This window comes from Pipistrellus hanaki (genome assembly GCF_964339955.1).
Source record: "Pipistrellus hanaki genome assembly, chromosome: 1".
NCBI classification, from domain to species: Eukaryota; Metazoa; Chordata; class Mammalia; order Chiroptera; family Vespertilionidae; genus Pipistrellus; species Pipistrellus hanaki.
The window spans coordinates 204,776,422-204,848,510 of NC_140503.1; positions in this window are offsets into that span (position 1 = coordinate 204,776,422).

Consider the following 72,089-nt stretch of genomic DNA (forward strand, 5'->3'; position numbering starts at 1 on the left):
TGGACATCCCCCGAGGGCTCCCAGACTGCAAGAGTTCAGGCTGGGCTGAGGAACCCCCTCCCCATGCAAGAATTTTGTGCACCAGTCCTCTAGTATGTGTATATTTGGATAGTTTAATAAGCCTATGGGTTCTTCAGCTTCTGAAGAGCCCCATGTAGCAGTATTTTACAAAAACAAGAACAAAATAGAAGCACATCTGTAACCATTCAAGTTGGACACTGGGACAAATACCAGGATTGGGGAAACCAACTCATTCAAGCTCACCTGGACCCGTGGGAGCAAAAGAGGATGTCCAGCCTAGTGACCCCACAGTGCCAGCATGCTTCCCTGACCTTTTCTTTATCTCCACATCCTTTAGGACCTGATGCAGGAGACCATCAATTTCAACTCCATCTTCCATTAATCATGGCCTTGCTTTTTTGGCTGTAGAACTTTACTACCTGGAGCAAAGCATGCATTTTCAGTCAGGAGGACTGGACACAATTGTATGTATTCCACTCTGTGGTGATAATTAAATAGCATCATTTCTATTTAGCACTGACACAACGGTTAGTAACTGCCACATTGTACTCTTTTCATCCCTATGAGTTCATGGATGGCTTTCTTTTTCCAGGAGGCGTTTTCTGATCTGTAGCAGGGAAGATGCTTTCGGCTCTTCAGCCATCATGGCCTCCGGGTGTCCTCAGCTCACCTTGGCAGGCGGACTATTGCTTGCCCATTGGAAACTTTTGCAGACTTGCTGTGAGGAGGGATAAAATAATACACAGGCAGGCCTGGAGATTGTAAGGACATCCCGACGGATTATTCATGAGGAGCTGTCTAATCAGGGTCTGCAGACAGAGATACCACACAAGGCTAGCAGGTTCAATTGAAGAGCCATTTTGGTGAGACAGGCGCTATCCCATGCTCGCAGACCTGGGGGTGATCAGTTTCAGGAAGGTGATTTTGGGGATGGCTGCAGTCACTACTGAGGGGCGGTACAGGAAATTATTTCGGGTTGGGAGTCACTGGGGAAACTAGTAGCAGGGAATGGAAAGTGCTTAATGGGAGGAAACGTCACTTGCTGTGCTCTCTCTGTTTGAAAATGAAATTTCTTCCAAGCTTTCTAAATGGTACAGCCCAGACAGTAAAGCCAAACCGCAGTATGAGCCAAATTGCATGCGCCTGCTTTTCCCTCGTCGCCTTTGAGAAGCTCTGAGGTGTGAACAAGTTAGCGGAGTGTGACTTTAATTCCTATGACTTTGGCACTATATTCTTTTCCTGTTTTCAAGTCAGTGCTCGCTCCAAGAGGATTCAGGATTGCAAAAGTAACACAGAGAAACGATCCTCTCTGCCAACCCATATATCACGGCTGTTAACATGTTGCTGTTTTCATTTCAGTTTACTATTTAATAAGCATAACCAGCAGACACCAAGCTCATAAATAAAGGTTTTTGGGGGGTTTCCACAATCAGGTTTCTGCCAAGCGTCACATATTTCTCAGAATTCTCCTTATAACAAATTTAGGCACTTGTTTAAGTTTCACTGAACTTTCCTATCTCACTGGAGGATGACTCTTTACTCAAAGAAATAAAGTCATTACTTTTTCAAAAGCCATTGCCTTGAGCAATAAGTTGACAATAGCAGATCTTTGATATGGAAGCAGAAATGTTAGCTGGGTTTAATAATCTTTGCAAAACTCATGATTTTAAATCATTCTTCAGCAACATTATAGAGAAATACATGATGCAATCTTGTGGTCCACAGGTAAACAAAAATCTGCCATCATTTATACACATTTGTAAGCATACACACACAGGTATGCATGCATAATTAGAATTGATAGTATATATAGAAAATTGATAGTAGCAATTGTATATCAAGTTCCCCTTTACCATGGCTGCAGGAAAGTTTTCTTGGTAAAATTATTCAAAAGATAATGTCTTACCAGTAAAAAGTATGTAATGGTCATTTATACAACCATCCATTGCTGGATATTTAAAATGTTTCAGATGTAGGCCAATGTAAATGGCATTGGGATGAAGTGCTATGAATGATATTTATTGCATCTATAGAGTTTTCTTGGGATAAATTCCGAGTAAGGAAATAAATTGCTTAAAAGGTATAACTATTTAAAAGTCTCTATAGCTAGCTAGCTAACTAGATAAATAGATTACATATTACTTTCCAGAACTATTGCACTGATGTTCCTCCTTGACTACTTATCCCATTGCTCCCTTCTCCTTCAACATTAGCTTGGGACATCAGACATTTAAAAAATTTGACATGGACACTTTTCCCATTGTTTCTTCACTTTTTATTCATGTTACACTGATGAGATTGAATATTGTCCTTATATTTATTAGTTCTTTCTTTCTTTGTAGTGCTCTGTTTAAGTTCTGCAAGCATTGATATTCTTGAAGTTAAGTGCTTTTCTAATTGATTTGTAGGAGCTGTTAGGACACTAATGATATTTTCATTTTGCGTTTTTATGACAAACACTTTATGAGGTTGTTTCATTTTATTTTGCACACGGTATCTTTGACAATTAGAATAAGCATTTATTCAAACCTCTTATAAATATTTCTTGTGATTTTCCCCAGAGTTCTGAAGATGCTCAGCCCTAGACCACTTAATTATTTATTTATTTATTTATTTATTTATTTATTTATTTTGTATCTACAAATACCTTACTGCTGCATTTGGGTATATGGTGATGGAGCTAAGGTTATCACTTCACTCCTGGATTACTGCAAACACTTCCCAATTTTGTTTGTTCATCTCCAGTGTTTTTTCAACTACAATTCCTTCTGCACATTGAAGACAATGTAATCCTTCTCCCCCCAAAATCTGATCTTATCACTTTCCAATTAAAATCCTCCCCCTTAACCTTTAGGGTGTAATCTCTTAACATGGCATCCTGGACCCCAACTTCTGATCTCTATCTCCCACTCTAGTCTCCACATCTGCCTTTTTCTTCTCAGATTTTACACTCCCAGGTTATCATGCTATTTAGCTCAGTGTCTTTGCTCATGGTGTTCCCTCTATTTCAATTCATTTTCTTTATTCTCTTGCACTCAAGCCAGATATCATCTCCTCCAGAAAGGAGCAACTTAAACCCACATTATGCTATGTACCCCCTTCTTTCCTGTTTGTGGCACCCTAAAAAGAACTGTATCTTAAAACAACTGTTAGTTTGAAATCTGACTATGTGCATGTATCTCCAATTAGACCATAATATCTCAACACCAGGGACTCTTCTTCTATTGTATTTCCAATGCCTAACATAATCCCAATATAACTTTGCTGTTTAATATTATGTGACTCTCAAAAATCACAATCCACTTAATGCCTATTAGAAGCCCCAGGATAGATAAACATCTTTTTATTGAACTCCAATCTATTGCTGCACATTCCTTTGTGAAATAGGAATGTATTCCCTCCATACCTTATGCCCTGGAAAAAAACACAGCTTGTCCAAATTACACGAGGCTCAGTGTTCTTTCTGCTATACAATACTGCCTTAGCAAACCCCACTTCCCAGCTCCAGAAGATTTTCTATTCATCATTTCCCCCATGGAATAATTAGTAGCCTAAGACCATGCTGCTAGCATTTTAAAGTGGTCTGAGTTCTGCTCAGTGCCAATTCTCATCTGTACTTTTATTTTCCAAAACAATGTTGAGCTCATTCCTAACATTTGTCATTCCATCATCCATACTTTCAAAGACTCTCTATCCTTCTCAGATATTCCACACACATTTCTTATGGGCCACCAGGCTGTGAAGTTCACTTCCTAACAAGGGTGTCTCCAATAGCAATCACTTCCAGTCTTGTGGGTTGTTAATCAACACATTTTCATGAATTGCTCAATAAGAGCTTGAATCTAAAAGATGATCATATTACTCTTTATGGTGCTCTGGAATTGCTGGAGATTGGTTTGCTGGATGAATAGGAAATCTGCCACTATTTGGAAATCAGAGCGTTGAATCAACACACTGGCTGAGCATCTCTTATGTGCTGTGCCTCTTGAGGTGTCAGGACCACAATGTGTTGCATATTGTCCCTGCTCACCAGGAGCTTCCTATTGGGAACAAGAATACATGTAAATACTTATAATTCAGGGCAAAACATGCAATTAACATGTACAAAGCGAGAGCGTGAGTCATCTCCTCTGGGTGTTGTCAAGAAATCTTGGCAATGAAGATGAAAACTGAGCAGATTTTTCAGCATTCATATTGATATTAGAAAGGTGTTTTATGTAAAGAAAATGGCATTCCAAAAGTTATACCATTTAAAAAAATAGCTTCCTATGTGCCAGGAACTGGGCTTCAGACCAGAAACAATAATCAGTTCTTAACTGTCATGGCAGCATGAGGGAAATAGGTCAACGATTGAAATTCTGTGGAAGTACTTCAAAAAAGGGAGAAAAATAATTTTAGTTTTTTAAACTGCAAAAGTGTTAAAAGATCATGACAGGTGATAGACACAACTATAGAGGAAGTCAGTGGCCAGGGGACGAAGGCAGCTTTGCATCCCATTGTGAGAACTGTGGGCTCCATCCTGATGATCAGGAGGACCAAGTGGAGAATTCTGAGTTGAGGAATGCTACACCTTTTCTTTGTAAAGAAACTGATCTAAAATAGCATGGGCAGTAGACAAAGGACAGAGAAGCCCAGAGATAAAGCCATTCATGACAGATGGAAGAGCTAGGGGCAGTTGATGTATGGGCAATGGGTCTTAAAGGATGGGTAGAATGCCAAGTGAAGAAGATGGTGTGTGTGTGTAAACACATACATTGTGTTCTTGAGCCAGGCAGTTGGGAAGGCAGTTGAGAGTGGGATTTTGGGTCAGTCATTTTTCACTCAACAACTATTTGCTGAGTGTGAATTATATGCATGGTGTTCTTCTGAGCTGAATAGTATGGAAGATTTAAAATGTTGTCTCTATTCTTGAGGAACTTTTGTTTAGCTGAGAATTTAAACAAGAGTTCAGCTGGCAGTGAGCACTCAGCTAATGTGTGCTTTTATGGTGACTTTTCATTAGTTCTCACAACAACCTAGGAAGCTAGTGCTATCATCCCTCTATGGCTGTCATGTCTCCACACTATTAAAAGGTGGGTAATAAGCACCAACTTAATGGGGATGTTGTGAGCCTCATGAAATAATAATGGGTCTGCTTTGATATCAAATTCAAACTCTTACCCACCATCTAAGACTGCCTCCCAAATAATTATGGCACCAGATGATGGAAGTATTAAAAAGCTGCACATGTGAAGTGCATTGGAAACATAGAGAAAAGGGGAAGAAAAATATGGTCAGAATCTCAGAGGGTGAGATTTGGAGGGACTCCAATATTTGAGAGAAGGTAGAATTGTTCTGAGCCTGAAGAAAAAAAAAATGTCATGGCACAAAATGTCAATCCAAAGCAAATATTGCCTCCTCAAATCAGATTGCTGGCCTTCCCCAAATTTCAAGGGCCAGGATGAAAGAGAATAGTTGGAAGTTTTCAAGGCTGTTGCCCTGGACAATGTGGAGGCATTCACACTTTAACCTTAAATTATCAGGCAAGGCAGAAAGTAAATAAAAGTTTATGATTTTAAATAATAAAAACAAAATCAGCAATACCACATAAACAAAAAATAACAAACAAACAAAATTAAAAGAAAAAAGACAACTCAGGCATTTAAAGGCACCAGGCATCAAATTACAAGTCTATAAACTTCACACAGTGGAGATTTCCAGTAATAAATTCCATAAACTCTTAACTTAGTGGGACTTCTATCCCCTTTGCTCCTCCCACCTTATTAAACTCAAGGCTGGAGTTTTACATGCTTTGCAGTAAATGGGAGCCTTTGTGACATTCCTGGTATTCTCAGAAAATTTCCAGCTGTCATAATGTCACAGCTAATAGTTGAAGATGGTCAGGAGACAGATAGAGAGGGAAGTTCTTGATTTACTGCTGTCCTTGTTCCCAAAGTGTCCTTGACAACCTGCATTAGGATGCTCCTCATACAGAAACATCTGCCAAACACTCTACTTCAGGGCAAAATCACAGTTGGTTTTATGTGCTACTGGATCAATGGCCTATTTCTCTAGATTGTAAAGTGGGTTCAGAGTGTGCTAGAAACTTAAGAAAAAAAATAAGAAGCTTATTTGATGGTGGTTGCATAAAAGTCAACACCTGCTACTTGGATTTTTTTTTTCTTAATGCCTGGTTAAGGGAAAATGTCAAGGGCGTTTCACATTTGCACCAATTTAAATAAAACCTTTGTTATACAGTGTGCAACAGAAATAAAAACACTTTTGGGAAAGTTAGAACATATTTTTTTTTTCTTCCTGCAGATTGGCATAAAAGCAAAACTTCATAGATCTTAATCTGAAGTAATCTTGTGAGAATTGCCCAGGCTCGTATTTGCCAATTAAATTCATGTTCCAGAAGATAAAGCATGTGCTGAATGAGAGTATATAATTTGGTAGATAAGGGAATCTCTTCCCTTCATAAATATTTTATCAGGAACTGAAAACATATAAGCTTAACCTCCCAATAAAGCCATGGGTATAAGGAAAAGTGATCTTCTAACTTGTTTTTCAAGGGAAATCACTTTAATTGGAAATTTGTGTTCCATAACATGTTTTCCAGTCAAGAGAAGGCTGTGTATTTATAAACAAAAGGATTTTCTAAAAAATGAACAAAATAGTTGCAAATGGGTTTTATATGAAAAGTTAAATTGGAAAATAAATGTAGCGTGTTCTTTTTTCTCTCTAATGTTAAATATTCTCAAGTATCTCCAATTGCCATTAGCTTCATAATTAGGGTTCAAGCAGATTTTTGTGGTCTTTGGTCTTCTGAGATGAGAATCATGGTGTGTGGAAAAGAGTTCCATGAGTAATCTTTGTACTCCTAGCCTTTATGAAGTTAGATAATGAAAACAGCATTAGAAAGGGTACTAATATTGATAAGGTTGATTAGTGAGGAGTAATTAGATTTTTTTTTCAATATGTACACAAGTCATTTAGGCTAGCTCAAAGGGAAAAAAAAAACAACTGAATTTTAACTGTCTCATCTTAGGTCATTAAATTTGCCTATTAATGAGTCTGACTAATATCTGAGAGCAATTAATGAGTTGACTCTTTGATTTAAGTTACACATCAAAATGGGTAACAGATAAGCCAAGAAGGTTTTCCAAACTTTTTGGTGAGCTACTTGATTTTCCTACTTAAGAAGAGAGGGATTTAATGAAATCCTCAGGGCCACAAGGCTTTCTGGTAGACTTCCAATTTGTGGAAGTAGAGAGACTACTCATAAATGCTCAGTTTTAGGGCCAGAGATATTTTTTTGGACTAGAGATGATAGGAACAGAAGGAATTACGTCATCCTTCTCATCTTTCTTTTTCTTCCTTTATTACCAACACAATACTCAGACCTGTGACTCTTCCTCACCCTTGATATAACAGAACCAAAGAAGGTTCCCAGGAATAATGGTCAGCAGCCTAGGACCACTCTGTTTTGGGCCTGAAGGAGAGCCCCATTCCATCCTAAATTACTTTATCTCCTGACGCTACAAAATTATTGAGTTCCTGCTGTGTGCCAGACTAATTGGTAAAGGCTGGGTGGCAACATTCTTCATGTGCCTAAGGGTCCTCTGAAGTAGGCATTGCCACTACTTCCATTAGAAATGAGGAAACAGACACAGCAGTTAAATAAATTCTATTGGTCTGCAGAGCTAGGATTTTAACACAGGCAGGATGCCCTCACAGCTCTCACTTTTAATCACCACACCCTGCTGACTTTCTAATTTATGTTATGATATGAATTAATGTTTGGTACAAAATCTCTGAAAGCCAGAATCAAGAGTGGTTATTTCATTTTTCTTCTATTTTTTTCTTTTCAAAAAGTTTAATCTATTGTTATTATAGGCAGAATTCACAATTCTGTGAAATATTAGATAAACCAGAATACAAAGTATCAAATCCATGGCACAATAATTATCAAACATCGGAAAGAGCTTTCACTTCTTATCTTCAGCTTTTGTTCTGGTCCTGAAGCAAAGTCACGCAATTCAGACCTTGTTTTTCTGCTCATTCACAGTGTGAGCCTGCAGTGTGCCTCTGGTTCCTCTACCCAGTTATACTTTCTATTAGTTTTTTACCCTCCACCTTGGGTCTGGAAGGTTGAGAGCACATCTTATTACTCTTTTGATCCACTCCCAGCACCCAATATAATGCCTGGCACAATGAGTTTTGACTAAAGGATGGGAGAGCCTCAGTTTTTACTTCCCTTTATGAGGATGATAATATTTGCATTCACTGTAATGTAATCATTATCATCTGTAGGTGAACTTAACTTGTCTGAGGAATCATACCCAAGAGAAACAATTATGGGGAAATTTTTTCCAATGTCATTTCAAATGCTAGATCACTCCATTCTTCACTCCAGTAACTCCTGATCCTTGTTACAGAAAAAAAAGAAATATGAGATTTTTTGTTTCAGAGATACAAGATGAGGCATAATTTATAGAACCAGAAGAAATACAGCTTTCGAAGCTATCATTTTGAAGGAAAATGCTCCAGCTATAACCCATTGTGAGAAATACAGAGAACCTACTATGCACAGGTTTCCATATTAGGCATTTCTATGTAAAATTTCACAAATGCCCATCATTATGTGAGGCTTGTCCCAATTTTGTACATAGAGAAATAGAGGCTAGAAAGCTTAACATCTCACCCACAGAGAATAGGAGAATAAGGATTGAATTCCTATTGGATGAAAAATTTTAAAATCTTATGCAATATACAAATGATGTATTGTATATTGTAAACTTAAAATCTATATAATTTTATTAAGCAATGTTACATCAATAAGTTTAATAAAATTTAAAAAATAGTAACTATTTTAAAATATTTTTTAAACTTTTGGCACTTTCTACACTCTCATATGCTTCACTAACAATAACCCCCATGTACCCTACACCAGTCTCTCTTCCTACAAAGCTCAAAGACATTGCGAGCAGCTTCAAGAAGCTCACATTGCTGTATTTGTGCATAAATTGAGGTTATTATACCTGCAAGTAATAAAAACCCAACTCAAATTAGCTTATGAAAATTAAAAAAAAGGAAATGTTTCATGCATACTTGAGTACCCTACAGAATAGTTAAGCTGTGGAAGGGATATGGAGCAAGTAGACCAAAGAAACATCTAAGACGCAGAAACTTACAAGCCATGAGAGCTGCTTCTTTGTCTCCTGGACCTGCTTCCCATTCTCTCCTTTCCAGCTTCATCTCAGACAGGACCACAGACAGCTCCCGAGCATTAGGAGAATGATTACACAATGGAATAGCTTGTGACCCTGAGTCTTAGATTCAAAATCGCTAGAAAGGACCCTAATTGGCCTACTAAGGTTCTATGTATCCCCTGCACAAGCAAAGCAAGTCCAAGGCAATAGAGCAGAAGAGAACATTCCACGGTGTAGCAAGTCACTAGATACAGGTCCCCTTCTCTTCCCAGTAACCTGGTGCTCTAGGATTGAATCAGGCCAGGAGGAAAGGGCAGGAGACATATTTGAAAGGAAATCATTCTCAGAGGCAGAGCAAGTCAAAATCATAGGCCTCAGGGCTCATATTTTTTTCTATAAGTATTTTTGCTATAAAAAATGTCTGGCTTTTGAAAGCCTGGCTTCACTAGCATTTTTGCTTGGCTAGTAATGTAAAAATGACAGAACTATTTCTACTTTATTGTCATGGAATTAGCATTTCATTAAGGGTCACCTGTTTTGAGCTCATTCATTAAAAGCTAAGTGTGAGGCACAAGATAGACTTGTCAGAGTTATAGAGTTGTCATATTTTACTGAAGACTGGGAATTTCCGGATTTATGATATCACATTTATTAACTACATAAATTCTATTAAAAAAGGCACCACACAGTAATCTATTAAAATGGTATTTTCAAGGTATATTTTTTGGAATACATATAGATTTCAAACCTACTGAATTAGGATATTTATAAGTGATCACTGGAGCTTGGGTACAATAAGATGCTTATATGATTTTTATGAACACAATCCAGTGACCTCTGGTCATATGCAGTAACTGCTCCAGACATGTGCTTGGGACTTGCATCTTGGCATACAGTGGTACAACCTTTCTTCAAAAGAACTTCACTATATGTGTCAAGATGTCTCAGATGCTCATAACCTTTGTTCTTAATAATTTAACGGATGGGAATATCTCCTAAGAAAATATTATGATATATAAAACAAATAAAGCTCTAAGTAGAGATAATAGTCATTAATGGTATGAACAGAAAAAAATAGAAATCATAAGATGAGAATAGTTCTATAAAATCGGGCTAATATACTTCAAAGTAATGTTATTCAGACATTAAAATGGTTGTGCAGAGTAAAGAGTAATTTCACAAAATGCTGAAGTTATAATGCTAAATGAGAACAAAATATCTTACAAGTATAATTATAGTCATATATATCAAAGTTAAAAATAACATGTGTCTGGGAAAAAACTAGAAAGAAATACATTTAAACAATAATGGTGGATCATTGGATTATGAACAAACTTTTCCTTCACCAATTTACTTTTTATATGCTCTATAATAAACATATCACAATTGTTATGAAAATAAAATTTGTAATGCTCAAAAGGAAATTTGACAAAAAAAATTGCAGCAACATGGATAGATCTTGAGAATATCGTACTAAGTGCAATAAGTCAGACAGAAAAAGTCAATAACCATATAATTTCACTCATATATGGAGTATAAAACTGAAAGCAACAAATAAATAAACAAAAACTCATAGACATACAGACAAGAGTGTGGTGGCTACCAGAGTAATGGTGTTTTGGAGAGAATGAAGGGTAGAGGGGGTCAAATGTGTGTTGATGGAAGAAGATTTGACTTTGGGAGGTGAACACATATTTCAATATACAGATGTTGTATCATAGAATCATAGACTTGAAATCTAAATAATTTTATTAACCAATGTCACCATAATAAATTTAATTTTAAAAAATCCCCATTTCCACTCTGCTTTTGGATGTCTAGATGTTATGGATCTTCCACCACATTAACTGGCTTCTGTAGTGAGCCCTTCTGAAACTTCTACTTCATTTTCTGTGCCTGGCTACCCAAGAAACCCTGTCCTGATACCTTTTCTAACTCTTACCTGTCTTCCTCAAGCCTGTAATCCTACCTCAGCATCTTGAGACATAAAGCTGAGAATCCCCAATACCTACTTCCATAAGTTACTAACAGCAAGCATCTTTATGCTTATATATCTCTAAATATGCAGTCCACAACTTTATTCTACATAGCCTAGTATTTAAGCTCTCTTTAGAACTACATAGATATTCATGTAGCTTATCTCTATGTAAGACAATACTGGAGAAATAAGGGAAGAACCTGAATGAGTGTCCTTAGTTGGTTTCTATTTCTTTGTTTGTTTTTACATCTCTCTAGGTGTAACATTTGAGGTTACTTTTACCCTGAATTCTCCATAATTCAGAATATCATAGCACCTTTTTAATATAGTAGGTTCTTTTCTCTTATGAGATATATTAGACATATAACATTGTGTAGGTTTAAAGTGTCCAACCTACTGTATTGATTTGATATGTTTATATATTAAGAATGAATAGCAGTTAGGGTAATTGAAATTTGTATGCACTCCCCTCTCTGGAAACCCATCAAAATAATTTTAGAACTCATAAAAATAAGAATGAAATTTCATCTTCAATTACAAAAGGAGGTAGTTAGTCCAAACGCATCACAAAATATTTTTCAAAGTCAGAAATAAAGTATTTTAAAATGGAGATGATGAGAGCTTATTCATATTAATGCATAGATGTATAGTTCTCTGAAATAATCATTACAGTGTCGAAAGACCCATCCAATGATCCTTTAATTAACATACATCCATGATGACAGTGCTTCAGGGGACCAAATGTCTAGAAGAGCATATTCCCTTACAGAGGCCGCAGAGCAGCTTGGGGAATGGAGCAGAAAGAAGAACCATGAAGCCATGCATCTTTATTAGTAATAATAATACTGAAGCAGCCAGGTAAGGACAATCTAGAAGAAGGGAGAGAATTAGACAACAATACAGAGAAGCTGAGGTTTCTGGAACTTGACTATAAGCCCTAAAACAAACCATGGGAATGCATGTTCTCAGGATACAGACAATGATTGAAGAATGATTAAGACCAGTAATTATGTGAGATGTTGGCTTCCTCGGCGTTCTGCCTCTGCCTGACTCAGAGACTCTATCCTGTCCCAGCTTTAAACATAGGTTATCAAATAGACCTGGTTCAATGTGTAGGCATATTTTCTGAAATTAAACCAATGATAATGTTGATGAAAGGAATATAAGAAAAAAAGAGGAGCTAAATTTTATCAGACACCAGAATCACATGGAAATATGGTTTCTCTGAAAATTTTTCAAAAGATAGTAAATCGTAGATAGTAAATCATCAATAGTAGATAGTAAAAAGATAGATCAAAATAAAATAAAAAACTGATAATGCAACAGAAGGAAGCTAAGAAGTGAAAGTAGATCGGAAAAAAATATTAAAGTAATAATATATCAGAAAAATAAAATCACTGAAGAGTTGAGAGTTCTATAATACTTGAAATAATAATGGCAACACTAACAAAATTAAATAAGCACAACTATAAACATGGCCAGGGACAGGACAATAGTCTTGAAGAAATCACATATAGCAAATAGAAAAAATAATCTAAAGCAAGATAGCAAAGGATAATGAAATATAAAATAACTTCTGGAGCTTGTTTCACATTGACAATGTCTTCTAAAGTGTCATTCAGAATGGTCTGTTGCATTTTACTACAATTGCATTTTCAGGGCCAAATCATATAAGCCATGAGGATGGGATTTTTTTTTTAAGGAATGAAATGGACACGTCTCCTCTCTATCATCCTGAGAAACGGCATATCCTGAGTCAAGAAATCAGAACCAGAGAAGATGACCTTGAAATAATGCAAGAGAAAGCATTATTTCCTTTCTTCTCTGTGGCTTATGGATTTGGGTCTGAATAAGACTGTCATTGAAACAACCTGTCTGAGGATGCTCATGCCTGGGGAAGAGGAGGTGCCAGGATGCTATAGAGTCAGCCTTTGCAAACCTCCAGAAGGTAACCTGAGGACGCCAAACCCAAGCACAATCCAGCTGCAGCTTTAAGTTATTTTCTATAGTCTTTTTCTTTGTCTCTCTATTATTTTTAATCTCAACTTTCAAATTTTATTGTAAAGTCATCTTCTCCTGAGTTTCACAATAGAAATGTCAAGACAAGTCATATACTATAACTGTTTTGGGCTGAACTATGTCCTCCCTAAATTCATGTTGAAGTCCTGACCCTAGCACCTTAAAATGTGACTGTATTTAGAGATAAAACCTTTAAAGTTATGAGGCCATATGGGTGGCCATTAATTCAATATGCCTTATAAAAAGAGGAGACTAGGACGCAGACACACAGAGGGGAGACCATGTGAGGACACAGGGAGAAGACAGCTAACTGTAAGGAGAGAAGCCTCAGAAGGCCTGCTGATACTCCAATTTCAAAGTCCTAACTTTTAAAACTGTGAGAAAATAATGTTTAGTTGTGTAAGCCACCCAGTCAATGTTACAGTATCCCCTCCCCCAACCCCCCCCCCACACACACACACACTTATCCATAAGGGATATAGTCCAAAACCCCCAGTGGATGCCTGAAACCATAGAAAGTACCAAATCCTGTATACATCATTTTGTTCAGTACATACCTACCTAGAATAAAGTTTAATGTATGAACTAGGTACAGTGAAAAGTTAACAATAATCCTATATAATGAGGTAATATGCAAATTGACCATCACACCTCACAAGATGGCTGTCTATGACCAGGCTGGCAGGGGGATATAGTGAGGGATGAACAAATGACTGAACAGCAGGCTGTATGGGGTGACCAGGCTGGCGGGGGGGTGGGGGAGAGGGATGTGAGAATGCAGTTGGGGTGACCAGGCTAGCAGGGGAGGGGGCAGTTGGGGGCAACCATGCCGGCAGGGGGAGGGCAGTAAGAGGTTACTGGGCTGTGGGGGCAGTTAGGAGTGACCAGGCCAGTGGGGGGAGGTGCAGTTGTGGGTGACCAGGCCAGCAGGGAGGCAGTTGGGAGCAATTAGGCTGGCAAGGGGGGCAGTGAAGGGTGACTAGGCTGGCAGGCAGGTGAGCAATTAGGAGCCAGCAGTCCAGGATTGTGAGAGGGATATCTGATTGTCCTGGGGATCTGGCCTAAACAAGCAGTTGGACATCCCCCGAGGGGTCCCGAATTGGAGAGGGTGCAGGCTGAGCTGTGGGGACCCTCCCCCATGCACAAATTTTGTGCACTGAGCCTCTAGTAACTAATAATAAAATAGAACCACTATAATAAGTATACTCTACTAATAAGAGTTAAATAAATGTGGTCTCTCTCTCAAAAATCTCTCACTGCACTGCACTCACCCTTCTTCTCGTGATGATGTGAGAGGACACAATGCCTCGCAATGCAGTGAATTATGCAGGTGTTGTGACATAGTGTTAAGCTATTCTTGACCTTCTAGCAATAAGGCTACTGGGTGACTACCTGAGGCATAGATACACTAGACAAAGAGATGATCCACATCCTGGCATGACAGAACGGGACAGTGTGCAATTTCATCATGTGACTCAGATTGGTGCACAATTTAAAACGTATGAATTGCTGAGTTCTGGAACTCTCCATTTAATATATTCAGACCACAATTGACCACAGGTAACTGGCGCTCTGAAAAGTCAAACCACAGATGAAGGAATCCTATACTTTGCTTTGACAGCTCTAGAAAACTAATAATATAATGAAAACTGGAGTTGACACAATCCCAGTAGTAGGACCATCTACAGAGCATGGACAACATTCTTACAGCATCCTAAACATTTGCCTTTGCTAGTGCACTTTTTCTTTACCCAATTCCAAGAGAAGCCTTACATGAGTGGACACTTGCAAAATGGCTGGAAAAGTACCTGCGTAGAATGAGTGTCCAGTAAATGTGATCTATTAATATTTTCTTTATTTTAGAGGTGAAGAGTCAAAGAAAGTTATATAATTTCTCTACGCTTTCACTCTGGTCCGCATCTCCAAGAGTAGGTGGGGGTGAGACAATGACCACTGAGACAAGATGGCATGTGTAGGAGGACAGGAGTCCTGTGATGGGCATCTGTGGAGGATGGGTGGGTGATAGACAATGCCAGGATCTGCACAGAGAATGATGAGGAGTTTGTTCCTGTGTTAGGGAAGGATTTGGGAGGATACTGAAATTGTGCACATTAAACCTATCCACCATCCACCACAAACATAAACCACTTCTCAGGCGAGCCCAACATTTGTGTAACCTCCTTACCTTCTTTAAAGTCTCCATAAACAGATGAGACACTTCTTTCCACATTTAATTCAACAGCAGAATTAGCCTAAAATCCATAGCTAGTCGTATTCTTCAGGGAATTTTTTTCTCTTCAGGGAAATTTAAGGAAACTTACCTTACAGGGAGAAGGGACGAAAAGGGAAGAAATTCATTGTAATTTTTTTAATGATGACCAATCAAAAGCATTGCCATCTCCTGGAGTCCAAGGGGTTCCATACGTGCTTTCATGGGCTTGCTTGAGCTTACCATGGAGTTAGCTTCAGGAGATATCATACTATATGACATTTCTTTCACCATCTGAGAACTATGTGCTATCCAGAACAGGCTGACTCTGCTCTCCTGTCTCCTATGAGGATCCTCACAGGTATAGGAAAACAGAGGGCCAGAGAAAGATGGAGTCAACAGAGACAATGCCTGTAAGGTCAATCCCACGCACAGCCCATTCCTTCTTGTGTTTCATGTAGCATCCTAATTTCAAAGATTCCAAAGAGGAGATAGAAAGTAGCAGCTCAATTGTATATTGGGGGGGAGAAGGGTGCGGAGGGACTGGTTTCCTAATTCCATGAGCATCTTCATGGCCATGGCAGCTATGAGTACCACCTGCTCCTAGCAGATGCCACCATCATTAATCCGTCACCACTTACCAATTTATTCCCCATGCCCTCAGCACGCCTATTGGGAAAACAATATGGTTTCTCCTGTGACTACTTTTCTTGCATCAATTCCTGATGCAATTGAATTCTGAATTTTTTTTCCAACTACCATTTTGCCTTCCACCTCACTGATTGAATAGTTACCTGTATCTCAGCAATGAACAGGGAGAACAGTGTGGGCTGGGACCATGTAGATATCGGTGTGAGGGGCCAGATTGCTGCCTCAGACTATCAATTATCAATTTTATATGCAGAGATAAATATGGATCTGTGTGTGTATCCATAGCCTGTGTGTGTGTGTGTGTGTGTGTGTGTGTGTGTGTAGAATTACACAGAAATGGAAAATGGTGTCTGTTCCCTTAGAGATACACAATGTGCAGAAAGAATCTGAAGGGGCCATTTAGAACCTATGATAATCAGAGACAAGTCATGTCCCCTCAGAGCCCAGGTAACAAAGGGTGACACAAAATGTGGAGGAAGGGTCTCCTCTGTCACACAGGGATCATAAGGAAATACAGTGCTGTGTGTACTCTCCTCAGCTATGCAGCTGTGAGGCCAAGTCTCCTGGGAAGGGTTTCTAGGAAGGCAGCAGCAGTGGGGATACTAGGAAGGGAAGGTGATGCAGGGAGGACCTGACGCAAGGAGCCTGGGACAGGGGATGTGGCCATGTTTTCCCTTGAGGGTGTGTGAGCTCCCTCCTGGCTAGTGGAGAAATTCCCTGGTGGAGTTTGGGGTGCGGAGGTCTGGGGCAGGGAGAAGAACGATGTGCCATAGTCAGTAATAGCTGCATGCAACCTCTTTTGTACCCCATGGGCTGCGAGGCCCTAAGATCAGCCTGGCTGTAATTATTTGTGCTGTGCCTATTGTTGGCAAGTGGGTTTTGTTTCTGTGTTGCTTTTATTTTTGCTGTGTATGTTTACATTTGAGTGTACAGAGTAGAGATCATGGTCTCCAGTTCAGCCTTACACTCATGGCAATTTATAGGACTCGGCTGAGCTGTTTTATAGGTTTTTGTATGCATTCTGAAAATGTCTGTTGAACACAAGTACTTTGTAGTAGAGGCATTTCTGCAAGAACAGGTCCAGCTTTGCTTTAGTCTCTTATTCAGAGGAAGGAGGATGCTGGGAAATATAAACACACACACACACACACACACACACACACACACACAATAAGGTCTACTTAGTGCTGTATATGTGTCAGGCCCAATAAAAAAGTAGTTGCCCTGTAATGACTTATTTAAAAACCACCATGACTCTGTGAGAAGATCACTGTGATTGTAGTTCCCATTTTACAAATGAGGAAACAGCAGTGCAGGGAAGCTACATAGCCGGAGAAGCTCAAATTTGAAGCAATGCAGCCTTGCTCTGGAGTCTTTGATCTCAATTAATAAACCAGTACAATGTGTCTCAGCCTTTGGTAAGATTGAGTGGAATAAGCTTTTTTCTTGGCATGCACATAACACACAATGGACAACCGTAATGCATGCTGGAAGAAATGGGGGGGGGAGGTCTGCTTTTGGTCTGAGACACTTGTCCTGAGACTTCAGCTGCCAGCAGCTTTGATGTTTGGGTGCTCATTGTCACTGTTTCCCTACAACCTATCAGTTGGAAAACTGCACAAACTTTACTATTTCTCTGAGAAGAGTACCACATAGTACTTCCCCTGAACCCACGCCTGGCTCCCTGCTCACCCATTCATTGCTCTCCAAGTACTTCTGTGTGCAATGATTCTTAACAAAAGTTTAAAGGGCTGAACTCAGCATCTCCAACATGTTGTCAGTAGACTATGATCACAAGCATTACAAAGCCCACATGGTGGACCATACAAGACTCATGTCTCTCTCTCCTCCATGATGTAGCCACCATGTGAAGTTTTTTTTAGGAAATGGAGGCAAGGGAGTACTTCTGATTAGTCAAATCTGCTAATCGCATCATTCTTGTTTATTATTGATTGATGGATAGGCATGTAACCAAATTCTGGTCAATGAGTTCTAAGGAGAACTTGCTGGAGACTTGAACCTTTTTTTCTCTAACTTGATAGAGAAAGCACCAGAATATGGGTTTCTCTACCTCACACTAGATGTAAATGAAGATGATGCAAGTAACCCAACAAGTCCTGATGGTGAAGGAACCAAGTTGACACTGTGGGTGGCAGAATGGGGACTCCAATAGAACCTAGGCCAATCAGGTCATTTATTACCTATTGATCAAATTCACCCCAAAGCCAGTCCTTCCTTGGGTTTAGTGTCATTTGATATAATAAATACTCATGTTGCTAAATCAGGCACCAGCTTTCTATTTCTTATAGCTCAAAGCATCTAGACCATTCTGTTCTGCCCCTGGGAGCAGCTCTCCAGTTCTCCTGTAGTTACCAAACTATGAGTTCTTCCCCTTTTATAGCACAGACCCCTTTTGAACTATGATTTATTTATTGGATTATTTTGAAGAATAATATTTTTCTGCATTAAAAATACTAAAATAATTAGAATAGAAACCAATTACGTTGAATATTCAGTTATCAGAGCACTAAAAATAACAGAACTGTGACATAGTAATGTATGTGTGTTTATAAATATATTAAATAGCATGACTTAGTGGTGGATTTCATAAATCCTATAACTATAGTTATATTTTACAATTTGACACAACTATAATGCGATGAAAAGATCTGTGGTTTCTATTGGTGACCAAGCCATAGCTTCTCCTATTTCATCATTGTTTGGGGCCTTTGCAGTCTCTTGGAGCTCAGATTAAGACTCTTGAACTAAGAACAGGATAGTGACATTCAAGTCCATGGACCCTCAAGTCCCTAGAGCTAATTTCTGCTCAGAAAGGTCTTTGCCTTGAATCCTCTTCTAAGCAGCCCTAGGGACCTTTATTACCTTCCCTGCTTTTTAAAATTTTCCTGAATATTCCTGCAGATGAACATTCTCTCCCTCTTTTATCCCTGAGGTGCACTGTGATTGTTTTTTAATTGTACTCTCCTAATGTCCAAGAAAAGAATCACACACACACACACACACACACACACACACACACACACACACACTCCAGCATTGCCAGCCTTTCTTTGTTCCCCGGTGCTCTTTCTGGGCACTGAGCTAGCACCTGGTGAAGTGATTATTTAGACACTTGAGCTGGAAGCCTAGGCTAGAAGCCCTGTTCCTATTTGTTTACAAACAGTTGAGGCAGGAAAACATACATTTCTCCCCCTTTGGAATTTCTCTTTGAATATGCAGTTCAAGGACTCATACAGAAATATCAATCATGCTCCCCTTAAAATCAGGGCTTATGTGTCCACCCATTTCCCTCCTCTGCCTTCACTCTCCCCCCTCCTCTCTCAGCTGGTTTCCAGCTCTCCTGGAAAGGCAAGCATAGAGTTATTCAACCTGAAAACCAGGTCATATCACATTGAACATGCAGAGACTATGGGAGAAAATACACAAAGCTGTGAATAAGATGACATGTGCAGAAAGGGGTAAAAAGTACCTTTGCTTTCTTCCCCACTGTTTTTCTTGTTTTTAAATGAAATACTATGAAGGTGCATTGCCTTTTAAATAGGGGAAATGTTTTAATATAAAATATTCCAAAAATATATATAACTTGGATAGAAGGAAATTATATATATATATATATATATATATATATATATATATATATATATATATATATATATATCTTCAATCCAGGAAAATTCCTTTGGCACATCTACATCTACTTTCCTCTTTTGTATCTCTTCACGTGGATATTCTTAGTTTACAAAGTAGTGTCACAACCATTGCCTCATTTGGCACTCAGCAGTTCAATGAGATGAGTAGACCTGGGAGTGTTACTTTATTCCCATTTTACAGATGGGCAGCTGAGATCCAGGGTGGTTTAAATGACATGGTTAATTTATCTTGAAGATCAGGCTCTGGAAGAGAGATGGCAGAACAGAGGGTCATGGACATAGCAATGGAGCACAGGAAAGGACAGAGAGGAGCTCTGGACATTGTGGGTGAGGAGGGCAGGATATTGCAATGGCTACATTGTGGATCTGTATCCCTGTGCAGACCCTTCACACAGATTGTTCTCACAACTCTATAGTATAAATATGCTGCAGTCCATTCTTACTTATTAGAATTTAAAAAATTATTGATTCATATAGGATGTCCCTCCAAAAATGTATACACATACTTTGAATTGTAAAGGCAGTGTTTATTAAAATATAATTCATTTTAAACATTGAGCTATCAGCTGTTAAATTATGTATACATTCTTTGGGACACCCACTATTTGACATATAACATTGTGTAAATATAAGGGGATTCAACATGTTGAATAGATACATGTATGTGTTGTAATGTGATTACCATTGTAGGGATAGTCAGTGCCTCTACTATGTCACATAATTACATTCTTAGAGGGTGGGATATATTGGGAAGGAGAGATTGTTTAAGCTAATGTCCCATTTTCTCAAGAGGAATTGGGAGCTCAGAGATGTTAAGTCACTTAGCCACACTCAGAACTTAGTAAGTGGGGGTGCTGGGATTCAAACACTGGATTGCCTGACCCTCACACAAACCCATTTCACCCACTACCTTCCTTGAAAATGTTGGCAGAGGAAGGCCATGATGCATTCCAACTCTGTTTCTCTGCCTTTCCTGCTAGACCCTGGAAAGTGGATGCTATAATTTCAGTCTGAGTACAGAGCCAGTGCAGTGTCTGGCTCAGAGCAGGCACTTAGCTTAGGAAAGAGCCAAAAGCAAAGGAGTTTGCTGCTTTAGTGAGGCCGGCGCCCCAGCAGCTGAATCCTTTCCTCTGGCCTGTGGCATTCAGGAAGACCTAGGCTGGCACGCTCATGCTTCACTTTTTTGTGTTTGCTGTAGTGGGAGCCACAGGGTTGCCACTTTTAACCAGGCATCAGTTGTCCAATAAACCCAGGCACAAAGCACCCGTTGCAACAGTTGCAGAGATTGGCAGAGCATGATGGGGAGTGTGGTGTGGGGACCTACCTGTGAGAAATTCCACCTCCACTACCCATCAGTGCCAGCCCCGGGCAGGGTGCAAGAGCTGAAGACTTTCTTAGAAAAACTGAAAGGTTAGAACCTATGTTTCAGCATCAGGCTTTGTGTAAAGTGGCAGCCAGTCTGTGGATTATATTTTTCCCTGACCTTTCTGGGATGGAGAATTCTTCACAGCTGTCATTGCGTCAGTGCACAAGCCCAGAAATATAATTAGGGGAGACGTATGAGCTGAGAGTCTGTGCCAACCCTAGAGGAGAGTACAGTACTGAGGAAGCTTGACCAGAAATTCAATAAATGGAGCTGCAACCAAACATAGACGCTGATCTAGGGACTGAGGGAAGAGGCCAGGATGCAGGGATGCTTAGCTTCCATCTGGTCCTCATTGGTTTGCATTGCAATTACCCATTTTCATGTCACATGGTAGAAATGCAATAAACTTTTACAGAAGTGGAAGGAATAAAAAATGATCTGATAGAAAGGGCTTAAGATCAATTCAACTATGTTTGCTCTAGATCTCTCTAAAGCAGAGCATGAGACAATGATTTGAACATAGGTTTTTAATTTGAAAGACATATTAACTCTGTATTATTCAGAGAAATATTACCAATGGGAAATGATAGATAGATAGATAGATAGATAGATAGATAGATAGATAGATAGATAGATAGATGAGATAGATAGATAGATAGAGATTTACTCTAAAGAGTTGGCTTGGTTAAAGTAATTATGAAGGCTAAGAAGTCCAAAATCCAGTCAGTAATATACAGACCTAGGAAAGTGGATGATATAATTCCAAGCTTAGTACAAAGACCTGAGAAACAGGTGTAAATTCTAGTCTGAGTTCAAGTTCCAAGGCAAGCGAACATAAATGTTCCAGCTTGAAGACAGTCAGACAGAGGATTTGTTTTTGTTCAGACTTTTGTTTAATTCAGGCCTTCAACAGACTTGATTAGACCTACCTACTCATTGTATCAATTGAAACATTAACTTCACGCAGAATATCTTACAGGTCAGTTGACACATAAAATTAACCATCAAGAGGAGGTATACCATGAAGCAGAGACAGTAAGCAAGATAGTAGAAGAGCAGTCAATAAAAGCTGGGATGTTGAGCTGAACATTGAGGTGAGCAGCTGAGGCTCAAACCCCCAGGAGCCATCTGGGATATCTTGTGAAACATCTCAGAATTGTCCCACTGCAGCCTAGAAAGCTATGATGTTTGTTCTTTCACTTCTGTCCACTACAGGTGTGGGAAACAACTACTCCTGTATTCTAAAGCTGACACTGCTTTGAGATAAGAAGTCCTCCAGTCTTTAGAGAAAACTCTAGAAATAAATAAATAAGCATAGGCTGAGAGGATAGTGCATCACTGAGATACCCATAAGAGCTATGCTTAAATTATGTGAGCAAAGGGAATGGTTTTGGAGAGAACTTATTGTGCCTGCTGTACTTCACATCTCATTTCACAATGTCCTGGGCCAGTGGACCATCTGTCCTCATAAAGTGCTTCAGGATTGGAAAAGCACTTTCTCCTTTGTTATCTCACTTGATTTCCTTAACACTCTTGGGCATTAGATAAAGGGGGCATGTCCTCCCCACTCGTGGAGAAGGCATGAACCTCAGAGGGCCTGTGTGCTTGCCCAGGGCCATTCAGATTTCTGGAGAGTTGAGACAAAGCTGTCATCTCTTTCTGTTCAGTTTTCCTTCTTTACCAGCACTGGAGGAATTCTGTCTCCTTTCCTCAGCCTGAGGACTTGTGAAATAAAAAAAGATGAACCACCGAACAAAACATAGAATTAATGTCACCCCAGGTTAGATTTTCAGGAAATGAGCTAGGATTTGTGCATGTCATAGGTGAAAGGCAGGTGGGTAAGGGAGAGCCCAGGACTAGGATTCTAGACTGATGATTCTCATTGCAGCTCTAAAGTAATTATGGAGGCTAATCAGCCTTGCAAACATCTTTCCCTCTCTGCATACTTCATCTTGTCCCTCTGTCAAATGAGAAAGTCTCATTAGATAATCAGCAGTTTTAATTTCTATTTTTGTTTTATATTTTTGTTATTTTATGGTGTTGTCAGCTGGGCAACTAAACCTATCTGTTATTATAGGGGCACCAATCTGTTGAAAGAATGTTGGCTGTGAAGTCAGGGAGACCTGTGCTATCTTGGTTTCGTTAGAGTAGTGTGATCTTGGACAAGTGAGCTGACCTTTCTGAGATCTGATTTTCTCATATCTTAAGTGAGCTTAATATTTATCTTGCAGCATGAATGAGAGTTTAGAAAAAATATATGTGCAGTTATTACATCATTGCCTTACAGATAGATGCACTAATGGATAATTGCTGTTGTTATAGTTACCTATATTATATCCAATAAGCTAACTTATTTTACCTAACATTTTTTTACAAGTTGGTCCACTAATCAATTAATTAACCCACTTGACATCTACTTATAGAATAAGGGCACATTTTATCACTATATCATCCTTATTAAAAGAATTGAGAAGGTATAGATAATCCTTTTATTTTTCCTATTTTCACAGGCATATCCAGATGTCTATACATAGCATTTTAACTAATCTGACATGAATGCAAACATCTTTTGTAAGAGAAAAAAATGTTAGGTTGGATGATTGATAATGACCCTTTTATACTATTTAGTTCAGTGTTAATATTTTTTTTCTAAATACATGGATATAAAACCATGATTAATAAGTCTAAGAAGAGTTCCAGTTGTTTTAAATCAATTATCACCTTGAAATACCCAATAAAGGAACCATGCCATGAAGACTAGACATGAGGACTACAGGTCGATGAGGAGTCACATCAAGTTCATTTAAGGTTATAGTGATGGGTGTTGCTACCTGTACCTCCAATTAATGACATATGGTTGAGAGCCAGAGCCATATATAGTTGGAGAATAAAAAATATTGATTTTTTAAAAAAGAAAACCATGTGGAATTAGAGAGCATTCTCAAATTCTGTAAAAATAAGTAAACAGAAACCTTCAATTCAATCTAGCCCAACAATTGCACACACCAGGAGACCAGTGACTACTACAGGCAAGTGCTGGTGCCTCAAAGATGTTCACAGCCATTATGCCAACTCACCACTCACAGCCTGTGCCTAAGCTTACTTGGATTTACTTCACCCATGGCTCCTATCTCTCATCTCCTTCTTACATTTGCATTCCTCTTTTTAAGGCATTAATCCTGGGATTTGCTTCTGGTCTCTTTAGCTACTTTTTGGCTCCCACTCAGAACTGGCTTAGCTTAACTTTGATTTAAGGACCACACTAGTTTCTAATGGTGAGTCCATGCCTGTCTGGCCCACTTCATCTCTCAATATTGAGGGAGTAGAGGTGGGTTTAGACAGGTGGAAGGAAAGATAGGGTAGAATGTATTAAAATTAATCAGGATCTTATGAATCATCAGCTAAGGAATACAACAACAGTATAATATTTTCAAAGTAGTTCATTCATTCTGCTTTGGCACTGAATATTTGTAAAAAACTTCACCAAGAACATGGGGACTCCTACAGCCTTTGTGGGGGATGGACAATTTATATCCCACATTCTACTTGCTGGTCATCCTTGCCATCCCACAAGCCCAAGGCTGTTCACTGGCTCTCATAGAAGATTAATAATACTCTGATTTGAGATTGACAATTTCCAGCACCACAATTATCTTCAATGGAAAGAAAAAGACTGGAAGCTTATGTGGACAGGCATAAATTCTTAGCTCTCCCATTATAAGTGGCCACAATTCTGCTTTACAGTGCATGTGAGCAGAGATAATGTAAGAGGCTGCCAACAAAACAGTAAAAAGAAGTTTAATTAACTGACAAAAAGAACTTTTCTTTTTAAACTGAGCTACAGAAGAATTTCAGACTTACTAATTCTTACTAAATCATCTCTTAAATAAGTTAAATTTAAGTTAACAGTACAGGCTCTTAACCCAAACTTAATAAAAAATGGTGCTCAATAAAAAAGAGAGGGGGCACAGATTATAAGTTTATAAGATGAAAGAAAGAAAAAAACCTATTAAGTGAAATAAAAGTATGTACATACTGTTGTGACATTACTGAAAACATGTATTAATAGGGGGTCTATGCCTGAGATAAATAGTTTCACCCAAACTAACTAAAAAAATAAAATATATTATAGAGGACATACATGTATTGAGTTCCTAATGCATAGCATGAACTCTGCTAATTAAAGACTATTACCCATTTTACTTATATGTGGAATCTAATAAACATAATAAATTGATTAACAATACAGGTCCAGAGGCATGGATGCATGGAACACACTGATGTATCTCAGGGGGAGGAGGGAGGAAAAATTAACCAAAGAATGTATATATGTATGTGTATAGCCAATGGACAGAGAAAAAAAGTGTGATGATGAAAGCCTGGAGTGGAGCAGGGGCTGGGAGGAGGAAAACTAAGAGCAGGAAGAACTGGGGACATCTTTAATACTGTTATGTAACAATGAAAAAGAAAGACTATTACCCATAGAGTGATCAAAGTGATATTTAAAAAATATGTAAATAAGATCATGCAATCCCTCTGTAGCTGGATTGCAATTGGAATAGTCTAAATCCCTTGACCAGCCCTCAAGACTCTATAGCATCCAACCTATCCATATTTTCAAACTCATCTCATGCTTCTCATACCCTCTTTCACTTTGCTCCTGCCAGGCTGGTTTTCTGTCATTTCAGCTCCTTAGAAAACAGAGTTAGGCAAAATCCTATGCAGTAATACTTCACGTGAGTGTCCCATTTAGAGAAACAAGAGTAAGAAAAATATGGGAGATTATGTGGTAGAGTAGGGAGAGCAACTGATGTGGGACCAAGCTGGCCACAGAGCTACATCAAGTTCGGTATAACTGTTGAGGTTCTCCAGAGAAACAGAACCTATAGGAGGAGATTCATTATATGGTGTATTGGCTCACACTATTCTGAGCAATAAGAAGTCCTACAATCTATCCTCTGTAAAGTGCTGACTCAGGAAGGACAGTGGTGCATTTTGGTAGGCCTAAAGCCAGAAAGCTGATGGTACAGAGCCCAATCCAAATTTGAAGATCTGTAAAACAGAAGCCCTGAGGGCAAGAGAAGATCAAGATCAAGCAGACCTGCAGAAAGCATCTTCAAGCTTCCTCAATTTTCTTTTCTTTTTTTCTTTTTTTTTTTTTTTTGTTGTTATTCAAACCCTTAATAGATTGGGTGATGCCTACCCACATCTGTTTCCTCAGGAACCTAATTCAAATGTTAATCTCTTCTAGAAAATCCCTTGCAGACCTACCCAGAAGGAATGTTTAATCAGATACTTCAGGATCCTATAGCTTCATCAAGTTGACACATAAAATTAACCATCACACCCAGGGACAAGTGAGGCTGGACAGATCTGGGGTAATTCACAGCCTGGGCTCAGTATATCTGCTTTTTGTTCTCAGAACAGGCCTAGGTCATTCTCAGTTTAGGACTTCTGTACTGTGTCCTACTCATAGGACACTAGTTGTGATCTCTTGTGGGAATACTATTCCCTCAGTTCCTCTCATCCTTGATTCTTAGCTCAAATGTCACTCAGAGAGGTCCTCTGACCAACCTTTCTACAGGAATACAACAATCCAAGGGATTCAGAGACATTTCACTGTTTTTGTATTATTTTTATAAAATGTATCACTACCTAAAATAATTTTATTTGTTAAAGTTTTGTAAGACTAGTGTCTGCCTCCCTCCTCCATGCATTATATGTTCCATTAGGGAATTTATCTGTGGTGTTCATTGTCATATTCCCAGTCGCTAAAATAAAATTGTGATAAAATATATTGTCAATATTTATTTATTGTATGGAGAATAAATAGAGGAAAAGAGAATATAGGAGACATCTTCACCACAAGGAATTATAGATGTTCTGGAAGATAGACAACTATTTAACATCAAAATAGTGTGACAGATGCTCAATTTAAAATAAATTTAAATTGACAAAGATCAAGCAGAGGCACCATTTCAGACTGAGTGGAGGGATCTCACCAAATACTGATACTTGAATGAAGTTTCAAGTCCCCAGAAAGAAGGAGTCAGGTGATCAGATGTAGCCAAAAACCTTTCATTCACTCATTCATTCCCAAAATAAAGATTAAGATTCTAAATTCTGCCTCAGTTTGAATCTTTTTATGCTATCAGTGGCTCTGTGACCTCAGATTAACTACATAACACCCTCGGGCTCAGTCTCATTAAATATAGGTGCAATACTAACATCTTCATAGGCTTGGTGTGAGGAAAAAATGAGAATGACCATTAACAGGGATTAGCTCAGTACCTGTCTCACTGTAGGTGTTCAATGCATTTTAACTGTAGCATCAGGACGAATGATTACTAATTTTTAGGTTATTAAATATGGTGATAAGCAGAACAGACTAAGTCCCTTCTTCAGAGATCTGTCAGAAGCAGGTAATGAAGAAACAAACCAATGACTTAAAAAGCCTTTTCAAAATGTGAGTTGCCGTGAAGCAAAGAAACAAGAATAAAAAAATATCAGGGGGACTGTCAACTAAGGCTCACTGAGAGGATGACATTTAAGCTGAGATCTGAAGGCTGAGCAAGAGCCAGTCAAGCAAAAGGCAGAGCAGAGCAGGACATCTAGGACAAAGGCTGTGGAGCTTTGAAGGTAGAACAGAAAGAGTTGTGTCTGAGGCTCTGAAAGAACGAGCTATGTCTGGAGGGCAGAGATAAGGGTGGGCAGGTCTGAGATGAGTCTGGAGAGGTGAACAGACACAGATCAGGCTAGGCTTTGAAGGCCAGCTTAAAGGGTTTGGATTTACTTTAAAGCATGACAGAAGTTCATCAGATAGCTTCAAGCAAGTTTATAACAAAGCCCAGTCACATTCGTAAAAGACTTCTCTCTCCTCTGTGTGGATAATGGATTGGAAATGGCTAAAAATGGAAACAAGGGGACCAGGTAGAGGGCATTAATAGCAGGCTCAAGATCAGGAAGCTGACATCACAAGACATGCATCATTCACATGGAAGGTTAGGGGATTTGCAACTCCTTTGTGGTGGCTGCTTCCTGCAGCTTGTGTAGAGCAGGTGGTGGCTGACTGGGTTCCAGAACCCTTGGGGAGGTTCATGATACTGAGCTAAGTGAGTTTTTGGGGGGTTATTCATAGAAACTGACTTTTATGATGTTGCTGACTTGTAATCATGAATTGCTACGTCTTAATGCTCTGTAGTCATGGTGGTCAACTACCCGTGTTTCCCCGAAAATAAGACATCCTCAGAAAATAAGACTTGCGCAACTTTGGGAGGAAAAATTAATATAAGACACTGTCCTATTTTCGGGGAAACAGGGTGCATTGGTGGTCAGAGTGATTAATCTGTTTAATTATCAGGTAGTGCTTGTTAGATTTTATTGCAACTCTGCATCACCCTCCCCCCTCTCAACCTCTCTCTCAATCTTTCTCTCAAACTCTCTCTCAATCTCTCTCTCTTATTTGGGTGAGACTGGTGTCTGAGAGCATCTTTGTGAAGCAGGGATTTACATAACTTCTTATCTGTTTGTCTTTGCTGGTGTAAGACACTGACTTGAGCTGGGGATAGTTTTTCTGATTTTTTCTTCATGGAACCCTTTTCTTCATTCACTGATACTATGATATGCATTCTGTTTTCAAATGATTTTTCACTAGTTTATGATTCTTCTAATTCCTTATGTTTTTCATTAGTCCGAGCCAAGCTTTCTTTCTCACCAGAAGACCTTTCTCACCTTCCATGCCCAGCTTTACCTTCTCCTCTGCTTGTCTCAAAACTCAGCTTTCTCTCCTTAAAACATTTGCTTTAGAGTCTATGTTCTTTCAAATCTCCTGTCTTTCTCTTTCCTGACAATTTATTCAATAGACATACATTAGACTGGACTCTGTTCTCATTGTAAGGGATTCAGAGAGGTTTCTATATTGAGAAAGCTCAATATGCTGGTAAATGTTTACCAACTGGCACTAAAACAAACAAACAAACAAAAAGCCCTAATTCATATAACTTACAGGTTTCAATGGTGAAATACTTCCATCATGGCCAATTTCAAGCTACCCATTTGACTTCTGCAAACATAAAGTTGGAAAGAAATATACACAATGGGCTCTTGCCAGAGCAAGTGGGCTATAACTAAACACACTTGTTCTGACATGGCACTTACTGGTAAATCCACATGTATTTAAGCAATATTACTGTAATAATGTAAAGATATGAAAATCACGTTTTCCTTACATTCACATATCTCAGATAGTATATTACTGCTGTACATGTGTAACTACCACTGGGGAGTCCTGGTTAACATCAGTGCCCTCCTTACCCTGGCATTGGGGACACTGCCAGAGGTCTCATGAGTAACCATCTTGTTTGAGATCTTCTCTTATTTTCTTGGAAAGATTCTTGTCCCTGCGGACCATGTCACAGAGTGCTCTCTATGAAACACATAGAATTTTACTGATTGTATTGCACAAAGCTAACCTCAGTATCTATTGTTCTATTTGTTCCCCTCATTGTTGTATGTAAACCTGTGAAAAGTAGGGAGGTTTGAAAGGTAGAGAACTCCTACCCTGGATCCTTTCCAAAGGTTTTCAATTCTGGATGAGTGTGATACTCATGGCATTTCTTGTGTTATGCAGCCCAAAGTAATCATCCAGGTGGAAAGTTGCTGGGAAGTGTCTACTTTATTATTGAGGAGGTAAAATACCTGTTTTCTCTTTTCCTACTAAAACATCTCAGTGGCTGAAAATCTGAAGTTAAAAGGAGTTCACCTGTTAGCTGGCTGAGAATTTTTATGTCAGCAATTCTGTGACCCTTAAATAATAAGACCTTCCCTGTATCCATGCTCTTCTGCCTTGAGAAGTTATTGTGCATATTTAGATGATCCTGAAAAACTTTTTCTAAGAATGTTCCAGAATTCTCAGGGAGATAATTCTCAATACAATTGATGGGATGCTTTTCATCTTTACAATAATAAATAATTTGGATCAGATGTAAGAAAAATAAATAAAAATCTTCACAGCCAGATTTAAAATCTGAGTTCACAATCCATCATAGTCCTTTCCCATGCACAGCTTTATCATGCACACACACCTCATTTTCAGCCTCACAACCATTATCTTAGGAACCCGTATAAGTCTTAGGAACACTTAAGAGTTACAGCTAGTTTCTCGTGCTTACAATTATATGCTACCCATGCCCACACACCAATTCTGTCTGACTTTGTCACTGTGATGGAGCAGAGATGGTCATATCTATGATATTCCCTAACGCAAGCCCTAAACTAAACTATCGTCATCTCTCTGCAGCCACATTCTATACTTGAGATAGGTCCTCATCATTCTGTCTCAAGCTTGGACTCCCCAACTCTCATAACATCCTCACTCCATTTCCAGAAACTGTCAGCAGGCAAAATTATTTTACAAAATTCCAATCTGATCAATAACCTCCACTGTTTATATAACATTTATAGAATCCTCTCCATCCCCAGGATAAAACTCAGACTACATAGTTGTAGGTCCCAAAATGTCATTCTCCAATTGCTTACATATGCACCAAACACACCGTGACAATGTGTGCCTCCGCGTTCATGGTGAGTCCAGTCATGAAGCAGGGTCAGAGAAGAAAGAAATGCAGGAAGAGGAAGTAGAAAAGGAGAGGAGATAAAGGCAAGACTTCAGGTGCAAATCCCCTCATCTATTTCACTAAGAGAAAGAAAAAAAGAAGAGTGGTAGGTAACAGAGTGTCAGAGTTAGCTTAGATGTGTGGGAATGAGTGTGTATGTGTGTGTGTGTGTGTGTGTGTGTGTGTGTGTGTGCCATGTGCATGCTTAGTGAAAAGTTGTGTGAAATTACTTCAGCAGAACTGCAGAAAGAGAAAAGGGAAGGAGAATGGGATTGTGCAATTCTCTTAGGCAGAAGAACCTGAAGGGCCCAGTTAATCACTTTCCCCTATTAACTCTCTAGAACTATTAACTGCAGACAGCTGGGTGACTGTTTTTCAATTTAGGGGTTTTTCACTTTTTTACTCAGAGTGATTGTAATGAGAGAGCAGGAGCCTATCTGAGTGTGTAGAGCCCAAGTTTTGCAGCCATGATGGTAGACAGTGTGAAACCTGCTATTATATATAAATACTTATGCATGGTCAGTTCTCAAATGAGTAGTGAGATAAACCTGATAAAATGGATATCTGCAGGCCTGTTTATAAACAAGGACTTTTATCTTTCAATCCATTTGTGGGTGGAAAACCTGAGCTACTAAGAAGACAAGTAAATTAGCTGTTAGCAGGATATTGTGGGACCTTGTGACAAGTGCGGGAATTGGGACATGCTTGGGTGGGCTGCCTGGCTCAGGGCACCAAATGGAAAGAGGTGAGAAGGTCTCCTCTGGCAATAGAAGAGATCTGACTCTTAAGGAAGAAGCAGCTCTGTGCCTTGGGTGTGGGTGAGGGCCCTATCACTTTCAGAGTACAGCAGGCTGTTCTGCAAAGAAACTTCCAGAAGATCAATTTTTTTTTTTTCCATGTGAGTTGAACCATGGTTACCTCATCTCACCTTTCTTTTCCCTTTCCCTTTATTTCCTTTACTTTGGGCTTCTTTTTTTATTCTTTTCCTTGTTCACATTCCCCTTCCCCTTTCCTCCCATCCCTTTCATAGTACAGTCATATTTTAGAGTACAATTAAGTATGATTTTTAGCTCTAGTAAGCCTCACTGTTTTTTCAGTCCTTACTCGTTGAAACTGAAGTGACTGTTGCTACAGAGGAAGCAGAAAATGAAGATGAGAAAATAGAAAAAAATTACTTTATGTTTTGCTTTTTAAAAATAGGCTCTTAAAATGCATTTAAACACCAACACTGTGCAGGCAAAGGCTTTTGCTTGGAAGAGTCAGACTCTTGAGAAACAAAAGAGTTTTCTAAATTTCAAAAGCTTTCTTCTAAAGGTCAAGAATAACAGATCCAAAGACAGAGGAACATCAATCAGAATGTTAAACCTCAGGGAAGGTAGGGGACTGTGAGGGTAAGAGAGAGAGATCAACCAAAGGACTTACATGCATGTATATAAGCCTAATCAATGGACACAGACAACAGGGGGATGGGGGTATGAATGAGGGGTAGAGAGTAATGGGAGTAATGGGGGGTAGAGAGTAAAGGACATATATGTAATACCTTAATCAATAAAGAAATTAAAAAAAAGAACCACAGTCTGGCTCATGAAGATTATAGAGTCTTACCATGAGCCATGGAACAGGAAAGAGGGAGGACCAGCCCTAGGACCTGATCTCTTTACGCACAGATTGACACCATTCTGGGCAGGGTGGGTATATTTACACAGCTGGAGGGAAGGTGCTGCTGACCTGGGGTGACTCACCACTGCTAAGCTCTGAGCCTCTTCCAAGGTGTCAGGAAACCTTACTTTGAGAAAGAGTCTGAAAGGAGAGGGGGTTCTGACCTCTCCCTTTGGGAATGCTCAAGGGTTTACTCTTTGTTTTTTAATATATCATTAATTTTTTTACAGAGAGGAAGGGAGAGGAATAGAAAGTTAGAAATATGGATGGGAGAGAAACATTGATCAGCTGCCTCCTGCACATCTCCTACTGGGGATGTGCCCACAACAAAGGTACATGCCCTTGACTGGAATCAAACCTGGGACCTTTTCGTCTGTAGGCTGATACTCTGTCCACTGAGCCAAACTGGTTAGGGCTCAAGGGTATACTTTATAGGACTTCCTGTTCTCACCTGGAGCAGCCTCAGGAAAGTAGGCATGGTGCAATGACTTTATTGGACAGGAAGAAGTCTGAGGTTCCTGTCTGAACGCCCTGGATTGTCCTCATAGCCCTTTCATCTTTTAGGGCCTCCCATGTTCCTTACTTCAGGGCCTGCACCATGGCATCACTTTCCCCACTCTTCCATAATCACATCTCCCTCAAGCTCCACTCTTCTCCTCACTCTTCCATTTTAAGGACCCTTGTGATCATAATAGGTTTGTGCAAATAACTCAGGAACACCTCCCATCTCAAGATCAACTCATCAGCCTCCTTAATTCCATCTGCAACCTTAATTCCCTTTGGCATAAAGTATCATAGTCACAAAGTTCTGGGGATTAGAATGTGGTCATGTTTCTGGGGTCATTGTCCTGTCTACCATAGAGAATTCTAAGGCTGGAGTCCATTCCTAGGATACAGAAGACCACTTATATCACCACTTATTAAAATAGAAGCAGCAGAGCCCAGAAACAGGGGTTCAGACTGGAGAACGGCATCCATGTCATTGACATCATATAAGCTTCCTATTGGGAAAAGGGAAGGGAGAAGAAAGGAAGTAGAAAAATTCAAGAATAGACTGAACTAACCTGAAGAGAACCTATGATTTAAACTGGAGGAGACAGATCACCTTAAAATGACAAGATTGAACTATTTTGCTGACATTCTTCAACTGGAGAGTTTATTATCAAGTTACTTGAATTATAGAAAACACAGAAAACTACATTCATGCATGTGAGAGTAACAGCACATACATTTTAATACTACCACTCTTTTTTATTTTTCTCTGCCACCACTTCTTTTACTCACCCCCCTCTCCCCCCGCCCCCCTGCTTCTCTAATTGCCTTTATCCTCTTCTGATTATTTTACTTTTTCCTCTTTCTTTTTCTCTGGTTATAATTTCATCTTTTCCTTCTCTTTCCTTATATCTAAACTGGTTACAAGAAGAGAGAAAAGGGGTGAGGCCATGTCTTAGACTTTTGTCCCAAGGCTTAGCATGGGGCCTAGCAGATAGATGATGCACAGTGATTATGTATTGAATAAATGAACAAATAAATATATTGAATCCTGAGCCAGGCAGAAAGAAAGGGATGCTGCGAAACATCAAAGAGCACTGCGAGTGTCCTGAAAACACAGACAATAGCTAGGTCGTGTTTCTCCCTTTAATGATCCCGCTTTCTCCAGCTGCCGAGTGAATTATCACCTTTTACACATGCCAGTTTGAAAAAAGCTTCAAATTATAATCATAAGATGGCAAAGAAGTCAGAGTAATTGGAATTAAATTTATACAGAAGAGTCTTCCTTTTTATGGTTTAAATAGGCTCAAATAAATTGAAGTAGCAAGAACTATCCAAGGCAAATGGTTCAAGGCAACAAAGTGTGATTGCCTCCCCCAAAGCTGAAAGCTGGAGATGAACTGATCAGGAAAAAATTATTCTCAGAAAGAGCAAGCTGGTGTGCTCTCAATTCGTGGGGATAAGCAGGTTTTTCCTTCTGAAAATAACTTGCTCTGAGAATAGTGCACCGTTCCCTGAAGGGCAGTCAATAGCTCCAAATTATAGCAGTGTCCAAATTACAGGCCGGACACCTCTCCGTGATTGTGTTCCTGAAAAGGTCACAAGAAAGGCATTTTTTATTTCATGAGTGTTTGCAGAAAAAAAAAAAACTGTCCAAATGAGACTGTAGACCTGGGAAATCATAAAGATGGGAATAAAGGGAAAAGGGGACAGCCATAGAGTTGGGCAGGGACCTAGGACAGCAAGGCAAAGCCCTGCCTTCTAGTTAAGATCAGTACCTGGTGTTACCTGCCACAGAGGAGCAGATAGAAAGCATCAAGGCAGCCAGGCAATAGGATACATCAGTTTTTTAAGTTGCTGGAGAAGGAGGTATATTGCACACATCATTGCCTTTCATCTTTTCTACAACTTTCCAACATTTATAGTGCTGTACACATTTGTCAAATTAGGAAACTGAAATCAGTAATATTTCAATCACTTAACCACATTTATACAACTTAATATGGACCTGTGATTTGAACTTGAATGTATATTAATAAGCTCATGTGTTTTAATCCTTTTGCTACCTGAGAAAAATGTCTTTCTTTTGTATGGTCATTTTTAAATTTGTTTGATGTCCTGTATCCATACAGATTGTATGTTGACCCACACAGAATTTGCATGTGTCCACTGGAACTATAAGTTAAAGCACAGATCACATCACCCCAGACATAAAGTGGGGGATCAGAAAACCAGTGTCAGTGACCATCACGTCATTACAATTGCCTTCCTTCATCCAGAAAACTGCTCCTGGAACATCAGATTGTGAAGTCTGGCTGCCACCTCTTATTGCAAATTTTTCTTAAGACCTCCAAAGCAAGAAAGAAAGGATGTGGCAGGAGTGAGGAAAGTTGTTTCTGGAAAACAGCCTAGAGCAGCAAGAAAACCGTCTCTAATTTGCTAACAAATATTAGGTATGTACATGCCATTGGTAAAACTCTGATTTGCATTCTAGGGGCATTTTGGAAATGTATTTTTTACTTTTCAGTCTATGGAATTAAAAATAAAAGGCATAATAGGAGTAGGTGAGAATAGATGCTGAGTGCCAGTTATATATATCTAACACAGGCAGAGAATCATCTTGTTTTCCAGCCTCTACTGTAGAAAAAGACAAGGATCAAAGAATGAGCATGGAGGCTGACCTGCCAAGGAGAGTGCCTTTCTCAGAAATATGATGTTGTCATCCAAAGAGAATTAACTTGGGGATCTTCACAGGAGTAACCTGAGAAGTTTCACTACTTCCCACTGGGATTGAACATGGAAGCATAGAACCCTAAGTGCTTCTAGAGGTCATCTTGCAACCTCAAAGGGAAATAAAGCTAAGAAATGGAGTGAACGCAACAAACCCAGACTTACATTATTCAAGTCCCTTTAACCAACCACACTTGAGGCCACCTACCCTTCAACTATTGTAAGCTAATGCATATCATTTTCAAAAAATCAGCCTTGTAACCTGTCACCTTCAACCAGAGTCTTAATTGATATGCCCTATCATGATGTTAAAATGGAAGGAGACCTCAGTTCTTCATATCACCAATTATAAAACAGAGTAAAGACAGTGTTAGAATATGGTTTGCAGAACTGACTCCAGTTTGTTAGAAAGGTAGGTAGTGATACAGGTTCGCAGAGCAGGGTTCTGTTTCTAGGACTTTCCTGGGAAGAGAGAGAAATCATGACTGGGCAGGAAGCCAATGGGCAGCATATTGTCTCCTTGTAGAGCACTCAGTCCTGTTAAGGTGCAGGTCTCAAAGGAATTAATGAACTAGAACTTCAACAGGATTGAGAAACTACCCAGAGAAGACCAAGACACCGCCCAAATCAAATAACGTATTTGTAGCTTTATAGGAAAGTAGCAAGAAAATTCTATTTTCACTTTATTATGCTTTGCATTTTTGGAAGATAAGCCTAACTAATATTTACCAATTATTTATTACTGTTTCTCTTCCAGGCATTCAGAAGATTGTACCTTCAGGCTAGCCTGCAGCTGATTAGAACAAGAGAACTGTTTTAGTCAATAAAATATGACCATAATTGGCATGTGTCTACTTCTGGGAAGAGACCTAAAAAAAAAAACACACACACAAAAAAACAAAACACTTGCATTACTAATATTCTCTAGTTTCATTCTCTGACTGAGAAAGGCATGATTTTTCTATGGGGAAATTATGAGATGGTAGAGCTTTTGTAATTTTTGAATCAGAATCAATCATCAATCCATGAGAATAATGTAATATGAGCCAAAAACTCAACTTGTGTAGTGTTAAGACATTGAGATTATTTGGGAGAGATTAATGTCACTGCAGCATTATTTAGCTTAAACTGGCTAACATTGGGGTACTGATGTGAAATGAGAAGTCCCTCATTCTGTTACTTTTTGTGCAGGAACATTCATTTCAAGGCATGGCCATTCATTCTGATCACTGAATAAGTTTTAGGACTGATGAGACTAAATTAGACATATCTTAAACATATCTTAGAAAGATTTTCAAGCATTAGAAAAGTGACATGGTAGTATAATGAACCCTAACCAGGCTCTAGAACAAGATCAAATCTGGTTTCAAATACCAGCTTTGCTACTTATTAGCTGAATGCAATACTATCAAATTTTAATTTTTGAGGATCAATTTATTTATCTACTAGAGTCCCAGTGCATGAATTCATACACAGGTGGGGTCTGACTAGCCCAGCCCCAATCAAGGCTGATCAGGGCTAGGCTGTTGGGAGGAAATGCCAGGAGGTCGGCTAGCTGGCCCACTCCAATTGGGGACAAATCAGGTCTGGACCAACTGGGGGGAGGGGCCGCACCGCCAATTGTTGTTGGGGGGGCTGATTTGGGGTGGGGTTGGCCAGGGGAGGGGCTGTGGGTGGTGCAGCAGCTGGCCCCATCTCCAAATGGGGTGGTGGGTGTTGATGGGGGGGGGGGGCAGTAGCCTGGGGAGGGCCCTGCCCCTGATCAGGGTTGGGGTTGACCTGGGGTGGGGCCAGCCAGGGGGAGGGGCTGCAGGAGGTTGGCCAGCCAGCCCTACCTCCTATTGGGGTGGGAAAGGCAATTAGGGGTGGGGCCGGCGAAGAGAAAGGGCTTCAGGAGATTGGCCAGCCAGTGCCCCTCCCCACCAATCAGGCCAGTTTTCTGGGTATAGTGGGCATCATAGTGACCAGTCATCATGTTCTGGTCCTTATGGACACTGGCTTTTTACATATTAGGTCTAGTAATAATTAATGTCGTTTTCTAATACTTTTTTTTAATTCGAATTTATTTAAACAATACAACAAAATTTAATCAACAATATAGTTGCCGTTGTTTTCTACTACTTGTGCCCAACACTCAGGAAGCATTTTAATCCCTCTGTTGTAAAATTCTTGTGATTTTGATGCAAAAAATTCGGTCAATGCATTTTTGAGGCATTCTTCATTATTAAATTTTTTTCCAAGAAGAAAGTTTTGCAAAGAACGAAACAAATGGTAATCGGAAGGGGCAATATCAGGAGAATATGCAGGTTGAGGGAGAACTTCCCATTCCAACTGGCGGTTTTTCAGCAGTGATTCTTGCAGTATGCAGTCGTGCGTTATCGTGGTGAAGAATTACGCCCTTCCGATTAATCAGCGCGGGTTCTTTTTCTCTTAAAGCTTGGGCTAACCTTTCCAATTGGGCACTATACACTGCACTTGTAATGGTTTGGTTAGATGGTAAAAGTTCATAATGAAGAATTCCTTTAAAATTCCACCAAACACACAACATCACTTTTTTCGCATGCAAGTCAGGTTTTGGCGTGGGCTGCGGAGCCTCATTTTTGTCCAACCATTGAGGCCGCCTTTTCAAATTAACATACAGCACCCATTCTTCATCTCCAGTAACAATTTGCTCTAAAAACGGCAAACGGTTTTGACAAGAGAGGAGCGAACTGCAAATTGTGACTCTTTGATTACGGTTGTTGTCAGTCAACTCATGAGGAACCCATTTTCCAAACTTTTGGACTTTGCCAAGTGCACGCAATTGATTGGAAATTGTTTTTTGTGAACAATTTAAAGTTGTCGCAAGCTCTTGTTGGGTAATTTGAGGATTTTGCACCAAAAGAGCTTGAAGAGCTTCTTGATCAAAATTGGACACACGGCCTCGACCACTCTTGTCATCTAACAAAAAATTTCCCTCGCGAAATTTCTCAAACCAATGCTGGCATTTTCTGGCGCTAACTGCATCTTGACCAAGAGCACTACAGATGTTTTTTGCAGCCTCACTTGCTTTTCTTCCTAATTGGAACTCGTAAAGCATGCAGTGCCGAATATGCTCTTCATCCTCCATGTTCTTAGCCCTAGTTCTGCAACAAAAACCAAACCAAACACAAACTTTTTCAATCAAAACTTGTTAATTGCACTTCACACGTTCTGTAGATACCACGTGTTTGAAGGTTACATCAATACAAGTCAACGACGCCAAGCAAGATTTTAAACGAATGTTGAAAAACGACATTAATTATTACTAGACCCGATATATAGACTAGAGGCCTGGCGGGGCCTAAACTGTCAATCAGACATCCCTCTTGCAATCTGGGACTGCTGGCTCCTAACCACTTGCCTGCCTACCGGCTTGACTGCCCCGTAACTCCTCTCCTGCCATCCTCATGGCCCCCAACTGCCCTCCCCTGCTGGCCTGATTGCCTCTAACTTCCCTCCCGTGCTGGCCTGATTGCCCCTAGCAACCTCTGCCTTGGCTCCCACTATTGTGGCTTTGTCCAGAAGGAAGTTGAAAGGTAGGAAGATGTCCAGTCTCCTGGGATAACTAGCTTATTACCCTATTATTAATATAAATAAGGCAGAAATTCAACTGCCATTCTTATAAGAATATTTTGAAAACTGGTTTAGAACACATGAAAAAATGATAGCATTCAATACATGCCCTTTTGTAGGTAAGGAAACATATGTTCTCAAAAAGTGAAATGAATTAATCAAGGCCAACCAGTTATTTTTCTAAAGAATCCTGTAATAGAACCCAGGTTCTCAATCCCAGAACAGTTACTCTCCTCTCTACAGATGCCTCTTCACGTAACTAAAGATGGGAGTCATGTATTCATATTTATGTATAATTGGTGTTCAGTGCAGTCAGTGTGCCTGTGTTGAATAACAAGACTTAAATATGTAATAATTGGAATCCTTGCTTTTCCATAACCCCCTTGCTTCTGTATATTCTTAATATACTGGGAAAAGATAGCATTTATAGTCTCTGTTTTCTTTTACATAAAAGGTACATGTGTTTAATGTGGCTGACATGAAGTCAAACATGCTCTTTAGGCCTTAAGTCTTTCCCATGAGAAATGTAATGTCCTCAGCTTAATGGGATAGAGAGCCTGTCACCTGTAGTTCACTGGTTCAAATCACCAGCGATGAGGTCAATAACAAGTCATTACTAACTGATGCCTGTTCAGTGACCTACTACATAAAATGAGTTGGAGGTCTTATTTCCTTGCATAGAGGACAATGTCTTAGGTGAAGTGAAAAAACAACATTGACACCAGCATCACAACAAAGCTCAGAGTCATATGGCAACCTGAATGGGAAAATAAGTATTCACACTCTGTTTGGAGAAGAGAAGCAAATAGACCAAATGTTGTTTTCTGGCCATTGGAACTGGGTCATCTCAGAAAGTTGTTTTCTGGCCATTGGAACTGGGTCATCTCAGAAAGAAAGGAAGCTGACATAGAAGTGTGTTTCTATTTGGCATAGGGAGAGATTGTGTTCCTAATAACTTAAAATTCTTTATTGTACACATAGTAATTTGTGTTTTGTTTTGTGTGTTTTTTTTTTTTTTAATTTTAAATAACCTTATATACTACTAGAGGCCCGATGCACAAAGATTCCTGCAAGAATGGGCCTTCCTTCCCCTGGCTGCCAGCGCAGCCTTTGCTCTGGCCAGAGCTGCTTTTCCACCTTCCCAAGTTGCCCAGAGGCCTGGAGCAGCTGGGGTAGTGTGGAATACCTGCATTGTCACCATAATGATGATGCAAGCATCCCGCCCCGCCCTGGCTGCTTGGCACCTGCTTATGCAAATTAACCCACCATCTTTGGTTAATTTGCACACTTCTGATTGGCTGTGGGTGTCATGGAGGTATGGTCAATTGCATCTTTCTTTTTTATTAGTGTGGATAGTGGATTGATATGTTAATTATACTCACTCAATTAATCATGTTTCCTGGTATCCACACACTATACAATCCCCTACCACATTGACTGAGTGCTTAGTCACATGATTTGCTTTGACCTCTGGGGAAAGCAACAGATATAACACAAATAGGAGCTTGATAAATGATTGTGCATTTCAGATATGCTTTAGCTGGTTTGGCTCAGTCGATAGAGCATTGGCCTATGCACTGAAGGATCCCAGGTTTGATTCCTCTCAAGGGCACATGGTGGGTTGCAGACTTGATCCCCAGTAGGGGTCATGCAGGAGGCAGCCAATCAATGATTCTCTGTCATCAATGATGTTTCTATTTCTCTTTCCCTCTCCCTTCCTCTCTGAAATAAATAAAAATATATATTTTTAAAAAAGATGTTTGGGAGGCCACATGGGTACAGCTGATAGCTCCAGCCATTGAGTGAGGGGCATTCAGGAGCAGCCTGTTTTTAGGTTACCTGCCTCCTGATTACAAATTCTTTAATGTTCTCATTAAATACCACTTGGAGCTAAAATAAACTGTTCCAGCTGATCTGTATCTAATATGTCATCCCATAGAATGATAAACAAATAATTGATTGTTGTTATAAACCACCATGTTTTGGGTTGTTTTGTTATGCAGCAAATACTAACATAAATTAATATTCTGACTCCATTTAAAATCAAGCTTTATACAGGTGTCCCTTGACAATCACAATTCGCTTTGATTATTTATTCAACAAATATTTATTAAGCATTTTCCATGATCCACTCACTATATCAATTGTAGAAATGCAGTAGCAAAACAAACAAAACACCAGATGAGACACTTTTCCTCATTTAAAACTGATGACCTATATCCATATAATATTGGCTCACTATCTAAAAATGTGTCTTTGCCCTAGCCAGTTTGGCTCAGTGGATAGAGCATCCTCCCATAGACTAAAAGGTTCCAGGTTTGATTCTGGTCAAGAGCAAGTACCTGGGTGTAGGCTCAATCCCTGGCCCTGGTCAGGGAGTATGCTGGAGGCAACCAATTATTGATGGGTCTTTCTCACATGGATGTTCCCACTCTCACTAAAAATCATTGGAAAAACATCCTCAGGTGAGGATTAAAAATAATAATAAAAATTTGTTAAATGTGAGGCTTTATGTTAACATGGAAGATAGTTTCTTTTTCACACTTAGAAGAAAAGAAATATTTGCGTCAGCACTTCTATAAGGTACAACAGGGTGAACAAAGAAGTGGCTCTCCTTCCCATTCCAGGATGGGGCCTGAACTCTCCAGATCACAATTTCCATCATTTTCTGTGTTCTCTGAGAATGGGAAACTAGTGTTATTTATTTTTATATATTTCTATTTTTGTAGAATCATTTAATCCTTCTTTTGTTTTGCTTTACTTTGCTTTGTTCTCTGCCTGTGTGGTATCTGTAGGCATCAAATTCTAAAACGTCCTATATCCAATATTTAATGAGTAGACAGACACAATCATTCAGAAAGATGAAAATTTTAAACAGAGAAATAGCATTAGACATGATATTTTACATCAAATAAGTGAAAGTAACTAACTCAGTCTCTCCACAATCTAATAACCTATCCCCTTAACTTTGCATTGAAAAGATTTAGGACAAGCAACATATCACACTAAGTATTAGAACCATCAGGTTACAGGACCATTTTTCAGAAAAGACTATCAATTTTTTATGTGCCCATAGATACCCTATGTCACAAAATACTTATGACCTTGCAAATGTCCTCAGAAAATCATGGGTTGCACTGCAGGCTATTCAAATATGAGTGGACAGGGCCTCCTCGGGAAACATCAAAAGAAGATACCAAGATTCTTCAGGTAATCAAGCTCCACGAGGAAGTCAACTAGAAAAGATTTCCCACTGAACTTGTGTTGCTAGAGTATTCAATCTATCTTCTACCAGCCCAAATCTGAACCTATTTCAAGATTAGAACCTGACAAAAACAAATGTATATTTCATTAAAACTTATTTATCATGCGTAGAGCTTTTATTCTATAAAAAAAAAAAAAAACCTTCTATATCCCCTCAATATACATCTGAGTTTCCTAGTTCCTCAGCAGGCACTGTCAGCTTTCTGTGGTAGCGAGGATCATGCCTACAATCATGTTACTTTTGGATAATACTTTGGTTCTACCTTCAAATTCTATGAAAGATAAATTAGAAATAGAAATACTGGAGGAATCGGGGATGTGAAATAATGCCATCATTATCCTATTATGTATAGTGCTGCTCAGCACAAAATACCCATCATCTGAAGTGCCTTTGCTGGTGTGCTCATAACTGTTTAGATTTTGTATATTAAAGTCATATTTTTAAAGAGTGAATTGCCATTATTGGCACTGGGGAAGTTTTCCTTTTTCTCATCTTAAGATTTTGTCGTTGTTGTGACAGATACAAAAACATATCTATTGGCATTTGAGTGGAAGATACCACATGTTGGACTTTTTCAGAGACTGGCAACTATTGCCTGCGGGCCCAATCCAGGCTTCCACATATTTTGTACATAAAATTTTATTGGAATACACATGTCTGTTCATGTATATATTGTCTATACCTTCTTTCTTGCTACAGGTGCAGAGTTGAGAAATTGCAACATGGACCCTTTGGCCTACAAAGTGTAATGTGTTTATTACTATTTATCTGATCCTTTACAAAATAAATTTGCTGACTCCAGGACTAACTATTTTTTTTAATTAAGATGAGAAAAAGTCAGGTCATCTATACAAGATTGAAGTAAAGATACAGATAAAGTAGAAAGTATCAAAATCCTCTAGATAATTTAACCAAGATAATTTTTGGAATAAGAAAAAAATACAGTCAGAGAATCTGGCACAGTTATCTCAATGACATATGACAAAACCATGTTAATTTTTCCTCTCCTGTAGACTCCAGTTAGTCCTGCGACTAGTTTTGGAGCACTAGAATGCAGGCCACAGGTCAATGTGGCCACGTGTGACTGCCAAGGGTAGGTTCTAGGAAGTCTTGTAGCTATTAACCCCACTCCTCACTCTATGCGTACCACCCTTTTAATTTTTCATCAGTGTCTCTTTTAAGCAGTTCTATCAGCTATTTATTTAGGCAATAGCTATATTATTGAACACCATTTTTAAACAGCACCTTAACAGGCTCAGGAAGTATGGCCAGGTTCCAGAAGCTCTGTTTGGTAAGAGAAGAAGATGTGCAAACAATTATGACACAATGTTGTATTCTAGAGAAAGCATGTCTATTATGGGATCTTTCTTGGCAGTTTTCCTGGAAAGTCAGGGAAGTCAGGTGACCATGAAATTGAGTCTTGAAGGAGAAGTAGCAGCTTGCCAGACAGGTCGATGAGAGGTGATTAGTTTGAGAAAAGTAGATGACCATGAAGAGCTTTCTAGGCAAATGGACGAAAGTTAGGGAAAATGACAAAGTTTAGTTTTTCAAATAGTCAACACTTAATTTTCTGTATCATCTATCATTAGTCTTGGTTCTACTTGCTGAAATGAACCAGGCAAAGTCTAACACACGCTTCACTATCTCTAGAGAGCACAGAACACTTTTCATTAGATATATACTTTTTATTTAAGCATATATATATTATGGCCCATGTGTTTAAGTGGTTGAGTGTTAACCTATGAGCCAGAAGGTTGAAGTTTAATACCAGGTCAGGGCACATGCCTGGGTTTCAGGCTCAATCCTCAGTAGAGGGTGTGCAGGAAACAGCCAGTCAATGGTTCTCTCTAATCTAATATTAATGAGTACATTTAATTTAACTTCTACAGATATTTCTATCTCTCCCTCTCTCTTTCTCTTTGAAATCAATAAATGTATATATATATATATATATATATATATATATATATATGAATAAAATTTGAATTTTTAAGTGTCATTTGAATTTCATATGACAAACTCTGTGGTTGGTAAAATATAATGTTCTAAATAAATAGGTATTTATATATAGTTGAATGAAAAAAAATATATATATATATACACATATATATACCAACCACAGTGTTTATCACATTAAAGGTCTTCTAAAACATTTTTTGATTACATTTTGACTGACATAAATAATCCTTTTCCCAATAGATAGCACTTTGGACACTTGAAGGTCATTAATGTGTTCTCTCTGAATCTTACCAAAGACAATTTTCTCAACACATTTGATTCCTCCCACATGACAAGACTTCAAATGTCTTTCATTCAAAGGACTTTATCTATTGTGTGCATACTGTGTGTTGGATAGACAATGTTCTAGACACTAGGGACATAGCACTGAATAAGACAGACACTGAACTCAAATGTCTTTCAAATCCCACTTGATTTTCTCTGAGTGCGATCCAGTTTGCTTGTGTTCCACATAAAGTAAATTTGTACAACTGAAGGCTGGATGCCAGGCCTGAACTAAATGGCTTTGTCATATTAATTAGATATTCCATCATCTACAAGATAAATTATCATTTAGTTTGGGGGTTTAGGAACTGATGTTTCCTCTTACCTTCATTTGTCCTAACCTCGTGCATTTTATGTCCCAGATCCATAGAAATTTAGTATGAGAAATATCTCCATACCCCCAATGATATTAATGAGTACATTTAATTTAACTTCTACAGTTAATAAATACATTGTCCAAAAGAGATTTATACCATTAATGAGAACACATTAGTAAGGAGAGTGGATGGTAAAAGGATGATAAGAAGTGACCTTTCTGCTCTCTCTGGAATCCTGTCAGCTGATTTCTTTATGCCCTTCTCTCTTCCTAAAAAATATTCTTCCCCTCCCCCAGAAAGCTACATGGATGTCTCTCTACTGTCCTTCAAGATAACCCACCACTGCTAATCCGGGGATTCAGAAGTGCCCACAGAGCTGAGACCTGCTGAGTCATGTGGCATGACTGCAGTACATTCGGGGGCGGGCTTGGAATAGACAGTTTCCAAACTCCTTTAAGACCTCTTCCGCTATCTAGCGTGAAGACTTTTTCTGCCCCCCCCTTGGAGGAGAAGAGTGTCACATAAGGGGAGGGAGACTCATCCCCACACCTGGCCTGTGTCTTTCAAATGGTCACACAGGGGTCCGCTCCCCACAGCATTAGCTCCACATCTGAGCCAAGGAGAGAGGTTCCCAGGAGAAGGAAGTGGTTTCCTTCCAAAAGACCTGGAGGAGATTCCTGCCTGCCAGGAGAGTTTTGACAGAGAGAATAAAGAGGGAGGGAGGAAGGGAAGAAATGGAGAGAGGGAGGGAGGGAAGAAATGGAGGGAGGAAGGGAGGGAGGGAGGGAGGGAGGGAGGGAGGGAGGGAGGGAGGGAGGGAGGGAGGGAGGAAGGGAGGGAGGGAGGGAGGAGGATGGGAGGAAAGAGCAAGCCTAGAATTTTAGGCTACCTATGTTAATTCTAAAGCTAACCAACCATTTATACCCCACCATACTATGCTTAACCTGCCTCTTTTCTATTTACATAAGAGCCATTTTCTCCACCACTTGCTTTAATTGTCTGTGTGAACCCATTAACAAAGTATTTTAGTGTGAAAGTGTTCACTACTCATTATGTGGGTAGCTTAGCAGTCCCCAAGAAGGAGCTTAGAAAAACTAGATAGAAGGTGATACTTGTGATCTTGACACAGAAATGTGCATTCTATCCACAAACAAATCCCAGGAGATGAGAAGACAGAGCAGAGATGCAGATGCAGTGATGATGAGTCTTAGTCCAGGTGTAACTCAGGTGGAGATTGTTTTGAGTTACAAAGCACATCTCTAGTTTTGATTCCAGAAACTCCTGGTATCAACATGGAAGAATATTGTCTTATTTCACATTTGTAGTGTCAGATAGGGGGGAGGGATTCGGAATGCCAACCTTATTGGACATTGGGGAATCATCTGGGGAGGCAGGGTTTACTCTGTGGATTTTCGCAAAAGTTATAAATAATAAGGCCTTGAGATGGATTTCCTCATCCTTAGTAGCTAACACTGATGCCAGCTTACCTACTCTAAACATTTCCTAATCACCCATTGTTCTTCAGGGAGAAGACATGGAGAAAGCACTGGCTTTTGAATGAAGCAAACCAAGGGTTAAAACATATTAAGCCATGCCACTTACTAAGCAAAATGGGAGAACTGTTTAATCTCATTGAGTTTACCCCCCTTCTTTCTGAAATGGTGTAAGGTTACCCAAGTGGTTTGCCTTGAGAGCATCTGATCTCAACCTTAATGGTAGGTGTATGCTAGTTCCTTTGCCCAGAAAAAAAAAAAAAAAAACACACACACACACACACACACAAGAAAAACCACTCTCTCCCATTTTCTTATCATGCATGGCACTCAAATGGCACTTCTGAAAAACATTTCCTGATCCTTTGGCCTTGGTCAGGATTTCTTAAGATCTCATGATATTGTATACCTTTCCTCGTTGCACCTATGTTTTGCATTTTTTCTTCTGTTTTCCATTATTTTATTATCATCTGCCTTTCCAATAGATTACATAGGCTTTGTGAAAGCAAGGCTTTCTATACTGAGCAACATCGCATACTTAGTATTCGGCACAGTGCCTGGGTGAGAGCAAGCTCTGTGCAAATGTGTATTGAATACATAAACACATGTACACGTGTGAAAATATAAAACAGTGTTGCAAACAGTAACTGAGAAGTCATTCCTTTGTGGCCTCTTCCAAGTTCCCTTTATTCCTGTATTTCTGCCTGGGCCCAGGAGGGTAACTAAGTCCAATCTGTGCTTCTGAGTCATGCTCACAAGTGAAACAGCTTTCAGGGCACCGTATTTGTTCTCAGAGTCACAGCCTAAGCAGAGATAATGAGCATGGCCAGCCTGTGGGGACTTCAGCCTGAGGCAGTGTTTAAGTGTTGAGCTAACAATCATTGCAAATAATTGCACTTACAAGGGGACCTGCAATTACTTTCTGATGCTTGTGCTTTTCCCCCTCTTTTCAGGACCCCCACATTAGAGCTGAAAAGCAAAACCCTGTCCTCCAGCCCCAAACTCTTCCAATTGCAAAGCTCAAAGATTATAGACTTGAAAGGAATCACCTTGTGGCTCCAGCAGTTAATTTATAACTCCGTTACAACTTATGAGGCTGCATAATTCAGTTCACAGCAGTGCAAGTAGGAAAAGATCAATCATGACCATTATGTTTCTACGACATGTCTCCAAATGCAAGATACTAAGAAAAGCTGCATTTTCTTCTTTTCTTTTGATGAAGAATGGGCATCCCGCTAGCTGAGCTGTCTGAAAGCCCAAAAAAATCCTATAAAATCTGTCCCAAATGTTACTTGGTGTATTCTTAAAGAAAAACAAAACAAAACAAAAAACAGTGCAGTAGCCCGGCAGGTGTGGCTTAATGATTGAGCATTGACCTATGAACCAGAAGGTCATAGCTCAATTCCAGGTCAGAGCACATGCCTGGGCTGGGAACTTGATCCCCAGTAGGGGGCATGCAGGAAGCAGCAGATCAATAATTCTTTTTCATCATTGATGTCTCTCTCTCTCTCTCTCTCTCTCTCTCTCTCTCTCTCTCTCTCTCTCTCTCTCTCTCTCTCTCTCTTTCCCTCCCCCTCTTCCTTCCTCTCTAAAAACAATAAAAATATGTAAAAAAAAAAAAAAAAAAAAAAAAAAAAACCAGGGCAAAAGAAGGTTTATTGTTTTCTTTTCTTCTACTTTTCTCTCTTTGACTTGAAGACTGGAACAGCTTTTCTTATGAGGCTTGGTTAAAACCAAACATGATCACATAGAATCCATATAATTATAGTGGAAAGAGGATTTAGTGAAAAGACTGAATGAGGGTAAAGTAAGGCACTCATCTTGGGCAGAAAATGTAAAGAGATACCAAAAATCAGTAAGCAAGATACATCATGTTTTAATGTGATAATTGAAAAATCAAAAATTAGGCCCAAGCATCCATAATGAACCAAAAGTCAACATGTTAAATTAAGGTAAGATTAGCATTGCTGATTTTTCATTTTGCTTCAGGCTGCAGTACTGGTTAATATATCAAGTCTTTATGTAACTTTTTGAAATTTTGCTTATTATGGAACTTTTCCATTAACTTTCACTTTTTAAAATATTGCATGTGATATAGCTAGTATTTATCACATTTTATGCCAGATACCTTTACATGGCAATAATAATAATACTTGAAAAAGAATCAAACTAATGCATTTTAATGTTCTTGTTTTCCTCTAGCCCTAAAGTTTTTATTTTATCCAGAAACAGATAGCTAGTTTTACCTTGATTGAACATATGTGCCTTCAGAGATACCGATCTCTGCCATTTCATCCCGAAGTTTCTGTTTTGGCATCCCATCTACACCCAAGGTCCCTTGCTGACATGCATTCCATCTTGGACCACATTCACCTTGGCCATTCCTCTGTACTTATGGCTAATTTTGGCCAAGGCTCCTTCAATAACCTTAGTAATGGATTCAGTTCTGAACCAGATTCAACAAGCTGCCTACAATTCTTATCTAAGCAGCTAACTCTTTTAAGCCTTAGTGATTTTAAAGAAATGCTTGATGCCACATTTTGCCCACCACAACCAGGTCTTTATGTACTAGGATAAATAATGAACAACATTAGAAGAGGCAAGAGTCAATAGAATCAAGCTTACAAAACATCCTTCATAAAAATTCAGTGACTATAAATCATCTTGTAGAATTTCAGAATGAACTACACTATACCCTTACCAAGTCACAGAGGTGAACTCTGAACACTAGTATTTAAAGCATAACCCAAGAATTCCCTCCTTTGAGCTCAGTCTTTACTCCATCCAGTTTCTTCTCTCCACTCAAAACTCATGAATTTGAGTCTGTATACATGTTGACCCTAACACACTATTTCCAAAATGTGTTTCAAAGATTATTTGACCCATAAATTGTCCTGGCATGGGGTAGTTAAATAATTTTGGTCCACGCTGCCTACTGTAACCCCTTCTTGGAGATTTAAAGTATTAATTAGCATATTAAAGAATCTACAAAGTACTACAGTAGAGAAAATGTATAACTCTTTTGAGCCCAGCAATTACCAAATTAATTTGCTCATAGAATCATTTCTCCCACTACAGACCTATTTAGACCCTCTCATGTCAATATTTCACCCTTTGGGGGCCACTAGCTTCATCAATACTGATCACGTTTACATGTTTGTGTGCTCTCCTGGGAGGACATCTTGCTTAGGCTTCCTCCTTATGAAGCCCAACTATAAATGCAGCACACAATCCATCTCTCCCACCTCTGCCATCCCACTAACACCTTCACACTACCTTCAGGAAGGGCTCTGGCATATACTCACCATGATCAGCCCTCTCTCTATGACAAAGAGTGAGAATGCTGTTAAATCCTTTGTTGGACACATTCTGTCCTTCACTGGGGACATCTTAATACCCATTCTTTAGGGAGCCTGACAACATTTTCTGTCCAACACAACTTTAAGTCCCCCACCTATATACCTCCCACTTCTAACTATAGCTCAGAAAGCTGCTCCTCTTTAAGCTCTTGGGGTTTCAGAGTGGCTGGCCTGGTCATCATGATTTTCATATGTGAGCTGACCTCAGCATCCCCTGGAAGGCCTGTAAAACACCAATTTCTGGGGCCCACTCTCGAGTCTCAGTCAGCAAGGCTGGGTGGAGAACGATGATTTCGACTTCCAACAAATTCCCAGGTTATGCCAATTTCAGGAGCCATATTTTGAGAACCATTTATCTATACAAACAGTGCCATATACAGTATAGCTTTTCCTTAAAGAGGGTTTGCAGCAACCCTAATTTAAGACCAGTACATATAATATTAAAAAAAAAAGTAAAAGACAAAAGCACAATTGCTTGATTATCAAGACAAGTAATCAGGTGTACAGTGGAATGCCAGCACCATAATGTAGCATATAAATAAATAAAATAAAACCTCTGGTATATATATTAGAGGCCTGGTGCATGAAACTTGTGCACTGGAGGGGTGTCCCTCAGCCTAGCCCGCACCCTCTCCAAACTGGGATCCCTCTAACAATCCAGAATTGCTGGCTCCTAGCCACTTGCCTGCCTGCCTGATTGCCCATATCTGCTTCTGCCTGCCAGCCTGATCACCTCCTAACTGCTCCCCTGCCAGCCTGGTCACCCCCTAACTGCTCCCCTGCCAGACTGATTGATGCGGAACTGCTCCCCTGCCATCCTGGTCACCCCCAACTGCCCTCCCCTGCCAGCCTGATGGATCCCAACTGCCCTCCCCTGACAACCTGGTTGCCCCAACTTCCCTTCCCTGCTGGCCTGGTCCCCCTCCCCCCAACTCCCTCTCTTGCTGGCCTGGTTTCCCCAACTGCCCTCCCTGCCAGCCATCTTGAGTTGGCCATCTTGTGGCAGTCATCTTGTGGTGGCCATCTTGTGATGATGTGGGGGTGGCCATCTTGTGATGTCTTAAGGGTGCAAAGTCCATCTAGGCTATTATTAATATAGATATTAATTTTTGTGAGTTTATTTGTCAAACTGTTGAAAATTGCTGGGAAGCAGAATCTCAATATATTTGGATAATGTTACAAAGAATGGAAGTTTTTCACCTTGTTTTATACATCACAATAAAAGCAGGAGACCCTATTATAATTTTAATCTAACAGGTTAGGAAAGAAATTAAATTTTGTGAATATTATTGGTATGGTTAACTAGTTATGCTGTGGGGTGAGGGAAACAGATTTGTATAACACACAGGGACTGATAATGTATTCATTTTTAGAGCATTTTATTAATTATTAGAGGCCGGTGCATGGGCGGGGGTGTCCCTCAGCCCAGCCTGCATGATCTCCAATCTGGGATCCCTCTTACAATCCTGGACTGCTGGCTCCTAACCACTCACCTGCTTGCCTGCCTGATTGCCCCTAACCACTCTGTCTGCCAGGCTGATAGCCCCCTAAACACTCCTCTGCTGGCTTGATGGATGCCTAACTGCTCCCCTGCTGGCCCAATCATCCATAACTACTTTCCCCTGCAAGCCCAATTTCCCCCACTGCCTTCCCCTGTGGGGCTGAAAGGACTAGGGGATTCTGGCTGGATGAGGCAGAGCTGAAGGTACTGGGCACCACCATCATGTGGATGTGGGTGCCACCATCTTATGAGGGTGTGGCAGTCAATTAACCCATTCCCTCTTTAATAAATAGGAAGTTACTGGTTCCATTGCTAAAACAGCCAAAAATATCAATGACTTTTTAAAAAATGTATTTTTTATTGATTTCAGAGAGGAAGGGAGAGGGAGATAGAAATATCAATGATGAGAGAGAATCATTGATTGGCTATCTCTTGTATGCCCCCTATTGGGAATAAACCCATAACCAGGTCATATGCCCTTGACTGGAATGGAACCTTGGACCCTTTGGTCTGCAGGCTGACAGTCTATCCACTGAGCCAAACTGCTAGGCTATCAATGACTTTTAAAAGTTTATTTCTAACTACCTTCTCAGCATGGGCCTGAACTTCACTGGGTTGAAATAGAAGAATAGAAGCCCTGTGCAGTAGAACATCCATAAGCTTACAAGAGTGTTGCCCTGCTATTCTGAGGAGGAGGCTTACCTCTTCTGAGTCAGGAGAGCTGCTTCAGTTTTTCCAGAAGGTGGAGAAGAGATGGGAGGGCATATTCCTTTTCTATTTAAGTGGCATTCATCAGTTTGCTTGTATTCCATTAGCCAGAACTTTATAAATGATCAAATTAGCTGCATGTAAGACCAGTCTATGCATTCTTCTTACCCAGCCAAACCTTATATACATATACATATACATATACATATACATATACATATACATATACATATATGTATTATTTTTATTGGCAAAGCACAGACATTGAGGGGCAGCCAGCAGTCTCCAAAATGTATACTGTGATGTTCTGTGGTTTGCATGTTCCTGGACAATTATATTTACAGATTGCATGATCTCATGTCAACTTTGCTAACACTCAGAAAGTAAACAAGCAGTTTAAGTAGGGTTTCTATTAATACAAAGAAATGACTGAAGTGAATGCCAGTAACACCAGCACCTGGGAACAAGAAAATGACCAATAATTGTCAGTTAATACCACTGAACCTAGCCATGAAAGGTTGTGAACAGGTTTAAGAGAGCCCATCTTTATGAAAATGAGGATGCAGGTAAAGAGATGGATACAATAAAAAGGAGAGAAGTCCTTGCACAGGGATGCGGAAGGACAGCAAAAAGGACAACCTATTATTTTCAAATGTGGACCTTTCTCTAAAAGGTGCAGCCTTGATAAATGAAGAACCTTGATTCATAGGCACATGACTTGGTATTTAGTGTTGAAACTGAGGGTGTCATCACACTACAAAGCCCCTTATCCTTTGGGGGCTCATCTTCTTCAGGTGCCCCTTCAATAGTGTCACCTCCCTCACAGTATGGGTCCAGATCAAACAACATCATGTACACAAAAACCACATCGAAAACTACAAATGCCAAACTTTTATTGAAGAACAACAGTAGGTCTTGGGTAGGAAGAAATTTGGGGGGAATTATTTCAGGTGGAATTGAAGAACTAATATGTGAGAGTAGATATTAGAGAACTCACGTTTATTTTACACCCTGATAACTCAGATACTAAGCATCCAGTATCTCCTTTAACCCTTACCACAACTCTGGGGATAGCATTTATACCTATTTTACAGATAATAAAACTGAGGCTCACTGGTATTTCCTAATCACTCCAAGTTTACATAGTTAGAATGTGGCAGTACATACAGTCAAACCAATGTCTGTACAACTTCCAACATCTGGGAGCTAGCCCAGCCTCAGTGGAGCTACAAGCCCATCTCACTGGGTGCATGTGTATCAGAAAGCACACCAGAACTGGATGGAAGGGATGACATAATGAAATAATGCAGGAATCTAGGGCTTTAACCTGATGCTTGGGGAATCAACTTATTGTACCAGGTTCTTGGCAGAACACATCTGCCTGTGTCAAAAAATATCATCTGCTGGGGATATGTGTGACAGCCTGTGGGAGAAAGAATTCAGTTGGGCCAAGAACAGTCTTTGGAAAGGGACCCAAGCACACTGATAAGGACTCACCTTGAACATAGGTGCCTGTTGCAGCCAAAGTTGAATTGTTTGGTGTTGGGTACCAGGAGAATAACACACCCATTCTAAACTATCTCCTTATCAGATAAGTCTCTCAGGGATGGAAAGTGGTATAGTCCTAGAAGCACACTCAACTTAATTGCCTTAAGTACTGAATCCTGGATGAGATATTCAAAGAACATCATCCATATAAAAGGTGCTATTGTAGATTCTGATGATTATAGCAAGCAATAAACACAGCTCGGGCCATCAAATGAGAGGTGGCGGAGAGCGATAAAATGATGATTCCAATGCACTCTGACAAGCTACAGGGGAGAAAAGCTCAGACCATTTTTTGGAACAAACCAGAGCATATCTTCTCCGTCCCCAATATTAGCCTCCAAGGGGACTGGGACCATCGCTTGCACTAAAAATCCCCAGATCACCATGTGAAGGAAGACAGGTCACCATTGTCTCTGAGATCCGGGTGGTTCCCACCTATGAGCTATGATGTACAAGTACTGACATGCACCGGGTAAATGTCCTTTATAATTTAGCATGTGGCCACTGGCAGTTTTATGTCCCTGACAGTCAACCAATGTCAACAGGATTTCATGGTGAATTTACGGTAGCAGGCTCTGGGTCCTGGGTTAATAGGCCTCTGCCTCAGTAATAAGGGCCCATTAAAACAAAGGAGGAGGGAGGACCTTCTAAACACAGCCTGACAGACACTCAAGCTCAGTCACTGTGAGCTCTGGGGTATTAAATGGTTTCCTGGCTCAGGGGTCACGTTACAGGTGCCATTTCCTCCCAGAGCAGCAGTAATCTCATCTCACTAAGTCATCCACCCAAACTGGCAGCTAGGAATCATTATACAAGGAGCAGATCACTCACAGATCGCTGGGGAAAAGTCTTCAGGGATGCTTGATGTTTGACAAAATATTGCAAAATAAAGTGGCACCTCTGAAATTATAAAATCACCATTGTCACATTTCCAGCCACTGGGATCAAGAGATGGGAACTGACTTCATCAGTGAGGGTCATGATTGCCACCAACAGCTTACAGCAACAGGATGACACAGCAAATACAATATCAATGTGTGCATGCAATTTAAATAATGTATATTTTTGCAGGTAGTAAAAATGCTGGGCATGATTCTAAGATTCATTTATTCTACTTAATCTTTTTTGAAAGATTATTCCCATTTAACAGCTAAGGAAGCACATTCAAATAAGATGTATGCTTTTACACACACACACCCCAAAAAAGAGCAGAACCAGGTCTTGAGTCCAAGTCTGGGCCCTTCATTCATTCTTACATGTCCTTCTTCAACCCCCAGTTTTTATTTGTTTGTGGCATTTTTTAGCTCTAGAAGGTTTTATTTTAGATCTTCTCATGGCCAATTGTTCTGAAGAGAGTTGTAATTACATAAAGTTACTGAAAACCATCGTTCAAATCACTGCTCTGAATGGAGAGACAAGCATCCATCTTCTCTCTCTCTCTCTCTCTCTCTCTCTCTCTCTCTCTCTCTCTCTCTCTCTCTCTTAATGTATTTTTATTGATTTTTTTATAGAGAGGAAGAGAAAGGGATAGAAAGTTAGAAACCTCGATGAGAGAGAATCATCGATCAGAGATCCCATCTCTGTCTTCAGGGGAGAAAAATAGTCTTTAAATATTGACATGCAGCATTCACCGAATAACCGCCTGATAAATGTCATAGTCAAAGACAGCTTTAATAAATAAAGAGAAAAACCTGACCATGTTGCTAATGGCAAGAGGGAGAAGGAGCATCCAAATCCCCTTATCTGAAACTTGAGGAGCTAAACAGGCATTAGGGTTTTCCAGATTTTATGATCACCAACATTACGCAGCTCCCTCAGTAGAACATGAGGCAGCAACACATAAGCAAACCCATGAATATCTCTGAATGAAACCATGAAAATTCGCACCACATGAAAATCCGAAGGCTATAAACTAACTCACTCCCTTAAGTTCAGGTGAGGTCAGAGGGGCTATCAAATGAGTTTAAGAAAATTACATTTTTTCGAGTTTTAATTTTCACCCCAAGACATCTGTTTAATTCTTAAAAACATTTTTTTGGTGGAAACATCATTCTTCCTAGTGACTGCTTGTTGTCCTTTGGCATCAGAAATTAAAGACACTTTTATGTCTTGTTTATTTTAGGGTTAGGCCAAGAATACAGATTTCATGCCTCCTATTCTGATGAGCATTTCCATGCAGCAAAAGACAGAGCAGAAAGTTTGGGTCACATAGACCTGGGTTCTGTTACCCTCCTGAGCCACCTGGAACCATCAATACAGTGTCCACCCCCAGATCCTACATCTCCAAAAGCACTGATGCTCAGGTTGGGAGATGGTGGAGTAACAGGGTTCTGTGATGTCCCTTATGAGTGGCCTTGCTCCCTCCCACCTTACTTCTCTCTTAACACTGTCCTACCTCTGTTACCTTTGACGTTTATGACTCTACAAGTGCCTGAGTGCCAAAGTCCACCATTATAATCTAGATAGGCCTCTCAATGTTCATAAAATTTCCTCTTCTTTCACTTTTACCTTGTTCCTGGTTCCTGCACATAGAAAGAATCTGAGAAAAGTATTGGCTCATTGATCCATCATAAATCTAGGGCTTGTACCTTCTTCACCACCCCCCCAATAATTATCCAAAATGTGACATTGACTATGTCAAAAAGTAAAAAACAAAAAAAACAAAATACCTACTGGCTGTGGTAGTCATCTGTTTTACCAGATTCTAGTATTATGTGCTCTCCTTACTTTTTTAAAAAAATATATATTTTATTGATTTTTTACATAGAGGAAGGGAAAGTGAGAGAGAGAATTAGAAACATTGATGAGAGAGAAACATCAATCAGCTGCCTCCTGCACACCCCCCACTGGAGATGTACCTGCAACCAAGGTACTTGCCCTTGACTGGAATCGAACCTGCGACCCTTCAGTCCACAGGCAGATGCTCTATCCACTGAGCAGAACTGGTTAGGGCTGCCTTCCTTACTTTCAAAGAGACCACACCTCACAAAGCACATGATTGAAACATAAAAGGTTCTACAGAAATATGGCATGTTCTCCTTCATTTGCTCACATAATAAACACTTGTCTTCTGTATAAAAATTTGTGTGCTGGGGCCTAGGAAATTATTACATTGAAATTTATTTTTATATTATGGAGACAATATAATATTACAGCAAATCTTAATTACAGACCAAAAAAAGAAAACTGAGCACACTAATAATTTCTAGTCTATTTCTTTTCAGTTTCTCCTTTTTATTTATTCCTATGGATGCTTTTAACTAATATTGTTTAACTAGAGAGGATACATATTGCTGAATTTTTAACGCTTCTTTAAAAGCATTTCCATGTTGCTGTAAATTATTTTCAATGAATGTAGCACAGCTATAAGAGTGGGCATTCTGAAGGCAGACGTTTAAGGGCTGAACGTGTTTACCCAAAATTCTTATGTTGAAGCCCTAACCCCAGTGTGATGATATTTGGGTGGTATTTGGAATTGAACCCTTTGAGAAGTAATTAGGTTTGGGTGAGGTCCTGAGGGTAAGGCTCCCCTGATGAGATTAATGATTCTAAAAGTAGAAAGAAGCCTGATCTGTTTCTGTTTGCCCTGTGAAAATATAGCAAGAAAACAATAGTCTGCAAGCCAGCAATTGGGCCTCACTAGGAACTAAATTGGCTGGCACTTAGACCAGCCTTCAGAAGAGTGAGGAATAAATAAATGTCTACGGTATTTTGTTATTTTGGCCTGAGCTTAGACAGATTGAGAACCTTGTAAACCTGGTCCAGTTACATAACTTTTCTGTGCTCTGATTTATTCAACTGTAAAATAAAGATAGTGACAGCAGCTATCTCTGAGTTATTATTTCAAAGATTAAGTGTGCATATAGCTCTTAGCACTGTGCCAGCCAGCAAGCAAACATCCAGTGGATGTGAGACTTTTCTATTCGTTATAATAAGCTCATTTTATATAGTTTACATTTATTAAGTGCTTATTGAGTACTAGGCTCCATTACAAGGGTGTGGCATTTACTAATTCAGTTCATCTTTTTCACAACCTATGTGGTGAGAACTGTTATCAACCCTATTTTACAGAAGTGGAGACTGAGCCTCAGAGAGACCAGCCTGTTCAAAGTTAGTCTCATGGCAGAATTAAGTGGCTAGATGTTAAAGTCCAATTCCTGTCTCTCTGATTCCAAAATGCATTTTATTGTGTGCAACACTCTTTGTAGACGGTAGAATGGTCTAGATGCACTGCAACTCCAGCCTATTGATTCCTGATTCTACATAATATGTTATCCAAAGAAACAAAACCAATATGCTATGTGTTTGTGTAAACACACACACACACACACAGAGAGAGAGAGAGAGAGAGAGAGAGAGAGAGAGAGAGAGAGAGAGAGAGAGAGAGAGGTAGAAGAGAGATTTAAAAAAGATTTATTTAAAAAATTGGTCCACAAAAAAAGAATTAAAAAAAAAAAGAATTGGCTCACATGATTGTGGAAACTAACAAGGTCTGTAGTGTTCACCAGCAGGCAAAATCCAAGAAGAGCCACAGTTGAAACTTAAATCTGAAGGTCATTTACTGTCAAAATTTCCTCTTGCTCTTGGGAGGTCAATCTTTTTTCTATTTTTTTTTTTCTATTTAGGCCTTCAACTAATTGGATGAGGCCCACCCACATTATAGAGGGTAATCTGCTTTTATCAAGTTCAACTGACTTAAAGCATAATTGTATTCAAAAACACCCTCACAGAAGCATCAACAATAAACTATAACCATGCATCTAGATCTCACATGCAAAACTAGCCATCACACTATCAAGACAGAAGATAATAATAAACTTGAGTCACAAATTATTAATAGAAAAATAATATTTTAGAGGAAAAAGCAGAAATGATGAAATAGATGGTGAGTATATGTCCCAATTGCTTTATTTATCACTGCATCGAAGATGGGAAAAATAAAATCATGCATTCACCAAAAAAAAAAAAAAAAGAATAATGGCAAAGAAAAAGAATAATGGCAAAGAAAACCATTCTTTTGTGCAAATACAAAACCTTAAAACCTTAACAGATGTGGTGCCTTTTGTTATCAAAAGGTTAGTGGCAGGTGTGGATGAGTGGCAACAGGGAGTCTACTCTCCCCTATTTTTGTGGAATCAGAGTGACCTGGATACCCCATTGCAGTGTCTTAGCCCAGCAGGCTCATAAAGAAGGTGAGGTAGGGAAGGCAAGTCCCCCATTCAACTGGCACCAAGGTGGATCGAGGTATACACAATGCAGTCTCTAGGGCTTGCAGCCAAGGCTAGGATTCATTGCACCGTGACAAGTTCAATTGAACTTTTCAGCATAACCAGATTCACAGGTTTCCTGATGATTTCCATAGAAACCCAATGCTGGTCTCCAAGCCTCAGAATGAATCCTTGAGTTCAAATATTATGAGAAGGCTTGGTGGTCTTTTACCTTTGCAGACCAACTAAGAATCATTCAATCAACAGGATGAACAGCAGAATCCAGATGTTTGGAAAAGGGGATCCTGAGGATCCTAAATAGCTGTAGGGGCTCAAATTTCTTTAGATAACAGGAGACAGGGCTTCTTCTGAAAGATTTTTAAAAATAGAAGCATTTTTTAGAAAACAAAAACAAAAAAAACTATAATATGATGCATATTAGGATATGTGTGGTATCAAGGAGTCCCACGTATATTGGGATATGTATGGTATCAAGAAGTCCCATGTATAACTTTGTAAGGTTGCTATTTGCAGCCAAATTTCCAGTAGAATATGAGTGTAGTATTGATTACATCTGTTGCTGTGAAAAAAATCTGACTCATCTCTCTGTAGTGTGGGAAAGGCTTCAGAGAGTTGAAATGATTTAGCATTACTTCTGAAATGCAGGGCTATTCCTATGTAAATCTATTCTCAATACAACTGAGTAAGTTACAGGCACATGACACTCCAGACTTTCCTGAAGCTTTGGGGACATTCAACTCAAGACTTACCTGGACAATCACAGTTCTATTCAGGTGTCCTATACATGATTGAAACATTCTAGATATTTTAAATTTTTGGCAACCGAAAATAGCTTTTATAGGAAAAAAAAAAGAATGACTGGAAGCACCCAATATATACAACTTTATTTGATCTTCATAACTTTATTTGGCATAGAAGTTACCACTCCTGCAGTTTTACTAGATGGTTTACCTAAAGTGGCTTAGGAGATATTATAGGTAAATTGAAGAGGTGAAATTCATAATCAGAAGTATTGCTCAATGAATTAATCAATGAATGAGTGAGTAGATAAATGGGTGGATTGATAAGTGAATGGATAGATGACTGAGTTGGTGACTTCTCAGTATCTGTTTTAATTTTAGTGACCATTTTATAAAAAAAGTGACATCTTCTTTGAGTCTAGGTAAAGAGGGGGGAAAAAAATACTAAATATATGTTCAATACAAATCTTGGAAGCTATAGAATCGTTATAAATGTATGGACTGTCAAATTTTATAGCTAAACTGGCCAGCTATATAAAGGAGAGAGTGCAATAATATAGACATTGGAAAGAAACTATTTATTTCTGTGAGTTGCAAGTGACCATATAACTCACAAGTAATGCTGAAGTCTGTATATTCCAGGAGATTCATGCTGTACTGTATCATGGAGAATTGCTCATAATTCATTTGCTGGGCTTCCTTTGGTATGCCCAACCTGAACATTTCAGCATAAAATTTATTTTCTCTTTGCAGAAATGGAAATGCAACTGTGATTTTCTGGCAGCAGATTTGTCTGTCTTGGAATAACAATGCCTCAAGAAGTGTTTGTATACTTGGCTCCCTTTGACAAACACCCAAAGTGATAAGCAGGCAATAGGGATTCATACACTGATGTCACTCTACCACTCCACCCTGTTTCCGGTTTCCCCTGAGTCCAATAGTTACATTGTTACACATCAGGGCCCATAAACCACACCAAAAATAATGTATGTTCATATTTTTTTTAAAATATATTTTATTGATTTTTCACAGAGAGGAAGAGAGAGGGATAGAGAGTTAGAAACATCGATGAGAGAGAATCATCGATCAGCTGCCTCTTGCACACCCCCCACTGGGGATGCGCCCGCAACCAAGGTACATGCCCTTGACCGGAATCGAACCTGGGACCCTTCAGTCCGCAGGCCGACGCTCTATCCACTGAGCCAAACCGGTCCCGGCTGTATGTTCATATTTTATAAAACAAAGTAAATAATTATATAGAAAGACTAGTAGTATAGAGTAGCCAAAACAAAAAATAAAATAATTTCAAAGCCCACTACTAATAAGAACTATTTTTAAGAAATTAAAAAATGTATTGTTATATTTGTACCAGAGGCCCAGTGCAGAGACTTGTGCACTGGTAGGGTCCCTCTGCCTGGCCTGTGCCCTCTTGCAATCCAGGACCGCTCAGGGGATGTCAGACTGCAGGTCAGGCCAAGGGACAGCACTGGTGCACAAATCTGTGCACCGGGCCTCTAGTATGCATATAAGATATTTGGTTAATCTCTTCCCACCCTCCCCTTCCCCCCTTCCCTCTGAGATTCATCAGTCTGGTCCACGTTTCCATGCATGTGCGTTGAGCATCTGCCCCCTGGTGGTCAGTGTGCATCATAGCTACCAGTCGAATGGTTGGATGGTCACTTAGGGTTTTATATATATAGATAGTAGGGACTGCTTAAACTCTGTTCTAGCTTAGTATATATGAGTTTGCTTGGTGCAAGGCCTTTTCCACCTGGCCCAAATGATAGAGGACCCTGGGAGCTAACTCACCACATCCACATATAAGGCTTCCACTGAGCTGACAGGTGTTCTGGTGCAGTGAGGCAAGGACTCCACATGAGGCAATCAAACCTGGGCTGATCTCCTGACACTGCTGCTCCTTCCTCCTGCTTGGCCCTGTGCTAAGACAACTTGAGGAAGATCCTAATAATATTCTTCATATAGTTTAATGGCACTCCATCCTATAAGTATGCCATAATTTATTTTAATAATACCCTTTTTGTATAGTTAACAGCCATTTTTTTTTGAAAAGTCACATACATTCTACATTTGAAAATTATTTGTACAATGAATTAAGGTGTTTCAAATTTATGTAATCCTAGTGTCAGCTAGAGTGACCTAGTCTCCTATGATTTTAAAAACAATTGGCCTCAAACAGTATATTTCATGACATTTGGGAAGTCCAAGGCTCTTCCCCCAATAAATGCCTGCAAATTCTTAGGGTGCAGAACTTCTCAATTCTGTAACTCTTCCTGAGACTTTCCCTTGTGTTTTTTCTCATCATCTTGAATGTGCTTTCTTCATTTTATATTAAACTTTCTAGGTAGGGAATGCAGGTCTATTTCTGGATTTTAGTAGATATAAACAACTCAAATGACTTTTACAAGGCTTCCTTGTATGTAGCCTGCTCTACCAGAAATTTGGCAAGAGAGAAGGATTCATAAGCCAGCATCATGGTGGACTTGAGTGTTAGGGCCGTTTCTTTCCAGTCAGCCCAATAGAGACATCTGGATCTCATGACCAAGTTATTTCCTAGCTGAGCTGTGCCACTCCAGACCCTCATGTTCTTCTGGTTCTTCCTGCCACCTGTCCTCTGGGAATTGAGCATTTCAAACTGGGGCCATTTTCTTATGCATACAAAGTAAGCTCTTCTTTGTTCTGAAAGCTATTGTTGATACTATGGTTTTATTATTTTTTATTGAACTTATTGGGGTGAAATTGGTTAACAATATTATATAAGTTCCAAGTATACAACTCTATGATACATCATATTAATGGCTGATCCTCAACGCTTTTCCATATAAAGGTATTCTACTTGTAAGAGGAAATCCAGTTCCATTTCTCAGGATGACATATTACCAATTTTGCTTGCATATTAACTAACAGGAACACTGAGGGAAGAGGATCAATATTCATATCAGGAAACCATATATATTTCTTCCCTAATGGCCTGGGCCACCCTCTTATCCTTTTCTCCTGTGGTGCAGTTCCCACAGGAGAGTTTTAGTTTGTCTTTGAAGCTGCCCCCACCTGCCTCACATGTGTGAGTTCTTCCTCTAAGCCTTGTTGGAAAACAACAGGATGAGGTCATACATGTAAGACTAACCTTTCTTGCCACTTCTTAAGACACCAATAGGAATCATTTTCTCTTTCTTACAAATATATTCAATCAAGCAAGCAGGCATATAGACTTTGTAATCATTGGAGAATGAATAAAAAGGTTCAAAAAATGATGAAGTCCTCTAGGTCCTGTTTTCTCTCTGATGTCTCTGACTTGCTTTGGAGATGATTAGTGGCCCGGCTTGGAGTCCTATTTTCATTATCTGTCCCTTGCAGTAGAGTTCATTCTACCTGTCTTTTTTTTTTTTATTTTAAAGCCTTGTCATCTCCTGTAAAGGCCTCTCTTTCTAGAGCATGGGCCCAAGACAGACAGAACAGAACAAAAGTAACTCTCATGTCAGAGTCTGCAGAGTTTGGCAATGAGAAAAAAAAATAAATTGAAATCATAGTAAAATAGAAAGTGCTTAACCACACTTACGTTTTACTCTCACCTGCAAAATGAAGCTAGTCATATGGTGTAATAATGTAAATTTTTAAAAATATTTTTAAATATATTTTATTGATTTTTTACAGAGAGGAAAGGAGAGGGATAGAGAGGTAGAAACATCGATGAGAGAGAAACATCGACCAGCTGCTTTCTGCACAACCCACACCAGGAATGTGCCCGCAACCAATGTAAATGCCCTTGACCAGAATCGAACCTGGGACCCTTCAGTCTGCAGACTGATGCTCTATCCATGAGCCAAACCGGTTTTGGCAATAATGTAAATTTAAAAACTTACATGATTTTTTTGTTATTTAGAAGTTCTTTTTAAAACAGAATATCATTATATTTAATACACAACTTAAATCCAACCAAAAAGTAAAACACCACAGGAAAATAATAACAAAAAACATAGTATTTAATTTGCAATGCATGAGAGTGGTTAACATCTTTCATCAGAAACGAGCTCTTAGAAACCAGTAACAGAGACATTATAATTCAAGGAAACTAGAAAAAGAAATAATAGAAATGATTATTAATGATTATTAAGCATGTATGGTGATTGCACTGAACAGTGACAGAAGAATAATTTCTCTGCAATATAACATTTTATTCCAATGTCAAGGAATAAAAACACTGACATCTAATGACTCTTGGCATTGGAGTAAAAGGAGTACCTGGCTTTCTTATAGCTTTGTTTTACTTACATGACTTTGAGCAAATTATATAACATCTCATTTACCACCTTCCTCATCTGTCAAATGGGAATTAGAATATATGCAATGGAGATTCATGAATATGCATAGACATCCAGTGAATTGTCCAATTCTTAAGTCTTCAGGTAAATTTGCTTGAAATTTCTGTTATGCACTATGAGACACCTATTCACACATGAGGTTGCCATTCTGGGATGTTCATGGGGTGCAGTGGGGGTGGGGAAGCAAAGTTTTTCTGAGTTACTTTATTCCCAATCCTCACTGAGTGAGTTTCATCAATCCATGATCTGATTGTCCCTTTCCACACCATTCAATCTCCAATCTAAAACCCCATCCTTTTTCTATGACATCCCCTGCCCTGACAAATTATTACTCAACAATGTTTGTGGGTACATTGCTGACTTTATTGACCTTGGGGAGCCATAGGGAAGGCATTACTCAGAGCCTCAAGATTCCATTCACTGACTGTGAAAGGCAATTGCCACCAACCCCCTTTTCAGTCTCTCTCCCATGCTCACCCATAACCTACAAAAAGCTCAATTTTGTTTGTTTTTCTTGTCTGTTTATTTATTGCTTTCGGGTTTGTGTGCCACATTGGAGTGAAATCATATGGTTCTTAACTTTTTCTGTATGACTTATTTTGCTTAAATGATATACTCAATATCCATCCATGTTGTCACAAACCGTAATGTTTCACCTTTTTTATGGCTTAGTAGTATTCCATGAACACAGACAACAGTATGGTGATTAGCAGAGGCAAGGAGAAGAGGGCGTAGCAAAGGTTTTTGGGGGTCAAATATATGGTGATAAAAGATTTGACTTTGGCCAAAACCGGTTTGGCTCAATGGATAGAGCTTCAGCCTGCGGACTAAAAGGTCCCGGGTTCGATTCTGTTCAAGGGCATGTTCCTTGGTTGGTGTGCAAGAGGCAGCTGATCGATGTTTCTCTCTCATCGATGTTTCTAACTCTCTATCCTTCTCTCTTCCTCACTGTAAAAATTCAATAAAATGTATTTAAAAAAAAAAAAAAGATTTGACTTTGGGTGTTGAGCAATATACAGTGCAATCTTCAGATGATATATCATAGAATTGAATACTTGCAACCTATATGTTATTAACCAATATCTCCCTAATAAATTTAACCCCAAAAAATAAATTTCTAAAAAAGCAAAAATTTGCCTCTCATTAATATGCTTCTAGATGTGATGGACAATCTTGTTGTGGGCTTGTCCTTCAGAGACCTATCAATCTGACAGATTCCACATTTCCTTCCCTTTTCTTCTGCTCCTCTCCTACTCCCTCCTCTTCCCACCCATCTCTGCTAAGGAAGTGGGTAGAAAGATTTTTGTGGTTACTATTATGCCTTCTCTCTGCAGGGCAGAAGGAACTACAGCCATCTTAAACTTGGTAAACTCCTAATGGGTTTTGGAGGTGAGGGGAAGACAGAGGGGATGATGTGCATGGAAGGGATTTTCAGGTCAGAAGGAACATGAAAAAGATTGAAGATCGAGCATACCATGGACATAACAAAAGGCTAGGTAATCGTATTCCTAAACACTCCTAATACCCAAGTATTAACTATTCTTATCCTGAGCGCATGGAAAGCATGAACACTTCTACTCTCTAAGACCAGATAACTGTCTCCATGCCCTTCACGGCTGATCCATGGTCCCCTCGGTCTCATTCCTTCCCCATTCCAGACACCTGTAAATTGGGAGAGCATCTCTCTCAGAGGTAGAAACACAGCTGCAGGGAGGCAGTGATTTCAGGCAGCTTATTTTAGAAGCAGAAAGCTGCTTTCTGATGACAGGCTGGTTGGAGGGGGGTTGCATCTCATTGATTATGCTGGCAGATCCCCCTCTGCTGATCTGTTTAGTCATTTTGTTTTCTGTTGAGGAGACAACAAAATGTTGGTGAGCAGCTGGTGGCAGAATTATGTTTTATGTATAAAATGTGGGAGAGAATCCTGGCCCGGTGCTATAATTGCCTGATTGGATGTGGGTGGGAGAATGAGCTCTGCATTTATCTGAATTCAATATGCTTTCTCTCCTCCTGGCTTGGTATGCTCAAGGATAAAGGGAATCAGCATGTAACACCTGGTGCACATTTAAGATGGGGGTGGGGAGAATGCTCTGAGCTTTATGGAAAGTCAGAGTTGGCCTGGAGTCTAAAGACTGAGCTTCCCCAAGAAGTGGGTGAAGACAGCTGACATATTAATAGATAAACAGGCACATGGTGGGCTGAGGGGAATGCCTAGCAATGGGTTCCAGAGAACACACAGGTTGATGGGCAAAAACCAGTTCAGAAGAAACTCGTACACCCAGGCCTGATTCCTTTTGTGAAGCATTGTGTCTAATAGCCATGCCATGAATTTATTAGAGCAATAAGACAACAGTCTAATACTGTAGATCATTTTGCTTTCCTCACTTGAGTTATTGCTTCTTTTTTTAAAAAATTTATTTTTCAACTACAGTTTACATTCAATGCTATATGCTAGATAATTTGCTAGATGCCACAGTCACTATATATTTGAGTAGAATAAAGCAGGAAGAAATAGGTGCTAATTAGAAACAATAGAAAGTTCTGTAGAACTCTCAGTGGGAGGAGCGATTGATTCTTACTCCATTTCAGCAGCAAGAAAAATCTTTCTAAAGGTTGGATTATTCAACCTCTACTACAGAGAATGGATGATATTTGGAATGGCGAGCCATCCTGGCCTAAGAGAAGAGGAGATAAAATACTGCTTGAGAATTGACAAGTGGGATCAAGTATGAAGCTGAGAAAATACAGGGCCCACTTCAGCAACAGTGAGCTGCCCACTGTAGCTGGGCCTTAAGTGGTTGGGAAGAAAGAAGACATCAGATGGCGGACAGTGGCTGGTGGTGAAGAGGCCTTGAAGGTTACACTGTGGAGTGGACTTAATTCTGTTCAACATGGAGTTCTCAGCCTCCAGAACTATGAGACACAAATATATGCCATTTAATTCACCCAATGTGTGGTATTTTGTTATATCCGTCTGAGCTGACCAGTACACCTGGCTGCAGTATAAAGGAAACCTGTATGTGAACTGCTTTCATAGATCAGGAAAGAAACAGTGACCATCAGACCTATGGCAAGAGAAGCTGGATAGTAAGAATAAGACAATACAATAAGGAATCCTTAATGGCATTCACCAGGACAATTATAAGCGAGACTCAGTACATTCATGAGTGTGAACAAAAGGTTTTCACCCCCTCACTTTAGTAAACCCCATTCAGCTCACATTCATTCTTCTGAGTAGAATATGAACAAGAAAGGGTGAAGCTGTTTTAGTTAGTCCTTCTTTAGTATCCCTTCCTCAGTTTACTCTTTTACTCAGATGGAATGCACGAATTACATTTTCCAGCTCACCAGCCTCTTGGAAACACCATCCAGCATGTGAGGGGGCTAGGGAGCATTTGGTGCTCTATGTGAGAGGTTTTGAGATCTTCATGGACTCTCTTCCACTTGGGGACCATTGTAAATAAGAGCAATGAAGGAGAGGATGTGAAGAGAAAAGAATGATTAACCCACATTTCCTAGGAGAAAGCCTGAGGCAAGGTAAGCATGTGGATGTTTCCTCCAGGAAGTGTAACTACAGGGGATACAGAAAAAGGGAACAGAAAGTGAAGCTGGGAAGGATGGGAAGCAAATACCTGTTGGCCTCACTCCAAGGATAAACACAGCGAGCACTCAGCATGAGGAACACTAACAGACAGGCATGCAGAAAGCCTCGGACAAGCATGGAAGCCACGAACCAACAGGAAACGATCCTCCCCTCCCCCACGAGCTCCCTTCTGTTTCCTGTCCCACACTGGTAATGGCTGCCTCTCATGGAATTTAGCTCTGCCTCCCCTGAACACCCTGGAATACATCACCAGACACCTTTGGACAGCTCTGGAAAGCCAGATTCCCTGTTCTGCCCTGAGTCATGTGCTCCATGTGGGGTCCGATGCAGGGTGAGGAGCCAAGGATTCTTGGCCATGGCCTCCAGTGGGGAACTGTCTAAAACTTTCTGAGAGTTGGTTAATGTATACCTTGTAGTAGAGAAAGTAGTGAGATTCTTTTTTTTTTTTTAATATATATATTTTATTGATTTTTTACAGAGAACATCAATCAGCTGCCTCCTTCACACCCCCTACTGGGGATGTGCCTGCAACCAAGGTACATGCCCTTGACCGGAATCGAACCAGGGACCTTTCAGTCTGCAGGGTGATGTTCTATACACTGAGCCACTACTCAGCAGAAGTGAGGTTCTTGAGTTAGGTATGGTCCCGATAACAGTTGGTAGCACCCAAGAGATGACCCATGCAAGAAAGATACATAGTATTTAGGGAATATTTTTCAGTGGATAAAAATCTCTCATAGGCATCGTCTCTTTTGATTCTTACAAAGTCCAATGGAATTAACCAGAGGGGTACTTCCTGAACTCCTAGAGCTTTATTTGCAACATTCCTGGTTGTTTTCCATGTCTTAGAAAGTCAATGAAAAAAAGAAGAATGCCTACTACAAAGTTCCTTGAGGAAGGATTGGGCTTGACCCCACAATATGACTCCAAATCAATTAGGGATGCAGAGGTACCTGAAGATGCTCTCAGGGCCCGGTAAGAGAACACGGTATGGACAGCTGACTCCAGTTTTAACTATAAGAGATCATAATCTAAAAAATACCGAAGCAAATATAGCACATTAGTATAGGTTGGTTTAATACAAATCCCAAAATAACAGGGTTATTTGTTTAATTCCTAGTGATATTCCCAGTCTCTAGTTTGTTCACAATTGATATTGATGATACTGATTCAATTAAAATGTGAAATATAGGGTCCTGTTGTAGTTTCTTGTCCTTTTATGCATATTAATATTTTATTTTTTAAAATATATTTTATTGATTTTTTTTACAGAGAGGAAGGGAGAGGGATAGAGAGCTAGAAACATCGATGAGAGAAAAACATTGACCAGCTGCCTCCTGCACACCCCCCACCAGGGATGTGCCTGCAACCAAGGTACATGCCCTTGACCAAAATCAAACCTGGGGCCCTTCAGTCTGCAGGCCGACCCTCTATCCACTAAGCCAAACCAGTTTCAGCAATATTTTATTATTATTGTTGTTGTTGTTTTAAGATGAAATATATTACCAGATGAGATGGTCAACAAGAAGCAAAATGGAAGAATATTAGGAGATAAAATTTGACAGATTAATCAAGTGCTCCTCAACAAAGATAGACATTTTACTTTTACTGTTCCTATCCTATCTAATAAAAAGAGAATATTCTAATTGATCATCACGCCCTCACAAAGATGGTAATGTCCACAGCCACAAGATGGTGGCATCCAGTCCCCTCAGCTTTGCCAGGGTGGCAGGCGCATGGCATGGCCGGGCCTACCCCCAGGCAGGTCTGGCCGCTCTGCATGCCTGCCTCCAGAGTCCCCCAGTCCCCTCAGCCCCCAGCTGCCCAGGGCCAGCCCAAGGTTCAGGCAAGCCTCAGATGGCGTCTGCCCAGCCACTCAGGGCTGGCCCGAGGGACAACCAAAGGACTGAATAAGCAGGCTGCGTGTGGTGACCAGGCTAGCAGGGGGGTTAGTGAGGGATGACCAAATGACTGAACAAGCAGGCTGTATGGGTCAATCAGGCCACCAGTGGGCTAAGAGGAGTGACCAGGCTGGCAGGAGGGGCAGCTGGGGATGAACAGGCTGGTGGGGGAAGGGGAGTGCAGTTAGGGGCAACAAGGCCAGCAGGGGAGGCAGTTGGGGGTAATTAGGCTGGCAGGGGGGCAGTGAGGGGTGACTATGCACCAATCTTCACTCTCTGTTGTTAGCCCCTAAGTACACACTAGTTCACCAGTTATTTCATAGGTCATATTAAGAAATTTTTAAGAATTTCAAATATGCTTTTTACAATGGTATAAAATAATCATATTTTAGACACCAAACAAACAACCCTTCTCCAACTTGAGTTTTTTTTCTGCTTTTGCTTTATTAAAGTAGAAAGCCCAGCCAATTTGAATATTTTTAGAAAAAAAATTGTAATGAGAATAAAGGCATTCACTTTATAGAGAAGTGTTTTGTACGTTTGTTTCTGCGGAATCTTTTAGCCACTAGAGCCAGTGGCATAAGGAGCCTGAGGAAACACTTAAAGCAGCCTTAAATATTTCATTTCCATCTTTACATCTCAGATGTCAGGTGACATTTGAAATGGCCCCACATATGAGTTCAGCAACCAGAGAAATCCCAAAGCTTGTCTTCCTTTCTCTCTTACATGTCATGGGACTTTCACTTGCTATTTATCTCCCAAATCCAACTCTTGTACAGGAACTAAAACCCCATTATTCTTAAATGGTCTGGTTTGATGTCACACCGCAGTGAAGTCATTACTATTCTCTAGGGCAATTTTCTTCCTGGACTAATAGTGCTCCATTAGCATCTTTCAAAGCCAGAGGAAAATCTGTTCTAGGAAAAGGGGGAGAGGTAGCTTACAAGTGAAAAGCAGGATAAAATGAGTCCCACTGGTTTATATAATCCTTTGCGGACACAGGATTTCTCAATTAGCCAGCCCCAACCTCCCATTTACTGCTGTGGAAGGACAGAGGTTTCGTCAAACTGGGGAGCAGGCTTGTTGTTTTTGTTGGCTCTGCCTGTCAGCAAACACACAGAAATGATCCTCAGAGATTCCCAAGCCATCAAGAGCCCAGATGTGCTGGAGAAAACCAGTAAACTAAATGTAGTTTTGAATAATGTGGAGTTCGCTCTGATTATATAACTAGAAGCCTGGTGCACAAAATTTGTGCACTGGGGGAGGGAGGGAACCGTCCTTCAGCCCAGCTTGCACCTTCTCAAAGTCCAGGACCTCTCGCTCCTTACCACCTGCCTGCTCACTGCTCCTTAGCCCTCGGCTTGCTGCTGAGGCAGGAGAGGCTCCCGCCACCACCACTATGCTCACCAGCTGTGAGCCTGGCTTCTGTCTGAATGGTGTTCCCCCTGTGGGAGCACGCTGACCACCAGGGGGCAGTTCCTGCATTGAGTGTCTGCCTCCTGGTGGTCAGTGTGCATCATAGCAACCAGTTGTTCCACTGTTTGGTCGATTTGCATATTAGCCTTTTATTATATGGGATAGAAACTATCATAAAACCTTGGTTTTTAAATATATTAAATATTTGTAATAAATATACATTCTCACCATCTGACAAGTGAAACTAATTCTAATGTGTATATGTATATTAATTTGCTTATGTATAAGTATAATTGCATACATACATGAAGTGTATATGTATATATGTAGATGTGTGTGTACACACACACACACACACACACACACACACACACACAGAGACACACACACCTCAGAACTAAACATTTCCTTGTGTTCTTTACAACTTTTTACATCTCCTGCTCTTCCTTTATTTATGCAGCACTGGTTCTTCAGCAGCTGTTTTATTGATGAGTTTCTGGGTAGAGCACCCAGGTATAAGATAAATGTGTATTATTAAGAGCTGGGGGATACTTGCTGAAGAAGCATAATATATCTTGGGAAGTACAGGGTTACTAAGAGGGAAGCTCTAGCTATCTGAGTTCTTAGAATTTTAGAGACTTTCAGAGACCATGAATGCAAACCCTCAGCAATAATGATTGAACCTCACTTTTTAATTATTTTTAGATTTTTGGACTATAATATCTTCTGATGGCTGCTTCATTCTGCAAAGAAAAATCATTAAGTAGCATCCCAGCTTAATGGGAATGCATATATATTAATAAGAGATGCATAAATACAGATTACAGATGCAATTCAAGAGCAGTATCTACTAATGGTGGTAAATTAGTGATCTCCATGCTAACAGAACTATTTTCCTCAACAGGATAATGTGAATAAATAATATATTCATTGTCTTTGAAAACAATACAGTGAATAAAAATGATATTGTATCTTATGAAGTATTCTCACGAGTTAATTTCAAGTGAGATCAACAACCATTAGCTCAAGGAACAAACTCTTGTAACCAAGTTATTGCTTTGCCATATAAAATATGGAAAAGAGTGCAGGTTTTAGAGTTAGAACACATGCCTTCTATTCTTATTTTATCACTCACTGGTTGTATGTCCTTGAACAAGTGACTTAGCCCTTCTGTACTTCATCCTCCTCATT